Source organism: Cyprinus carpio, chromosome B3 (assembly GCF_018340385.1).
Source record: "Cyprinus carpio isolate SPL01 chromosome B3, ASM1834038v1, whole genome shotgun sequence".
Lineage (NCBI taxonomy): Eukaryota > Metazoa > Chordata > Actinopteri > Cypriniformes > Cyprinidae > Cyprinus > Cyprinus carpio.
This window is the reverse complement of record NC_056599.1, coordinates 32272534-32344622: the sequence shown is the minus strand read 5'-3', so window position 1 is coordinate 32344622 and position 72089 is coordinate 32272534. Positions and strand designations below refer to the sequence as shown.

The following is a 72089-nucleotide window of genomic DNA, read 5'->3' as shown; positions in this document are numbered from 1 at the left end:
ATCAGTAGTTTTACATGCACAGGAAAAGGTAAACCCAGTCAACAGCATGTCACCGCAGACTGATGAGGCACAGGGAAACAGAATTAGTTGAGACAAGAGACCGGACACACTCCTGAGAATGAAATCACACACACGCACTGCAGCGACCGGCTCCCAGGGCAGGAGCTGTGTTGATATTGCAGTCAGAGGCTCAGTGACTGGAGCTGCCAGCAAAGTCAGAGAACTAAAACGACAGTGTGTAGCGCTCCAAATAATGATGCAGCACTTTTAGAGGACATAGTTTTTCCTCTTCCAAAATGTTTCAGCAGTGCAGTGCTTCTCAAGAAACTGAACTGAAAATCTCTGACTTCACATGAATGAAAGCTGTGAAATCTTGGCATAACAAAAATATATATAAAACAACAAGTTTCTGAATTGTTGTATTGTTATATATATATATATATACACATACTGTACTGTAACTTGATTTTCTCAGAATGTGTTTAATGTACTTTAAATGACTCTGTCAATTGGTTGAAACTCAGTCACAGTTATCGGTTGTTAATGCACACATTAGATTTTATGGGTCATTTAATAAGTGCAATATTGTCGTCATAGAATGCTGTGATTGACAAATTTTGGTGCAGGATGTGTCAAGCTATGGACAATACAAAAATAAAATGCAACGCTGTGCTGTTGGTCTGGGGAGTTTTTGCACAATAGAAATCGAGTCATTATTTTAAGCTTTGAGACTATTTAGATTCAAACCAGTTCTTGTAGTTCAGTCGGCTTATTTAGGTAATTGGATGAGTTAAGACTTTGTCCTGGTGACTTCCCTATTTTCACTGTAAACACTGGTTAAAAATACTCGGTGCAAGCACAATATTACACAGGTTGACTGGGAGAATACACTACGAGGCAGAGACACTTCATTTTGTTTCTTATGATCTTAAAAATCTGGCTGAATACTTTAAATGGTGAAACACTATGCAAAACTGCAATCTAGACAAAGACGGAGAAGTTCAAATGTAAAATTGCAATTTTTTGAACATTATTTTGGTCACTACATTATTCCTATACCACCATTTGTGTTACATCATAAGTTTGATGGCTTTTTACTATATTTATACTTTATAATTTACTCCCTCAGGCCATCTGAGATGTAGATGAGTTTGTTCCTTTATCCGAACAGATTTGGAGAAATTTACAATCACACCCCAGACAGCAATCAACAAAAACATCCTTAATTGATGTACTGAAGTCATGTGGATTACATTATTGTGATGTTTTTATAAGCTGTTTTGACATTCTGACCCCAGACAGCAAGCAGTTTCGGCCCAGATCCGGCCCACATCTGGCCGGCATGGATTTCATGCGGGCCAGATGTGGGCCGGATCTGGGCCGGATCTGTTGCTGTCTGGGAACGGCACCCATTCATTGCAGAGGATCCATTGCTGAGCAGGTGATGTAATGCTAAATTTCTCCAAATCTGTTCCAAACTCATCTACATCTTTAATGGCCTGATTAATTTTTTATTTTTGGCTAAACTATTCCTTTACAGAAAATATCTGGTAGATGTGACACACAAAAGCTTCTCAAAAACATTATTCTCTCAAATTATCAGTATAAAAGTTGTCCTATATAGGATCTCAATGCGCACAATTCCACATTTCAAAACATTTCCTGTAGCTTCCAGTTGTACATTAGCAAGGTCATGGTAATATTATCACAGACAAATCCCTCAGGCCCCAAAAATAGCACAAATGAACACTAAAGCTTAAGCTAAACTCATTATTCGCTAATAGTGTACACAGACCACATTAGCACCGCCTAGCATCACATTACCATACTTAGGTTGTGTCATAGGGGAAAGCTGACCCTAATAGCTCACTATACCATGTCTGTGGGTCAGAATGGACAAGCTCCTTTTCATGTGGCTCTTATTCACCTGTTCTTAGTGCTCAGCTTTCACTTGATTAGAACTACTATTTATACGGCTCCAAACCCTTAGGCTCCACCCACCTGACTCCGCAAATCCAGCCGAGCTCATCCTATTTCCCAGTTAACCTCTGCAACTCGGCTAGATTAGAATGCTTGCTAATTGCCTGTGAGTATTTGTTTTTGTTCTTGGAGGACACAGAATACCAGTGAAGGATTAGCTTTATACAATTTCTGAAGAAACTGAGCAGTGTTCCAAATGCTAAACCGGCTAGCCGATGTTTCAGAGCTCTCTGTTTAAGATGGAGACACTGTTCCTTCTCCCTCAGCTGTTTGATATATATATTTCTATGTCATGGGAGTTCATTAGCAGAGAGCAAGAGCACAGGCCAGAGAACATGAGGAGATCCAGAATGACTGAACCCTCAGGAGCGCTGCACACCGCAGGGAACCTGAGAGTCGATATCAGCTCTCAGCACAGACAAAGGCAGGAAAGGAAGGAGAGAGTCTTGCCTGCTCACCATGCAGAGTTGAATAGTAGTAGATTCCCCAATGAGTTCATTACCTCTTCAACACAACAGGCAATAATAAAGTTTACCCTACTCTACTGCTCTTCGAGAGGTAGCACTCACTCTCACTTCTTCATGTTTTTGAAAGTGTCTATATATAAAGTACATACTAGTGAAATACATCAAGACTAAAGGGACATTCACTCCAAGAACAATAACTATATTAGAGGCCACACCTAAGCATGATAACATTTTGTTTATTATAAGCGCACTCTGAAGTTACGTCATCTGCCGCTTTAAATGCTCGAGGTGGATTGTGTTTTTTTTATTGGTAATCAGCTGGAGAAAATCATTTTGAAAGTGATTCCAGCAAAATCGTTCCTCTGTGTCATTATTGTTAGTGAAGTTATCGTTGTTAAGGAAACTTGTTTCCACGAGGAGGTAAAGAATTTAAAAACATAATTATGGCTTTTTATCTCACAATTCAGACTTTTTTCCTTACAACTCACAACAAATGTTAAACTTGATCTCACAGTTCGAACATTTTTTTCACTCGCAATTATGATAAATAATTTTTCTTTGAATTGTGAGATATAAACTAGCGAGAAAACTTAGAATTGTGAGTTTATAAGAAAATTCTGAACTGTGAGATACTCGCAATATCAAGATGTCTAAATTGTGAGATAAGTTGCAATTACCTTTATTTATTGATTTATTGTGGAAACAAACAAACAAAAAAAACTTAAAACGAAGAAAGAAAAAAAACAGACTTACAAGATGTAAACTCAAAATTCCGAGAAAAAAGTCATAGATGTGAGATATAAACTAGAATCATATCTTGTAATTTGGACTTTGGATGAATAAATAAATGTGAATAAATAAATGATGGATGGATGGATGAATAAATAAATGTGAATTGTGAGATATAAACTCATAATTGATCACCTTTTTTATTTTATTTTTATTGCATGGTGGCCTTCAATAAAGAACATAATTTCTTTGAAATAGAAATCTTTTGTAACATTATAAATGTCTGTTACTGTCACTTTTGATCATTTTAATGTATCCTTGCAGAGCAAAAGTATTAATTTCTTTCAGAAAAAATATTTTACTGTACCTAAACTTTTGAACGGTAGTGTATACTGTATACTCTTACTATTTCTGCGGAACAGCCATATGCCAATAAAGCAACAATGTAGCACACTACAGTTTCAAATGTTTATCTTAACATAATGTGTGTTGTTTAATATTGTTGTCTTATTTTTCGAATATGGCCTATGTGTCTGAATATGCAAACTTCCTTGCATATCAGATTAAACATGTACATACAGCACATGCTTCATTAATGGCCAAGAAATCAGTATACTGTGAAAGTATGGGAATTGAAGATGTTCAGATACTATCATACTTATCTTACTGTTTCTGCAATATACTGTATAATACACTGCAGACATTTTCTTCATGCACATAATAGCCTAAGTTAGTCGAAATGTACCTAATATAAAACATAAATTAAATATTATTGAATAAAAAAATGGCATAATAATGTATCAATTAGTACACACTCTAGATTTAACTGCCACCTTTTGCACTCAGTGTAACATTTTCAACTTTTCTGCAGCTGTCACAAACAGAATCAATTAAATTCAAGCAGGTAAAGGTAGATTTAAAGTTAGCAGCGAGACACCTCCTGACAACTGCTTGTCCAGCAGAAACTTTTCCACAAGACTCCTCATATTTAATTCAGAGCGACCTCAAGGAAGAGTCTGCTGACAAATCCAAAGTTTCTGGAATATGAGCCGCAGTTATATACACCCACACAGACAGGCTCACATACACAATTGTGCTGCGATTCAAAGCCAGCTTCCCTCCGCATCCTTCTGGGTCTGATTCCCCTCCACGTGTCAAACAGCAGGATTTCATTGTGTTGCCTGATTATGAAAAGGCAGCCAGCATTTAAGGCCACTTCAGATCTGTCTGTAAGACAAAGAAAGGACGATGGCAAACTAATCGGATGTCTTGCAATCACACAGCGGTGTCAAAACTGCTTTTGTTTTGATTTTGTCACACTTTTTGGCTCTTTTGAGCTCTTGTGATGTGCGACCTCAGATCTGTTAGCAGTCAAATCAAACACCCTGAAGTAAAACACAAATCCACAGTTGTCTTCTGTACGCCTGGAGTATGAGTCATCACAGCAACGCTTCAAAAGCACAATTGCATTATCTATTTCGGTCATTGCGACAAATTACCAAACAGGGAAAATGTAAATGAACTGTTAATAAGAACTAATCAGAGGACAGCGGAGAAGAATAATGTGTGTAATTAGGAAATTAATCATTCGGAGGCTCATTCTGAGGCTTTTTGTGTAAATTAGCAAGGGAAGGATTGTTGCAAGGAAATCAGGACAAACAAACCCAAATTTTTAAACAATCAGAAAAAAGGTATTAAAAACTCACACAAAAAACGTACAAAACCAAAATTTACAAGTTATCCCCTAAAACTAAACAAGTTAACCAATACCTAACTTAAAAAGTACTAATATGTACCTTTAAAGGAATAGGTAACTCCAAAAATAAAAATTAACCCATGATTTACTCAACCTCAAGCCATCCTATAGGTGTATATGACTTTTTCTTTCAGACAAATACAATAAGAGTTATATTAAAAAATGTCTTTGCTCTTCCGAGCTTTATAATGGCAGTGAATGGTGGTCGAGATTTTGAACCCCAAATACATGCATCCATCCATCATGAAAAGTGCTTCACATGGCTCCAGGGGGAGAATAAAGGCCTTCTGAAGCGAAGCGATACATTTGTATAAGAAAACTATCCACCTTTAAAACTTAATAAACAATAATCTCTAGCTTCCGCTAACTGTCGTATGTGTGTTCATGAGTGCCGTCCCAGCATTATTCTTCTGAGATGTCCTTTGATTAGATCTTATTTACAGTTCATTAACATTTTCCCTGTTTGATAATTTTCACTGTTACTAAGGTTATGACTAGTTATGACTACGTTTATGACATTTTTTTATAGTGCATTTTGGAGCCTGGCATTAACATGCATTGTTTGTTGTTTGGAAAAGAGCGGCTTGGGCATTATTCCTAACGTCTCGTTTTGTATTTTATGGAAGAAATAAAAATATATACTACCATTCAAAAGTTTGGGGTAAGTAAGATTTTTTTTAAAGAAATTAATACTTTAATTCAGCAATGATACATTAAATTGTTTAAAAGTGGCAGTAAAGACATTTATAATGTCTAATCAAATATATTTGTAATGTAATAATTTACGATTATATGTATGATTTATAATATTGTATGTATGATTTATAATATAAATCAAAAGATTTCTATTGAATATAAATGATGTTGTTTTGAACGTTCTATTCATCAAAGAATCCTGGAAAAAAATGTATCACAGTTTCCATAAAAATATGAAGTAGCACAACTGTTTTAACCTTGATAATAATCAGATATGTTTATTGAGCAGCAAATCAGCATATCAGAATGATTTCTGAAGGATCATGTGACACTGAAGACTGTAATGATGCTGAAAATTCAACTTTGCATCACAAATTAAATTTTAAAATATATTAAAATAAAAAACAGTTATTTTAAATTGTTATTTATTTCACAGTTTTACTGTTTTCACTCTATGGTTGATCAAATAAATGCATATTTGGGGAGCATAAGAGATTTTTCTCAAAAACAATCAAATAAAAATCCCAAAACTTTTGAACGATAATGTGGCAGTATGCAAATTATGACAATTTGTCATTTTTGTTATTTAATCTTTTTAACTTGTATTGAACCCAGAACATTCCTTTAACAAAGGGTTAGGGTGTTTGGTTTTGTTGTGTTGGGACATGTGAGATGTGGACTAACAGATGCAGGTGCTGGTCATTGTGTCTGTCGAGAGAGGCCCAGTTCAGTCATGGTTGATCTAATCACTCTGTCGCTGTCTTCTGGCACTGTGATGAGTCATAGAGCCTTTCAAAATTGGACCAATCACAGCACACTGACAGGAGAATCTCTCGCACTTACTCAACGACGTGCTTTTGTTTGGCCGCTGTCCAAGGTGCTGAAAACACGAACGATGAAAGCCAGAACAATCCTGACGTAGACACAAAAAGCTCACCATCACACATGACATTAACTCATAAAATAAGAACCTGCGCTGTGCTTATTTCCAACATAGATGCAGACTAGTCTGATATCAAGTTTGGGGTTAAAGACTCACTTATGGCTTATGATAATTATTAAAAGGTCAGATTTTCTTGATCTATTTTCCCTTAAGAGAAAATCTTTTAAAACGTTTTATATGCTCAAAAATAATTTATATTAAAATTGTGTTAAATTAAAAAATACAAGTAAATATTAAAATGAATATTAAAATAAAATACACTACCATTCAAAATGTAAAGTTTGTAAGATTTTTAAATGGTTTTGAAAGAAGTCTTATGCTCACCAAGGCTGCATTTCTTATCAAATAGACAGTAAAAACAGCAATATTGTGAAATATTATTACAAGTAAAAAAAGCTGTTTTCTATTTAAATATATTTTAAGCCATAATTTATTCCTGTGATGTCAAAGCTGAAATTTCAGCATCATTACTCCAGTTTTCTTAAGACATACAATGGCTGATGTGGGGAACACACCAATATGTAAGTCATTTACTAAAAATCTTCCCCTCTGTTTTAAATATTGCATATTTTGAAAACTCTCAAAAATAAAAATTATTCCAAAATTTTCCACATAAATCTAATGCAGGTTTGAAGTGAGAGGAGGGTGAGCAAGTAACGACCAAATTTTCCAGCTAAATTACTCCTTTAAAGGGGCTCTGCTACAGTTTCCAGGACTCTTATGAGACACAAATAAACTTGTGATCTGCTATATGAAATGAATCCTGAAATGTGCAAACAGATGCTAATAGTGTCGAGCTGCAGTGGTCAGTGATCTCTGAAGGACCGTCTCTGACACATGGTTAATGAAGCATGTGTTTTCATGCCTCTGAGATCAGAGAAGCTCATCTAACACACACACACACACACACACACACACACACACAGTCTCTCTCAGCTTCTAGCCCACTCACTATGTAAAATTCAAAGCAGGTGAGCAGAAGGCCCCACAGCAAACGTGTTTACCCAGTCTGTGACGCACATCAGAGTGAGAGAGAGCGAGCAGGATGGTGCTGATGGAATGAGGAGGAGGAGACAAATGGGAATAGGAAAGAGAAAGAGAGAGATGCTGTGAAAGCCAACACACTGATCCATGAAACAGGATACAGAGAGCACAGGTGCTGAGTTACAGTGATAAATTAAACACAGAGTTTCCTGATGCACCTGTCTCTCATTCCCAAAAATATTTACTTTCTTGTTTTCATGTCCCTGTATATCTAGTGCATCTGCGCATTATAAAAGATTATACTATGGGGCTGTTGAACGCTTGAATCTGATTGGCTGACAAGTGTTCTAAAGTGTGCAATTATTTTCAAGGAGATGCACTGTAAAGTAGTTCCAGGCAGGTACTGACCACATTTCCGTGTCCATATCACTTCGCAGTTATTTCAAAGGTCAGCCAAAAACAGCAAAAGAACCAAAACCCACAACGACGTTGACCAAACAAATAAATAGCCTAAGCAATAGGATAAAAGTGACAAATTACTTCCATAAACGTAATTTGCCACAAAATTAAGTTTTATTATGTAGCCTATGGAAAGCAGATCTATTTCCCGCAATCTCTCCCTGACAAACACACACATATGTTACGGACACGTGTTGTCAGTGACAGTTTGACGAATTTGGTTAAACAACTTAAAGGCTACATGACGTTTCTCAACAGTGATGTAAAAACGGCACTGTTCTTAAAACAGATGAAGAGTTTTGCTACTAGTAGAGACGCTCCTGCCAAACGCTCTTGAGAGATGCACAGACTCAGGTAATGCACACACACTTATTCTCTCTCTCTAAACACATCATTAATAACTGCATTAGTCTGCTATCAACGGCTCAAGCCTCCGTTACTAGGTCTAAAATTACGTTTTGTAATTAGCAAAGGAAGTGTGCGATGAGAAGCATAACAAATTAGCACACACAGGGTTTAACATCAACTTTTTGCTCACTAGCCACTATGGCCAGTGGTTGTCCAAAATTACTAGCTACTCAGCATTTTCACTTGCCTCAATTTTGTTGTTTGGAAATAATGTTTTATATGACTGTAGTTACTGTATACAAATAATTATTTAAATCAATTTACAGGTCTTTTTATTTTTATTTTTTGCCTATTTAAATACCTTTTTTTCCTAACTGTATTAAATATATGCGTCATCTTTTATATCAATTTTTTTTTAATTTTATATATAATTTCACTTAAGGTAACCCTGTTATGGATTTTTGAAAAATTCCTTTCATGCAGTGTGTAACACTGCTAAGTGAATGAAAACATCCTGCAAAGTTTTAAATCTGAAAGTCTCTCAAAAGAAAGAGTCTACTCTGAATCATTGAAACGAGTCGTTTTTAAAACGAATCCCAAGCCATTTCATGTTGACTTCAACATGAAGCATTAGTATATTGCCCGCCCACTTGTTGGTCTTTTCCCGTTGGCCTGAAAGAAAATGCTAATTCATTTGTTGTCACTAGATGCCACTTTTGGAGCGGTAAAAATAGCTCTATTGGTTTCCCCGGTAATGCTGTATACAAAGCAGCACTGCGCTCAAAAACCTTGCTCAATAAGAAATTAAAGTAATAAACAAATCAAGACCAAACAAATCACTGCAGATTAGCGTCCCACAAAGGAGGGGTTTGGAAAAATTAATCATTAAACGAATCATTTGGGAGTCGTTGAGCAAATAATGTAAAAAATAAATGCATATTATAAGACAATGAAAGTGTTTTTTGACGTTGCATGCATGTCAACCTGTTGTTGGGGACTCCCAAAACCAAAATATTAACATATCATATCCATAATAGGGGCACTTTAATATAATAGGACAATATAGGGCTGTTACCAATCAAATGAAATCAGTATTAACAAAACCTATCTATCCACTGCAGAAGAAATAGCGGCATTTAGATGCATTTACAAAGACAGTTTAATGAAAGCTGATATGTAGCATGAATGCATTTACACTGCAAAATGATAACAGCATAAATAATGTTATGAGCTTGGAATTTTTAAATATAAACAAATTTTTAAATATACAAATATGAAATGTTGGAAAAAAGTGCAAAGATAAGCTACTTTTAAAAATGAAAGCAAACCACCAGTAAGTCTTAATGAGTGAGTCACTAGCCCTGTTTACATGGAGCATTGTATTCTGATTAGCTATAACCAGTTTAAAAGTCCAATCTGAATTAAAATACTTCATGTAAACACCTCAATCGGAATAAAAATGCTCAAACTGATTGAAATTTCAGTCCGATTGAAAGGGGTGGAATAAACCTTTTCATGAACTGAGCAAAAGAAAAATGACACCATGTAAACGAGCTGATCCTATTACTTCGAGTGGACGTCCTACCACCAGTGTGTCGTCAGAAAAGAAAATGGCGGTGGTGGCAAAATCAAACTGGAGTGCGATGGAGACAAACATAGGAGGGGAGGGAGGGGTAGAAAATTGATGCTTCTTAGGGTCTGTTTACATGTCGCACCTACATGTGACTCCTGGTGGAAAACAAAGACTTTTTAAGATGAAAATGACATGAAATTACCATTATAAAATAAATAAATAAGTTAATTATTAATGGTATAACAATAATATAATAATGCATTAAATATTTTTAACTTAATATAAAAACTACATTCTTTTAAGTTTTATCTTTAACTGTAGAAGCTGCTTAATACATTAAGCCAATATAGACTTGTTAATCTGAATTTACTCTTAATCACTTAATGCATAAGTTTATTTTTGACATCTGCTTGTCTGATAGTTCATTCCATCCATTGTTATCACTGTTAATCATAGCAATGACTCGTGGAACAATTTAGCAAATTCACTCACATTTGTCTCACATTTAGTATACAGTATGGTCCTCTTAGAAAAGCAAAAAAGCTTTTCTTTAAATTCTGAATGGATTATGTAAAGAAAGGGCACTCTCCTTACAGCACAGATGATTTTGACAGTTGACCGGAAATGACTGAGCTGGCTTATCTAAAACCAGGAAGAAACCGTGCATATAGTCCATTATCCCTTACTTTTCAACCTGAGAGAAAAAATAAAACCGTACTTTATTTCAACTTACATGTCGCAGTTGTGAGTTTATGTCGCACTAAAAATGTTGTGCTACTAACGTCAGGACTGATTCAACACAACAACTGTTTCACCTCTGCGGAGCGTCTACAAGGATTGCTTAAGCTCTCTGAGGGAATCGCTTGTACTCAGAATAGCTCTAAAACACTTGGGACTGTGGGACAAAAGTGTACCAAGAGTGCCGTAGTTCCTCAGATGCTTTCTTGAGGGGTCGAGACCTTTTACATTTCGTTCTCGTCCAGGGTAGAATGAAGAAGGTTTGTTGAGGACGTCAGGAAACATGTGACTGGTTTTAGAATCAAATGCATATTCTGACACGTTTCACTCTAATGAGCACATTCTGTTCCTAGGTGGTGACTTCTAAGACAACTACCACTATTACTTTTGCTATAGTTACGGTTAGGGGTTTCAACAAACCCTTTACCCTAGGGGTTAAACTTTGTTCATTAACCCATCCTACACCGTTCATGCTACAGACGTGTTACAAATTATGCCTGTTGTGCTACAACTTTCCATCATGAAAAAACTATTCCATATCAAAAAAAACATTTTTTATTCAACAAAAACCTTTTTTGTGGTTCTTTAATGTGTCGTGAAAGATCACTGTAGAGCCTCAGTTAAAAATGGCAGATTCAGTGTTATGATTGGTCAGATCGCATGTCAATCAAACTCCTAGCGAAGGGTTGATTTTTATATTAGGTGCTGTAGCAATGACCTAGAACCACATAGCAACTCCCTGGCAACCACCCCGGTAACATAGCATCAGACTAAAAATGACTCATAGCAAACAACAGCAAAGCAAGTTCCTGGCAACCACTTAGAACATCCTAGCAACGCACTAAAAATTATTCAGAAAACCATAGCCACAGCATAGCAACTCCCTGGCAGCTACCCACAACACCTAGCAGCCACACAGTGCACTTAAAAATTACCCAGAAAACCTTAGCAACAGCATAGCAACACAACAAAATCCTCTCAGAAACCCTTAGTCATTACTAAGCAACGCAACACTTATTTTTCATCAAACGCAAGCAATAACATAACTCCCTGGAAATGGCTCACTACACCCTAGCAACCACAGCAGTGAGTTTTGCACAGGCAAGCAACACTTATTTTTCATTAAATGTGAGAATCAGCCTGGCCTTTTATATTCTGTCTTAGTTCTGGTAGTCTACTTGTGCTCTTAGGGAAGTGTTGTGTAGTTTTGACCTGTCAAAATCACGGAGCAGATCTGCTGGAATTTTAACGTCCCGTGATAGGTTTTGTTCTAGAGAAACGTCTCGGCTGCTCTTGTTCTAGTTTTGTGCTCTGCAAGCCCCACTGTGGTTATAAGCACTGTTCTCAAGGCATTTCCCTAGAGACTGTCAGGATAAATTTAGGGGCGCCTTTGTGAGCCGAGCGAAAAAAAACATGCTGAGTACACACACACACACACACTCACTCACTTTCTACCTCTAAATTTGGAGGACTGCAGTGCAGGGATATTAAAAAGCATGACTCATTACAGCCTTCAGAGGCCTTGATAAATTACAGACACATCACAGGGCGGATGGGTCAACGGATGGACAGTAATGAGAGGAATAACAAACTTCAGACTCACTTTTACTTCATTAACAGCCCACTGAAACCACACACAGACTGAGCAGAGACGGCAGACGCTTTATACCTTGTTAAAGGAATAATTCTTGCATAATTTACTCTCCCTCATGTCAATCTGAACCTGTAGGAGATTGAGGAACATGGAAAGAGATGTTTTGAAGAATGTTCAAGCTGCTCCTTTTTAGGGGTTGCACAGACTAATTGACTAGTCCACTTTAAAGCTCTGCCAGGATGCTTTAAAGGGCACCTATTTACAACATGTAATATAAGTCTCAGGGGTCCCAAGAATGTGTCTGTGAAGTTTCAGCTCAAAATTCCACAAAGATAATTTATTATATATCATTTTGAATTGGAAGCAGAAACAAGCTGTTTTCATGCATGTCTCTTTAAATGGAAGCCCTACAGGTTTATTTTCCAGAATAGGGCTGTGCCTTTACAGCTCGTACCTCAGATACTCTGCTAAAAAACATCTGCTTGGTTTTGATTATCATGTCTATTCTGCTGAAATCATGCATTTTAAACCATATTAGTTCAAACTTCTTCTATACGTTTTTCATCCTAAGCATGCACACAGTAAGCAGCATGTGAGAATTAAAAATGTTGTACTCTTTTTGAGTACTCTTTCAAGTCTTATTGTGCTTAAACTGTCAAATACACACAAGTTTACATTAAAAACATAAGTTACAAAAACCCATTCGGTTATGTCTGGGAAAGAAATTGCATGTTTATATTAGATGTAATATAGTATCTATTCTATACTGCTGTCTACGCTGTTAATATGACCCAAACAATAAAATAAAAACATAAAATCACTCAATTCTCTGAACTGAAAACTTATATAGATTTAATAAAAGGATATTTCTTACTTGAATGCTGCTTTTAAAAGCTCTATGGTGAAGATCAACATGGTACACTCAGGGCGGGGTCTCTGCTAATACGCCAGTGTCAGTCAACAGTCATGGGCGGGGCTTGTAAAATGTGATGTCACATTTTAAAGATTAAAAAATGGGGTGGTTATAGGGTGGTTGACGTCAGTGCCAAATCTGCTCTTGCTTGTCTATGAACCAAACACAACATGCCAATTTTTAATATGCAGAAGGGTGAATGATATTTGAAAACCATGTGAGCAAATGAGGACAGACTTTTAATTAATGCATGAACTGTTCCTTTAAGAAATGCCCTTTTATAACTTTTTAAAGAAGCTTCTTTTAAAAAAAAAATAAATAAACCTAAAATGTATGTTGTTTTAAGGTGGTGCTTTAAAATAAAATTGGTTGAGATAAATATAATAATGATGTTATTAAAGTGACAGTACACCCAAAAATACAAAATTTTGTCATCATTTACTCTCCCTCAAGTTGTTCCAAACCTTTGTGTTTCTAACTGTTGAGCACAAAAGAAGATACTTTGTAGAATGTAAGTAAACAGTTAACGGTAGCCATTGAATTCCCTTTGAAAGTCGACAGGTTTGGAACAAGTGGACAGAATTTTCATTTTTGGGTGAACTATCCCTTTAAATGTTTCTACAGTAAGAATATGGGCAAGAATATCGTGCAAGCGATGATAAACAAAGCACTGGGCAACACTTGAGCTGTTATATGTGTGTGTATAAATATAGAGATACCAATGCAATGAACAAACCTTTCACACTCTTCTCCCTCACACATGTACTCGTGATCCTGGCCAGACACACTAACACCTCACCTAAATATACAGCTCACAAAAGCACATGGTCAGTAGGGGCGCTTCTATGTTTAGATGGCTCTCCTGAGGGAACGTCCTGCGGTGAGCAGGGGAAGGACGTCCCTTCATAGCCCTCGTGATCCTAAACTTGACATGCACCGTTTGTCGCACTCGCACAGCTCCTGTGATTCATAATTCCTTATTCAGCCGCAGGGAAACCCTGACATTTTCCTGGATGCCGGCCATGTTAGCGCTGCCCTTTCACCCATGTCCTACTCATCTGAAATAATACTTTTTGCACACTCTGTAGCAGGACATACTCAAACCCTTGTGAAAGAGAAGTGTGCTTAATTGTACTGGACGTGTACTTCAAATCTTAAAAGCATATTTAAAAAAAAAAAAAACTGCACGTGCAGATAATATAACATTAACAAAATAAAAGGCCACTTAAGTCCACTTTTATCATTATGTTTCTTGACACACTTAAGTACACTTTTAAAAAGTACATTTTGTATTAAAGTACACATTAATTGTTTTAAATATCTTTTGACATGCTTTAAAAGATGCATGCTTGTTTTGATATGCTGACTAACACAAAGCACACATAAAATACTTGATTTCATTTTAACTGTAGTTAAACTGGCTGAAACCTTTAACCATATTTCAAAGACTATAGATGTAATTATGAAATTACCTTTAAATATGTATTTAAGTCCTACTTTTTGTCTAAATCCACTTGGCTCAAAAATCTGAGAGGTAAGAAGTGTAATAAGTGCTCTCTTTTTTGTATTCTAAAAGTGTACTTCTTTTTCACAAGGAAACCCAATGACTGTGTAGCCTACTTGGTGTACATTTAAAGTGTGCAACGTCTTAACACGGTCTAAATCACATTAAAAGATTATAATACTCACGTACACAATTGGTACTTTCTAACCTTGAGCTTAAGAATCTGAAAGATGTTAAATAACTGTGTAGCTGCTGAAAGGCCTGGAGACATTATGAAATCAAATCACACATTGTAAATTCTTGCAGTAAATAAATAAATAAATAAAAAAGTGACCTTACCATGGTACCAGATGGTAAAACCAAGTAAAACCAGAGACCTGAATGATTGCCATATTCATATACTACGTTAATTATGGAATATCGTTAATTATGTTTAACAATAATAAAAAAAATTTAAAAAAAAAATACATACACAAAAAAAACGGTATTTTGATGAGTTTGCAAACGATATTAAAATGAACACAGCTAAAATATGATCACAATAACACAATAACAAAATTCACGGAGGTGTGGGATTCTGTCCTTTAAGTGTGTGAGTAGGCAGCTGAGCAGACAAACACACACACACAGAAGAGCCTGTGAGAGCATGTGGCTCTCTTATGTAAGCACTGTAGCTCTCTGTTTATGTCGATCTCTCTCTCTCTCTCTCTCTCTCTCTGTTCCCATCAGCACGTGTTGCTCTGGGTCTGCGGGAACAGTGCAGCGCTGACACCTGCTGGACAAACGCAGTATGGTGTTTATAGCGATATTATATGGATCTACTTGACGTAAACTGTACAAAATCTGTAATTCCAAAAGTCAAACATCATTACATTATTAGTTTATTACTCTAAAGCGCATATAGGCCTCTGATGATTAAGAGATACCAGAGGGTGTCAGCAGAAAGTTATGAATCCGATTTCTGTAAATATATCAACAAGGACTGATGTTTTAGATCGAAAATAATTTATACCACATACTAATCAGAACTATTGCCAATACTTAAGAGGTGTTTGTACTGAAAAACTACATAAAAAATTATAACAATCACTCATTAAAAATACAAAACTTCCCTTAAAATATAAATAAAAACAATAACATACAAACGTCATTAAAAAGACAAACCTTTTTGTGAATGAGACATCACAACGTGAACATATGAACACAGAGAATAAAATCAAGACAGAAGGTGAATTCCCCATGAAATTGAGTTTAATAGAGTTTAAAAATAAGGCTATGATGCAGTTTTAGCAAACTTTGGACAAGAAAAACAGAAATGACAAGCTGTGGCACACACACAGCCAGTCCAATAAGATTTAAGGGAAACAGCGACAACACACACACACACACTCACATCCAAACACACAAATGCAGTAATATTTCTCAATCGTCTCCACACACACTCGCATATACACACAACCACCCAAAAATGTGACAATAAACAAAGTTGAACGAACAAAATGCAGTGTACTAAAAAAAAAAAAAAACATGCATAGCTTAATACAATAAACGTGTATTTCCCAATGACCCACGGAGGTTATGCGGTCTAATACTGTCAACATTATTAGTCAGTTCCTTCAACATGAAAACATCGCTTCTTAAAGGTGTCTGATGTCAAACAAAACAATATCGTCCTTGTTCACAAACATGTAAAAAGTTACATTCCGAACCGCAAAGTTCATTATGAAAATAAATACTTGGAATGGCAACGACAATGATATAAAGATTCCCTTTATGTGTCAGAATTGAAAAGAAACTAAGAGACCGAAACCCGACCCATTTCCACATAAAAAGTCAAATATCATGTTGCATTTGTTTCAACAGACATCAAGGTACAATAAAAGTGTCAGATACAGACCAGATACAAAAGGAGCGCATTAGAAAACGCAACACACTCGAACCCAGGCCCGGGACATACAATACAGACAAAACCAACATTAATTATCTGAGATGCTTAGTGCTGAAGCAAACAAAACTAAATCCGACACACAACAAATCACTTGTTATACAATCCTCGTCAATTATTATGTATATATTTTTTAATTAACATTATTTTGTCTGTTTCTTTCCATTTGAAGAGAATCACAGAACATCGAAAAGCCTTTGCAATGCAAAATATTCGACAACTAGGCTGTTTAGTATTTGTTATTTGTTCTACGTTTCATCCTTTGGTAAATGTGCGGATCTTCTCAACTGCTATAAACACTACCGCTTGTTGTTCTTTCCAGAAATTAGGCATGTCTACTGTACGTTCGGTACGGTCTTTAAAGTGCCAGCAAGCTCTAGCGTGAGGGAGCTCCGGGGCTCCGTATAGGAATGATACAGGACTCATGCAAATACACGCGTACAGACGCACAACACCATGCTGTAAGGTGCAGAGACACCGCCGGACAGATAGCAAAAATAGCTCTCTGAGTTTCTATATACATGAACTACACAATGCTACCACTGCTATAGTGCACAGAGAAACCTCCAATCAGCTCTGTGAAGAACAAAAACACAAAAATCATCTCAAGCAGCTTACATCAAGAAAAAACATGTCCCTAAAGTAATGTAATGTAATGTAAACTGTTAAAGGGGTAGTTCACCCAAAAATGAAAATTTGCTCAATTTACTCATCCTCATGACATACATGATTTATATTATTTCATTTTAACAAATTTAAAAAAATTTAAAAAACATAAATCATTGGATCCTCTGTAGTGAATGGGTGCCGTCAGAATGAGAGCCCAAACAGCTGATAAAAACATCACAATAATCCACGCCACTCTAGTCCATCAATTAATGTCTTGAGAAGCTGCATGTTTGTAAAAAATAAATCTTTTAACTTCAAACTGTTGCTTCTGACCAAAATACAGGATTATAATCCATGGTAACATTTTTTGAAGACAAATTTTTCATTGAAAAAAAAAAAAATGATGGGTAGTAGGTCTTGTATTTTGACCAGAAGCAATGGTTTAAAGTTAAAACTCCTTAATGATGGATTTGTTCCTTACAAACAAACAGCTTTTTACCTTTTATCAGCTGTTTGGACTCTCATTCTGACGGCACCCATTCACTCTATTGCTGAACAAGTGATGCAACACTAAATTCCACCAAATCTGTTCTGATGAAGAAACAAGCTCATCTTCATCATTGGATGGCCTGAAGAAGGGTACATTTTCAGCGAATCTTCATTTAGGATTTTCATATAGTTGCAGTATCGCTGTGGACGGCTTCAAGTCAATGTTTTGTTCCTTCGTTTCAACACTGATCTATTTTCTGTCAATGCCAGATTCATATAAAATAGTAAAATGAAATAAACATCTAAGCACAAATATTAGAACTCATTGTGATGTAGGTATTAAGAACAACACTATTAATAATAATAATAATAATAATAATATCTGCATTAATAAGAAAAGTATTATGTTGTAAAATAATAAGCCCATGTGGGTTGACCTAGAGTTCTCGGTTGAACCTGCAGCAGTGATTTATCAGTCACTGCCTAAAGCAACCTGCCAGACTATAACATAACTGCGCTCGGGTTTGGCAGGAGCCGACTGCAGCTTCAAAGTGGGTTCAGCTGATTCATCATCTTCATCTCGACCCAAACCACCATCCTCATCACCTGAGAGAGGAAAAAGAGAGCCGCTATTATAAAGTCCTGTCAGTAGACAGTGTAGTTTCACTTTAAAAACTGGAGAACTAAATTAAGAATGTTTTCAAAGGTATAATATTTCACAATATTAATTTTTACTGTCATTTTGAATATGAACGTGACATGAGCCCTTTATGAATGAACTGCAGAATGTGCACAACTACATGTTTACATTATGAAACATGCAGAAATGCCATCTGCTGGAGAGATGTCTTACTGAAGCTCTTACCGATCCTAAAGTCGATGTATCCCTCTCCTCCGCTCATGATGAGCATGCTCTTGCCATCTGGGGCTGAAGAGTCCGAGTTCTCAGTCGTACCTTCAGCTCCTGGCACAATAACCTGACCTGAAGCACAGCGTTAACATGTTAGCACAGAGTTGCACTTCACCGTTGACTTCTGAAGTATCAGGTTTGGACAACTTACAAAATCATGCTCTAAACCAGACTTTTCGTGAAGGACTGAAGTCCTCCCCGTCAGTCTCTATAATCAATACTGAGGCACTGTGTTACTATGTCTAACCTGGAACAGAAGCGAAGAATTTAACAGCGTCTCTGTGGCCGTGGAAGCAGAGCTGAGCGTGTGCCATGGAGCAGTAGGGTACATACGAGCCTGTCAGCACACCATCCACAGTGTCATCGCCGTACACTCGCACCGCCCCACCTGGACGACAGGCGATCGCTCCTACACTCTTATGAGCTGCTGGGGAAAGAAAAAGATGCTTAACCATAAGGAGTCTCTCCGATACCTAAGGTTCAGTATTGGCTGATGCAGATACCGATCCAATACCAGAGAAGGTTTTTTTCCCCATTTAAATAAATGTAGAATTTATATATCTATGTGTGTGGAACTGATAATCATTCTTTCACAATTTATTAGATACAGACTACTTCATTATAAAGAAAAATAAAATAATAAATATGAAAAAAATACAGGCCTGTGCATATTCATAATCTATGACAAAAAAATGTATCAAACTAGGTTAGGGGATAATTCAGCAGCATAAGTTATTCTAGAAAAATCAGTGCACAATTTTAGAAATCCAAACATTTAGTGAAAAAACTATTTTGTGGGGAACAAATAAAAGTGTTGCACTAAATATGGTAAAATGTTACACATTGCTATTTGTATTATTATAAAATCCATTCATTAAAAACATTCATGAATGTATTTATATATAAGTATATACTATAAAATTAAAATACATTAATTTTAAATGTACAGCATATTTTTTTTAATAAGGCAACAACATATGTTAGATACAATACGACAAAACAAATGCAGTGCAGCACGAACCGCTGTGCAGAATGATGTGCTTGAAGTAACACGTGACGCCGCACATTGTAAGCGCTTCGTGTTAAAAAGTGCAAAGCACAAAGAGAAGAGAGATTGATGTGTAGTTTATTATATATGTGCAACAGTTATTGAGTTTTCAATTTCAGTTACTGTGCAGGTTAAAAACAATTTATAGTCTTTTCTACGCCCGTGTTTTGTTCTCACAGACACCCAGTAGCAAGTAACAAAACAACATTAAACTCCGGCAATAAGTTAAAGTCCTTTTTGCAAATTCATAGACATGTATTTACAAATCAAGTATAATAATGGGAACACAGAACGATATTGGAGAGAGCTTTACTGAGCTGACTGTCGTAACCGAACGTGACCAGGGTTTAAAGGCTGAAAGGTTGACTGACAGCCACAGCGGAGTAAAGAGTTCATTTTAACTTTAATGAAAGGACTTAAATATTCATATGTAGCTCACATTAAGCCAGCGGTTCTCAATTCCAGTCCTCGTGCCCCCCAGCTCTGCATATTTTGCACATCTCTCTTTGTCAACACACCTGATTCAGATAACCAGCTTGTTAGAAGTGAGCTCTGTGCATGAACTGTGTTCACACTGACATGCTCCCTACTCCCTGAGCAGGGGAAATCTGTTGAAGTTTACCTCACTTCAGAACATTCATTCACGGATTTGCGCTGCGCAATGTCTTCACACACATCATATACCTCTGTAAATAAATACAATTTAAATTCACATCTCGCACACTTCAATGCACTTTGAATGGAACATAGACCTTCGCTTCGAACTGGAATCATGGTGGAATATCCTGTGATGTCCACTTCGCAGGGCACTTACGTTAGAACAAACGTCTGACGAGATAAGAGAAACATACAAAATGTGCAGAGCAGGTGGAGTGAGAACTGGAATTTAGAACCGCTGCATTAAGCTTTTGTATGGCTTCAGATGTAACCGAATAATTCGCACAATCTATAAAAAAAAAAAAAAAAAAATTCTCAGATTTGGATCGGCCCTCTCTGACTGATTCCCGATCTGAGAAAAATGCCAGTATCAGAACCGATACCCGATTTGAATATCGGATCGGCGCATCCCTACACCAAAGAGAGAGTATCTCGCAGAGCTATTGCGAAATTACTGGGAGACACTCATTAATATTAAAGCAAATTTGGGCTAGATGCAGATTCACTGTTGATCAGCCCAGAAAGATGGAAAAACAGTCGAGAGAGTGGAAGATCTGAGAGGAATTAAGAACTTGCAGATGAAATACTGAACAAAGCTGAGCAAGATGCAGCAAAGCAAGACAGGTTTGTCCACAGTGTTTCCCACTCACCCCTCTGACCTAGAAATCCACACTGACCTACAGCTACAGAGATGAGAAGACAGGAAGGGAAAAACAGAGAGAAGTGGCCAAAGAGACTGAAACTAAAGCTGCCTTCTTCATCAAATGCTGATGTGTGTGTGATATTGGCTTACAGTCTGATAAAGGGATGGAGATGATGACACCATTTCCTGTTCCCACCCACAGCCGGTTACAGGAAACCATTAGAGCCGTAATCCTCACAAAAGAGAAGCCCAGTTTTCCCGTTCCTGTTAAAGATAAGAGGAAGTGGATTCAATTGTTTATTTATTCAGAAGCGTAATATAAAAGAGCTCAAATCTTATTTCTTGTATTTTGTCAACATACACCAACATTCAAAGGTTTGGGCTCAGTATGTAACAAACAAATGCTGTTATTTTCTCTCATAAGATGGAGTATGATATGACATTATATGGACATGATATGAGATATGATATATGATGTGATATGATATATGAGATATATGCTATGAGATGTGATATAAGATGTTATATATGATATGATATGATATATGATATGATACGATATGATATATGAGATGTGATACAATGATATTATATGGATATGATGTAAGATATGAGATATGATGTGATATATGGATATGATATAAGAATATAATATGATATATGATTTGATATGATATATGATGTGATATGATATGATATGAGATATATTATATGAGATGTGATACAAGATGTGATATGATACTGTATATGGATAATAAAAATAATATGAAATATAATATAATAACATATAATATAATATAATATAAATTAAATATATAATATATAATATGAGATGTGATATGAGATATGAATATGATATGAGATATGATATATGATTTGATATTATGATATGATATGATTTGATGTTATGATATGATATGATTTGATGTTATGATATGATATGATGTTATGATATGATATGATATGATGTTATGATATGATTTGATGTTATGATATATGATATGATGATATGATATGATATATGATATATAAAAAAATAAAATATAAAAGATATGATATAATATATAAAATAAAAATATATAACATATATATGAAATATTATATTATCAATGCTAAAACAGATTTGTTGCTTAAAAATGTGTAGAAACAAAACCATTTTTTATGATATATATGATATGATATGATATGATATGATATGATATATGATATGATATGATATATGATAGGTAGTCCCCATGAACCTAAAAACATATATTCACAGTATTCTCACCTAACATTTTGCTGACATAAGGTTCAATGTCCACGTCCTGGAGATGCTGGAAGGTGTGAGCGTGGAAGAGGCGGAGGGTGGAGTCCAGCCGGATGGACACCCAGATACCGTCACCCACCCAGGCCAGCTGACGCACCTGGCTCTCCTTACGCGGGTGGGCGTCAAAAGACTTCTGTTTCACACAGAGAAAAATCACAGCACACTGTAAAGGATCCTGCTATCGATCTAATACTGCATGCAACACATTTCTCAAAATGCAAAAACTAATACAGTGGAGACTAAGACATAATTCTGAACCTCTATTTTCATTGCTTTGGGCTGAATCACATAGATCTTGTTCCTGTAGCCGCACCACACTTTATCGTGCACAACGGTCATGCAGCGGATCGAGTGATGCGGCCGGCCGAGGTCCAAGAGGTGATAGTTGGTTAAATCCCACTGGCTGTCTGTAAAAGCAGAACGAGGATGGTTTTAACAATTCAAGTCAAATTGAGAGGAGTATCTGAATTATTAGTAAAGTGACAGTCTTACCAAGACCTCTGTGAAAGATGGCCAGGGTACCGTCAGCCAGAGCCACCAAAACACGGCCTTTCACATGTCTGTGTAGAGAAAGAATGGTAAGGATCACTAAAACTTGTTTGGTGCAGTGGTTTCTTTTGATTTCAACGGAATATTGAATAAAATATAGGTACTTTAACAAGTTACTTTATCATTTAATCCCACTAAAAAAAAAAAAAAAAAAAAAAAAAAATTAATTATATATATATATATATATATATATATATATATATATATATATATATATATATATATATATATATATATATATATATATATATATATATATTTATTTCAAAAGTTACACTGTATTCTTGAGTTTCAACTTACACAATGTTCAAGATGGAATCCTTCAGCCTGACAGCATGAAGACACTTCCTCCATCGAGCGACAGACGAGTGCACGTATAAACTACATGAAAGACATTTGCAAATGAGAAAAGTTAAACTCTCAGACTGCAGAACACTGATGCTATGATAGAGTGTGCTTTTGACATCTATCTACATTATTTTTTCAATGCTGTGCAGTCACTATCCTGTAGATCTTGGTCAAAGTACACTACTTTTATTTTGGCACATGTTGATTTTTTTAATAAACTGGACTGTGTCTAATTAATTGAAACTAACAATTTAATGATTTATAAATATTTGGACAATGATAGCGCCCTATGATATCTGTATTAAATGTTAATTTAGTTTTTCCCAAATTGTGTTGATTTTGCTGATTTTTTCTTACTAGATTATGTGTTTTATGATTTAATAGATTTAATACAAAACAGTGGAATAAATTATAAATTCATAAAACTTAATAAAAATTATTTTAAAATGTAATCAACTGAAAGTAAAACAATTGGTTTACAGCTGAACATTGGATTTATACATTTATTTAAAAACGTATTTATTTACTTAGTCAAACAAAGTTCAGATGTTTTTAGTAAAATAAAATATTTTTCATAAATTTAAATACGAATGAGAAAATGTTTTGATAAAAACATTTTAATTAGTGCTGTCAAACGATTAATCGCATTCAAAATAATTTTTTTTTACATAATATATAAGTGTGTGCTGTGTGTATTTATGTATATGTAAATACACACACATGCATGCATATATTTAAGAAAAATATGTTATATTTATACATTAAATATATTTATATATATAATATAATAATATAAATAAATGTATATACATGTAAATATTTTTAAAATATATACTGTATATGTGTGTATTTATATATAGATAATAAACAGTACACACATTATGTAAACAAAATTTTTTATTTTGGATTTATTGTTTGACAGCGCTAATTTTAATTAATAGTTTTATTATTTTTATTGTTTTATTATTATTACAATTATTATGATAGTTGTTAAAGTTGAGAAGTACATTTTACTGTAAAAAAAAAAAAAAAGTGATACATTTACGTCAGTTTCTTAAAGTTTTATTCAAGCTTTTTATTTTGTCAGTTTGAATAGAAGACCTTTCAGTTTTTCTGTGTGCATTTGAAAATAATCAAAAACTGTGTGTGTGTATCTCACCAGCCGTTCTGAGCCCCCAGCCACATGGTGGGCAGCGCGCTGCTCATCCGCTGGATCTCTTCTTTTGCCAGATTTGTCTTTCCACCTGCTGAGGCCGTGTCGTCCCTGTCCTGATCGGACTCCCTGACAAGGAACCCAACCAAGGATGAGTTCCCATCCACATCAGGAAATAAACCTGCAGTGATAAAGATACTGTGCCCGGCTCACCTCTGGTTATCGTTGCCTGCTGAAGCCCCAGAAGACTCTGTTCCCAGTGGGTCTGTAAACACGTGCTCCGTGTAGATCCCTGGCTGACTGGTGTCCTGTCCCGGGCTCTCCTGCTCTTCCTCAGTGGCCTCCATAGCTTCCTCTGCTGCAGGGAGCCCATCTTCACTGGGAGCTCTGGAGAGATCTACAACAGAGAGACTTCTGTCACGTTTACTTTTAACGCTATAAAGCCTGCTGTATCATATTTGATAAGCAAATTCCTAGGGCCTTTAAGTTATCAACATGATCAAAACTTGAAAAACGCCTCTAAAGCTTTACTGTCCTCGGTTGTTTCATGCGAGATTGGTAATATCGCTATCTCTGATCACGCTGTTTATGGAGCTCCTACATGATGAAAAAGTGCTTCAATCTGGTAGATGGAGATTTCATCCCTACTTACTGAAAGACCCTAATTTCATTTCATATTTTCATTCAGAATTTACATATTTTTACACAATTAATCATACCACAGAGGTTTCTCCTTCAACATTGTGGGAAACATGTAAAGTCTTTTCTCGGGGCCTCATTATCGCATATGAAAGTAAGAAGAAACTAGAGAGTCTAGAAAAACAGCGAGTATTGGAGTTGCAGCTGGCTGAGGCTGAAAGGGAGTATATACCAAATCCCTCCAATACCAAGCTAAATAAAACTTTAGCTGCAAGAGCTGCACTCAACTCCTTTCTTACTCAGAAAGCATGTCAGAATATTTGGTTTGTCAAACAAAGATTGTATGAGTTTGACAACAAGCCAAGCAAATATCTAGCCTCCCTGCTAAAAAAGAGGCCTGACCCACAAAATATTTCATGAGTCAAAGACCCTTCTAGCCAAAAACAATTTGATAGCAAGGTACACCAGTGAAACATTTTTGAATAGGGCTGAGCTGATTTTGAATAGGGCTAGCAGGGCTCTAAAAAAAATCTTTTTTTTTTTTTTCCAACAATTCTCTCCCAACCTCTTTTCCTTTTAAATGGGCTAGGCAGGGCTTTACCTATATCAGGATATGAATTACTCCACTGTTACAGAAAATGTATAGGACTAATTTCCAACCTCTTCTGCGACGGGTGCATGAAAATTTGTTTAGATGGACTCCCCTGCCATTGTCTATGCTAGGAAGGATAGCTCTGATCAAGATGATAATTAAACATAATTAAACATATTAATGGCTGGTTCAGCTCTGGAACTTGACTAAGATGCAACTTCCCAGAAATAAAGGAGGTCTTGTGCTTCCGGACATTAGGCTGTACCAGCTTAGCTTCCCAGTTTCTGGATCTTTTTGAATGGGAGAAAAATGATCCAGATTCAGCTTGGTTAGACATTGAATCGTTTAATTTGGGTGATGGCCTGCCGGTCCCTTTTGGCCTGTATCCCATTAAAAAGATTTCTGGTCTAGGGCAGAACAGTATTATTAGAAACACATTATGAGTGTGGAAATTAATCAGGGATTGGGAAGGAAAAGCCAAAACTTATTACTCCAATACAAGGAAATTTAAATTTACAGCCTGGAATAATGGACAATGGTTTCACATTCTGGAAAGACGTTGGTATAAAGATCTATTTTGAGAGAACAATTGAGAGCTTCTTCAGGTATTTCTAAACAAGGAGCTTTATGCAGAAACATAGTGTCCCTGGATTTTCTTCTTGCCCCAGTCCAACAGAGAAAGTGCTTCTGGATAACAGATCTAAGAGGTCACTAATAAAGCGATGCTATGAAGTTATGAAGCTCTTTTGAAAGGAACAAAAGTCAATAATGAAGCAACCCTAACTATTTGGGAGCAAGATTTGGGGCTGTCAATTGATGTAGAAACTTGGAGACACAAATTTGGCAGTATGTCGACAATATATCAATTTGTAATAGAACTAAAGAACTACAGTTCAAACTTTTACATCGTCTCCAAATTACTCCATTACGCAGGCACAAAAAGTTTTCTTCATTTTTGTCTAAGGTGCAAAATAGAAGAGGGTGACTTTATTCACTGTACTTGGAAATGTGTAAATATTAAAACATATCTGTAGGAGACTAACTCTTATATTTAATATAGGATGTGACCTCAATCCACTTTATTTGTTGTTAGGTGTTGCTGATAAGAATATAAAGAGCATTTCGAACAGGAAGTTGTTTAATCTTCTTACTTATGCTGCTCATAAGAGTATTTTACTTGAATGGATAAACCGCTGACAGCGTCAGTGGCATAAAGTAATATTTGATTTTCTTTCATTGGAATATGTTACCTACTGGTCAAAAGGTAAAATGGATGCATTTTATCAGATATGGACTACTTTCTAAGGTGCTATATGTAGGATTGACACCGGGTGGTTGAACTAGGTATTGCAGTCCAAATTCAAAATATTGGAGAGGGTATTTTTCACCTAGGCCCCTCCTCCGCAGGTTGCCAGATTGACAACACCAACAAGAATGACCGCACTTGACAATGAATGAAATGAAATATGCTGTGTTTTCCGCTAACTGGCAACCTGGGGTGCCAAAATACAATTGGGTAAACTGGCAGTGGGCAGGTTTCACAAACCAAAACAGAGACAGACGTTCCGGAGAATAACTGACTGTAGCATTGTTTTTCAGATAAACAAGTATGTTAAGTTAGCATGTTTCTTAAATATCTGCAAACATATTATGGTATTTTTATGCTTTAGTAGAGTCAAAAACTTACATACGGCACCTTTAAGTATGTAGGTCCGAGGATTTCACATACCTTTTTGAAAAACCTTGGATTCTGACTATTATTTAACTGATCAGAAGTTAAACTTCAAACGGCTTGTTCAAATTTAAATTCAGAGTCTGGACTATTACTTCTATAAAGGTTTGTCAAAATCACATGACCTCACTGATCTTAAAGAGAGTTCTTACCACTTCCTCTGGCTGGACTCTGCTCTGCTGACTGTTCGTTGGCGCCTGTGCTGCCCGTCTGAGATCCTGTGCTGGACTCTTCAACACTGCAGCCCACCGCTGACACGTCACTCAGAGCCCCCTCACTGCCCTGAGAGCTGCTGCTGGCCAATAAAGCGTCTGGCCCCGCCTCCAGGTCCTGAGGAATCTCCTCCCCTGCAGGATAGTCTGTCTCCAAGACTCCTGGAAATCACAATAAAATACACAAACAACATTACTGGAATCACTTATATTTAATGCCATTGTCATTAGTTTCCTAAAAGTGAAATCAGTGTAATACTGATGTGAATTATTTCTCCACTGCCATTTTCTTAATTTTACTCTTGTAGTAATTTTTTTTTTTTTTAGTACAGTTAATTATGACAATAGTAGTATATTTGTTTTAATTATTAATTAGTCAAATATATTATAAAAAGTCTTAATTAGTCTTTTAGAGTTACACTTATAAGTTTGAACACTAGTTTGGTTTGAGTTGGTTCTTGTAAAGATTAAAAACTGTGTAAGTATTTCTATTGAAATCAAAGTGTGGTCTCTCTGTTCTTTTTGCCTGGATGTCTCAGCAGCATCAATATAAAGATGTTTCCATGAAATGTTTATGATAACGCAGCTCAAATCACAATCAGAATGTATGATAAAATCACAATACAATTTTTTGGGCCAAATCACCCAGTTCTAAAGATATCAATAATCTGTAATAACTGCATTTTGTATTAGTTTATCGAGATGTAATAATAAAAACTATTTATGCCTGTGATTGAAAGAAACATGACAAAGATGAAGTGCGAGATTACTGTTACGAGGGGTGTAAATTTCTGACCTGGTACGCTGGCGATGCACAGCACACATGAGTTACAGACGTAGAAGCTGTCCAGCAGGTCGTCGGGCCGCGTCACATCCATGATCATCACCTTTGTGGAGGAGTGTGTGCTCGTACAGATCCAAACACGACTGGACATCTCCACATGCACCGTCTGCTCCCGTTCCTGCTCCTGTCAACACACACAATATCATTGCATGAAGAACCAACACCGTCAGTGCTGCCTATGAATGCTTTTAGAGGTACTTGTGTGTTTATGTGGATCTGATCCATTTTTATACAATCACAATGACTCCCTCATGAGAATCCAAGCCTAAATACCTAGTTTAAACGACCACTTTTTTAGCTTTTTATTTAGTAAAAGTCCACTAAATCATTATATTATATATATAGGTTTAACCAATGACAATTTTGCAAAATCCCTCCTAAATTAAAAACCAACTTTACTATATTTATGTATATGGCTTCTACATGTAAATTAACTTTATTATAGTTTCTTCGCATTTCAAATAAGTTACAAGGTTTTAAATACTGAACAGGGTATGTAAATGTGGGTGGTCATATGTTAATGAGTGAAAAAAATGTCCGCAACACTGCTTTTAACTCCCATATTTAATAAGAGGCATGGGAAACGTTAATGAGCTCATATATATGACTATTGTGTTAAAATATGACTACTTTCTACATCAACTCTTTTGCTTCAAACAAGTCTAGTTTTCCACAATATGACTATGGAAATGTTTTACCTTAGGTTCCTGCTCCAGCTGATCTAGGCTGCTCTGGGAGTCTTTCCTCTGTTTGGAGGTGTCTGTCTCCACCGAAGACTCTTCACCAGAAACGCCCGAGCTTCCCTCACATGAGCGTCCACCTGACGGGTTCACTCCAGCTGCACACAGGAGCTGCGCAGAAATAATACATATTGATGAGACTTCATAAACCTATTGTATGGCAACAAAACAGTTGATTTCAATTATGATTTGAATTTATTCATCTTTCTTCACCTTCATAGAAGCATCTTTCTGCTCCAGTGGCCTGAGACACACGGGGACAGGAAGGTTTATTTTGTTCTCTGCGTGGCCACCATTAGCAGCCTAAAAAGAACAGGATAACAGTACAATTACAGTATAGATTATTTTTATTAAAAGTAGAAAAAGTGGAATTAATAAAATATAATGTTGCAATGTTACAAATAGTTCTTAAGTGCAAGATAGTAGTACAATTTGAAAATATGGAATAAGTCAAATAAAATGTAAAAACATAAAAATAAAACAAAGTAAAATAAAATAAAACAAAAATAAATTGTTACACTGTTTTTCAAAAAGTATAGATTACAGTATTATTATTATATATTATTTGTTTATATATATTATTATGTTATTATATTTATTATGTATTATTATTTAATTTTTTTTTACAAAAAAGATCAGTAAAAATATGGCATGAATAAAATAACGTAACAACTTAAAAATAAAACAAAAAAATTAAAAATAAATAAAATGTTACAGGACAATTAGAGATAATTTACAAAAATATAAGTAGAAAATGTGTAAACAATAAAACAAAAGGTGTATGGTTCTTAAATTTTAATCTAAATCTGATCCACTGAATTGTGGTGTTCCCCAGGGTTCAATTCTTGGTCCAACCTTGTTCTTACTGTATATGCTGCCCTTAGGTTCTATTTTTAAAAGGCATGGAGTTTCTTTTCATTGTTTTGCTGACAATACTCAGATGTAACTACCTTTACGGAAACAGGACAATAGGACAATTACATCTCTACTAAATTGTCTGCATAATGTTAAACTATGGATGTCAGCAAGTTTATTAAATTTAAACGAAAGTAAGACCGAGATAATTTGTTTCGAAAACTCTGAGTCTCAAGTCCTCTCTGATTTGCTCCTTTCTGTAAATAGGTAGTTAAGAATCTTGGGGTTCAGTTTGATGTCTCTCTGAAATTTGATAAACAGATCAACTCGGTGGTTAAGTCTTGTTTCTGTCAATTGAGATTACTACCTAAGGTAAAACCGTTTCTGTCACCTAGCAATTTTGAAAAGCTTATTCATGCCTTTATTTCTGTAAGACTGGACTACTGTAATTCTTTGTATGCGGGTGTGAGCCAATCGCTGTTAACTTGTTTACAATTAGTGCAGCCTGCTGCTGCTAGATTACTGATGAGTGTTTGTAGACACCAGCTTATAACACCTATCTTAGCTACATTACATTGGCTTCCAACTCACTACAGGGTTGATTTTAAATTACTTATCTTAGTATATAAAGTCTTACACAATCTGGCTCCCTCTTATTTAATTGATCTTTTACATTTACACAAACCTTAAAGGAATCTAAGGTCATCAAACCAGATGATTCTAGACATCCCTAGGACAAGATTAAAACTGAGTGCTGACCAGGCAGGTCTGATCAGGTCAAAAAAAAAAAAAAAAAACACACAAAACAGTAGCACTGCGATGTGCTTATCTGCCTGCTATACTAATAAAAATATATTATAATACTGAACCTATAAAGTAAAATAAAATGAAATAAAATTCTTTATATTACGTATAATCATATGCACATAACAGCATTGTGATTTGCTTGGCTGCTATACTAATAAATATATTATAATTATGGATAAAATAAAATAAAATAAAATAAAATAAAATAAAATAAAATAAAATAAAATAAAATAAAATAAAATATTGTATTAGGGATGGGTGATATATCAGAGACATTACTGACGAAAATCTAATAGACTGAGCCGTAAGATCACTGACAAGCTACGCAATGTCGCGTTCATTATCGAAGATGAATCGCCTTCGATAATGAACACGATATTGCGTAGCTTGTCAGTGAACTACGGCTCTGTCTATTAAATGCCGCTCCATTTGAAAGCAGGTGATGCCGATTTAGCGTTAATCAGCGAACCGGCTTTACTGACGAAATGCGTGTGACAATCGCATGCGATATATCGCCCAGCCCTATATTGTATTGTATTGTATTGCATTGCATTGTATTGCCTTGTATTGTATTGTATTGTATTGCATTGCCTTGTATTTTCCAGGGAGACTCCAGCCATGTGCTGTAACCCTGCCATCCTCCTTCTGCACATGGGCTTTCACATGCTCATATTGAGCGCGCTTCTGCTCGCGGCGGGACAGAGAAACGCTCGAGTCCACCCTGATGGAAAAAGGCAAGAAAAAAAGTGAAGAGGGGACGTATGATGAATTATGTAATGCTAATTAACACTTTGGTGTGCTGCGTGACGCCAGACAAGAATATCTTCATATTCTGGATTTACATGTATTTCAACTGGTGGGTCTTGATACCAAAACACTGCATGTGAAAATACAATGCTAAATACATATTATAAAATGCAACTAGTTATATGATACTTGACATAAATACATGCATTTTACATCTGATAAATACATCTGATTTTAGGAACATTTTGGTTTCACTATATCTTTGTTGCCAATAATGCACATACAAATAACTGCATCCTGATTTTTATTTTACTTAAAAACTTAATATTTTTGACAAGGTTAAATAGAGGGGTTACTCTTCTTTGAGGAAGTCGAACGCTTTGGACTTTTCTCTTGGGAACTGGGAGAAGGTGTTGCTCTTTTTCATGATGCTGGGTGGGTTGTACTTGACGTTGGACGGTAAACCTCTCTCTGTGTTGCTGGACGCTGAGGAACTGGAGGAACTGAACAGGCGACTGAAGCTGAAACAAGACACAGACAAAGATGGCTGTGAAGAGCCCGAGCTCACATCTGTGATCTGTGTGACTAGCAGTTGAGAAGAAGTCTTACAATTGCCTGATGCTTGACCTCTTCTTCTCTGCAACTTCAGAGTTTTCCCTTGAAGCTCTGTGGAAAAACAAGACACATCACTGTAGAAGAGCCGAGAGCAAGCAGACAGTCTCCATGTGGCGGCGTGGGGTTTTTGTTCAAGAGCCAGGAAAAACTGGCTTACTTTTTTGGACAATTAGTTTGAGTACAGAACTCAAGCTGAGCATTAAAAAAAGATGCTCTGGTCAGACACTGAAGACAGCAGAAATAAACAAACAGTAACATCGTCATTAAAAATGTGATTTGCTTGGCTGCCACACTAACAATTATATTGTAATTCTAGACCTCTTTAAAATAAAATAAAATAAATGCTCATAACCATCTGAAATTAAAAAAGGATAGAAAAGGGCCTCTGTTTTCTATTTTGGACTGTAGAGCAAATTAGAGCTATCCTTTCTTCACAGTACTGCGTTACAGTGAAATGTTTACCGGATCATTTCCGTCCACCTGACGGCCTCCTGCAGCTCCATCAGTCTCTCCTTGAACTGGTTTCGCTCCATCAGGACTCGGGCCATCTCCACCCGTGTGAACCTCCTCCTCTGAGCTGTGGGCACATCGCTCTGTGGACACCCAATGAAAGGGGACACCGAGTTACATACTGTACACCATTTGGGAATAACAATTATTATTTTAACATGTATTAGTAAGAGTAAGGGCAACATTTACTGTTAGCTTCACACAAAGCTATCACATGGCTTCAGAAGAATGATTTAAAAGTTTAGAGCTGGTAAGATGTTTTTAAAGTTTTTGAAAGAAGTCCCTACAGTAAAAACAGTAATACTCTGAAATATTACATTATAAAAAAGCTGTTTTCTATTTTAATATTTTGTTCAAATGTAATTTCTTCCTGCATCATTACTCCAATCCTCAGTGTCACATGACCCTTCAGAAATCAGACTAAATTTACTGCTCACGAGTCATTTCTTCTTATTATCAATGTTGAAAACAGTTGCGCTGCTTCACATTTTTGTGAAAATCATGAGATATATATATATATAATATATATATAATATATATATATATCATATATATTTATGTATACAACATATACATATATATATATATATATATATATATATATATATATATATATATATATATATATATATATATATACACATACATATACACAAACATATACATATATATATATATATATATATATATATATATATATTATATTATTTTTATTTTTTTTTTTTTTTTTTTTTCTCAGGATATTTGATGAATAGAATGTTCAAAAGAACAGCATTTAGTTGAAACAAATGTCTTTTGTAACAAAGTAGCAATCCTTGCTGTATATAAAATTGTTCATTTTATATAGTATTAATCTCACTTACACTTATATTTATCGCGATACTTAAATATTAATACTTACCTCATCTTCCTCTTTATTATTGTTCTGTTTGGCCACCTCTGCCTCTGCTTTCACTCTGTGTTATGAAATATTCTTATAAGTCCCCCATTTTCAGTGCAATTGTAAAATCTAGTTACACATTTCATTACATAGTACAAATAGCAATAGCTTCTCATGAAAAAGACGCACATTAATGTGATAAACCACCTGTGGCTATTAACCTGAATACGTCATGTTTGATTTATTTTAAAATTCGGCTACTTACGCATGATAACAAGACCCAGAACAACTGCATATGAATGCATCCCTCAGGCATTTTTGTACAATGACTCACTTTTTGAGTTCCTCCTCCAGCTCCTTGTTTTTCTCCTCTAGTTTGGCTTTGGCCTGCAAAACCGCAACCAGCTCGCCCTGAAGGACCTCCTTCTCACAGGATAGCTCATCCACACGTGCAATCAGATCGTTCTTCACCACGTTCAATGCATTTCTGCACAAACAAACAATGCAGCGTCAACAACAAAGCGACATAAACCAGTAAATAAACTGTAAAGGGTTACAATATTACTCACTTTGTCTCAAGCAACTGCACATTTTCCTGAATGAGATTCTCCACCTCACGACCCATGCCTGCAAAATACATAACAGAACAACCGAGGCAAACTGATGACAAAGCAATAATGTGATAATAAAAACACTATTTATAGATTCAAAACTTTGGAGATGGGTTTTATGTGCCCTGTGTTTTCAGGTTAGACAGGTATGAATGGTCTTACCGGACAGACTCGGGAGTGAAAGCGCATGCACTGTGTGTGTTCGACAGAGAGACAGACACATGGAGAGTGAAACAGGAATGGACAGCTGTGAGGTGAGAGTTAACAGGTCACAGAAAAACCAAGAGATGCTGGAAAGAGTGGAGAGACCACTGACAGATCAACCACATTCAGATTAGCTATAACTAGACCCACACAGAATCTGTACCAAGTTCACTTAATATTATGGCTTATGTGACCTACAAGATAGCTACTAACATTGAGTGTAGTAGGGGAAACCAGGCATCAATTTGTGAAAAAGATTTCATAAAACTGTAATTTTGTCATTTCAAGTAAGTCATTTTAGGTACACAAATATTTTTTAAATTTGACCTAGTAAAATGATTTTTGGGATGCTCAATATTACCGTTACTATACTATTAAACGCTGTTCTTTTGAACTTTTTATTCAACAAAGTTAAAAAAACATCAAAATTAAATAAATTTATTCACGGGAATTCACAGTTATTAGAAATTACAATAATATTTCACATTATTACTGTTTTCACTCTGTTTTTATATGTAAAAGGAATTTGATAGTATTAAGGAAATTATATTATTACTTTTAAGTGTGTTTAAATTTTAGTTATACTACGGGGCCATTGAATGCTTGAATCTGATTGGTTGTCGAACGTTCTGAGGTGTGCAATTATTTTCTGGGAAACGCAGGGCGAACGTAGTTCCAGGCAGTTCTCTTGACCGCATTACAGTACACTATCACTTCGCATAGTAAAACTGTAATAACGGAAATCACATGACTAAAAAAAAAACAACATGACAGATGATTTTCCGAAAGTAAATACACATGACAGTTCTCTCTAGCGGGGTAATAACCACGCTGTTTCGAGACGCTGTTTCGAGAACACTGTTGAGGGATGCACAGAGGTAGCCTAAATCACACAAGCTCTCTCTCTCTCTGTCTCTCTTTCTTTCTAATAACTTCATTAATAACTGCATTAGAATGCCAACAACTAAAAAAACCTCCATTAACAACATTAAAAAGACGCTTTAAAAAAAAAACCTACTCACAACAGCGATTTAAGTTCATTTACCAGCAGATCCCTTTAACAAAAAAAAAGGTGATGAATCCCTTTAAATACATAACCTGATCGATGTCTTGATTTCTAATAATTCAACGGCCCGTCATCAATTATTCCTTACATAATTATAATTTTACATGTTATAATATTTTTTTTTCTAATAATTCAACGGCCCGTCATCAATTATTCCTTACATAATTATAATTTTACATGTTATAATATTTTTTTTTTAACAATTACCTCAATACAAAAATATGAATTTTCTTGTAATACTCATTTTAAACTATATAATAAAATAAAATCTAGATAAAGCAATCTTTTACTTTTAATCTCAAAATAGCAATTCTGACTTTTCTAGCAAAAGCGAGTTTGTAATTTGTATCTCGCAATTCTGACTTCTTTTCCCGCAATTCGAGATATATCATAATCTCATAATCAGTGCAAAAAATGTGAAAATGTCAGCAGATTCTGTGTGGCCTTGAGTCTAACACCATCACCCCATTCTGTACTACATCATGCTACAGCAGGTGAAAATGTTCATATGTTGCTGCCATGCGGTTGGCACTATTTGCTACTGTATGATTCAGTTAAAGGGGAAAGTGTGGAGAAGTATGAGGAACAAATGAAAGATTTAGATACAAAATGATGCTAAATGAAACACAAGCAAAGATTCTCTGACAGAAAGAAGCAAGGATGTCTTACACACCGGAGTACTCCACTGTGGTTAGAGGGAAGAACAGGACAGCAGGGCATGGAGAGAGAAATCTGGGTCAGTTCAACATGCAAAAAAAGAGCATCACGGGACTCTGCCACCATCACAGAGCTCATATCATTATGGCGGCAAATGACACATATTTAAAGGAGTAGTTCACCTAAAACGAAAACTTGCTGAAAATGTGCTCACCCTCAGAACATTTAAGATGTAGATGAGTTTCTTCATCAGAACAGATTTGGAGAACTTTAGCATTACATTACTAGCTCACCAATGGATCTTCTGCAGTGAATGGGTGCCGTCAAAATGAGAGTTCAAAATACTGATAAAAATATCACAATAATCCACACCACTTCAGTCTATCAATTAACATCTTATGAAGTGAAAAGCTGCATGTTTGTAAGAAATAAATTCATCATTTAAGGGTTAGTTCACCCAAAAATTAAAATTAGGCTGCGTTTTACTCACCCCTGAGGCATCCTAGGTATATATGACTTTCTTCTTTCAGACGAATTCAGTCTGAGTTATATAAAAAAGCATGCGCAAATATAAACACATAAACAACTAACTTGTTACAATCGTTAAAATCTTCAAACCACTAAACACACAATAAAATAACTGAAAGACTTGAATATCACTAGACATTCACTGATAGACTGGAGTGGCGTGGATGAATTGTGTTTTATGGTGATGTTCTTATCAGCTGTTTAGACTCTTATTCTGACGGCACCCATTCACTGCAGAGGATCCACTGGTGAGCAAGTGATGTAATGCTACATTTCACCAAATCTGTTCCGATGAAGAAACTAATCTACATCTTGAATCTCCCAAAGACGAGTAAATTCTCAGCAAATTTTTGAATGAACTATTCCTTTGATGTTAATAAAAATCAAGCTCAAGTAAAACTGTTTTAAGTTTGTGTAATACGTTTTTCCCTTCATAATATCTGAAAATTAACAGCAACAAACGTACCCAACAGATCTGCTCCTTCATCCACATCTCCAATCAAACCTGTGCCTGCTGACGACACTTCTTCAAAGAGAGACTCTGTATTTCGGTCGAACGCCATGTTCTCAATCCCTCGGGTCGGGGTGTCAACACATCAGCAAAGAGCATGTTACATCATTCAATTATAGGCCACCACTGGATTTAGGATCTGACACTTTAATATGAGAGTTAATCAGTTCAGTTTAGAGAATCCTATTAAACCTAAACAATATTTCTGGGCATCACATTCAAATGTTTTAGACACACTGTTTGATCGATGGCTCATTGGCTACCTTGAACCTTTATATCCGAGGTCCATGTCCAGCTCTGGTGTGGACTCAATAATGGCCTGAACATCTGATTTTTCCTCATTATCAGCCAGACCTGAGTAATCAAAATGGACAACTGCATATTTAATCATCATTTAATCACATTTATAGCCTCACTGAGCATAAGAACAATCTTACCGACCCTAAACTTCTGAATGGTAGTGTACAACACTAAATGAAGTGCCATTTTAATAACACTGCAATTTGAGAGTCATTTAAAGCTGCAACACTTTCCATGCACAGTGAAAAGAGCGTCTAACCCGCAGAGACGCTCCTGGTCCCTGGAACAGCCTGAACCTCTGTGTTCTTCCAGAATCCCTCTCCATCCTCTCTGTGTGAGTCCAGGGCCAGATCTGAGGCCGTGGTGGACATGGGAGTGACAGACTTTGAGCCTCCCTGGCTCAGGTCAGACAGCTCATCCTGAAATCATTCAACACACAATGCTCATTACCTGAAGGTCAGAGGTCAGAGCTCAGGGACAGAGGAGAGAAAGCAACATGAAAACACAAGGGGGTCGGGATATTCACTTAAACTCTGAATATTTGACAAACTGAGGTGAGACCAACGGGCACACAAACACACACAGGACAGACGCAACAAAATATAGAATGGATGGCATTGCTTGTAGACATCAATTAAAAAAATAAATAAAAAAACTAGTGTCAAATAATAACTAGACAAATTAGTGTCAGTTCAGGCTAAAGGTATTAAAATAGAAGACACAAAAAACACAAACACAAAAAAGGGCAAACACTTGACAGCTCATTGATGCAACTGTAAGAAAACGTAAATTATACGCAAATAGCAAAATAACAGCGATTAGAACAACGCCAAAAAATGGAGATCAACCGATACAGATCATTTTTGTTTTTTCAAGTGTCTGATAACTAAAATGCAGAAATATTGTAAATATTACTAATAATACTTAAGTTAAAATTTCCGCTTTTTGATGATCAAAAAAAGCGTATTTACTTTTTGTTTTTAGAATACAACTATGTTATGCTATTATATTAATGCAAAGTTGTTTTGTAACTTTGCAGTCTGATTATTAGGAAACACATTTAAAAATGTATTAATGCAATGTATTAAATAAAGTGATCTATACGAGTACCATACTAATACTTAAGAACTGATAACAGGAGAGTAAAAAAGAAATCAATCCAAACCGATCATCGGTCAAACTCTACAAAACACTACCACAAAAACACACCCCAAACAACAAAGCAAATATAATTTACACTGATGAAATAGGGAAAAACTGCTGTAAATGCAACACAATTGAAATGAATTCAGTATTTTATAGAAAAGAAGAAAAACTAGTGTTGGGGTTATGTATACTGTAGAAAACCTACGTCTACAGTACATTAACCTGCTAAAACTGAACACCTTTGCCATGTTTTACGTACCCACACACTTTATTCAAAATAATGTAAAACTAACATTATTTTCCCACTATACAAAAAGCAACAGTTACTTTTATTAGGAGTGAAGAAATAATGTAACATTTCTTTTAAAGAGGTCATGAGCTGAGAAACCAAAATTGACATATAAGAGGTCATTGTACTGTAAGGTTCAGAACTTCAAACTTTCTCGTTAGTCTAAAAACAGCTTATATTCAAGCCAGTCTGCTAAAATGGGAGCTTGAGTAATGTTCTGCTTTATGATGTAATAGTGTGGATAAGCACCGCCTCCACAAAAGATGATCAATGCCTCCTTCTACATCACTGCCTGTTTAGCCCCGCCTACCGATTCACGCATGTAGTGTGAATAACAAGAGAGGCAAATGCAGGTATATGCAGAAAAAAAATAAACTGTTTTTGATTAACTTTATTTTTAAAGATTTATTTTTTTTTATGAACTCTAATTTTCAGGAAGTTCCAGACCACGTCAGTAAGAACTTGGTTCTTTGTTTATTTTTTCACGGATTCATTTACAAACAAGGCACAGTTTGACGCAGGATTTTCAGAAAGATTGAAACTAAAAGACGATGCTGTGCTGACTATATTGGATCTGTCAGTAATGTCGCAACACAAGTGTGAGAAAATACATCAATTTAGACATTTTTAACCTAAATCAGAGCAGCGTCCATCTGTGTAGGATGTAGGCTGTCAAACATACACAACTGTTAGCCAATCATAGCAGTGGGCGTATACTTCTGAGTCTACAATACATCACGCCTATTCAGACTGAGCGTTCTGATGAGGGGGTAAAAACCAGGACAGAAAACAGTCTATTACTTCTATATCATGATGTTTTTAATTTAAAAATATTGATAGCATTATAAGAAGACCTCATAGAACAGTACAAAAAAAAGGCAGTTCATGACCCCTTTAAAATTAACATTCCCCAACACTGGTTAAAACCAATTCATAACAACAATAAGTGTTACAACTAAAGACATGATATTGTCAGTACAATGTTAAAAATGTGCAAATGAAGAATGAAATCTAAGACAGCGTGAAACTGAAATGACATGCGGTGAAAGCTACATTAACACCATGCATTAGCTGTATGCAACTATATCCTAGATAACAAAATATCTGTGCATTACTCCATGTGAACATGCTCTTTTTTTTCTTTTTGCATTTATTACTAATCTGGACTAGTAGTTAACCGATATATCACCAAGGCCGATATATTGGCCGATATTTGCCATTTTTCAAATATCGTATTGGCCGATATGTTTTTCTGCTTGGCCGATTTTATGCATTTTGCCCACTGTCATATTCATGTCATTTTATCTGTGTGCTGTATGTAAAATGAGTGTTACCCTGGCTTTATTTGAAAAATATGATTCCCAATGCACACAAACTTCCCAGAATACTGAGTGCTCTGTTGGTTGCAGTGTTTATTTCACTTTTAATTATATTTTTATTAAATATTTATTTGTTTGTGAAAAATACTTTGTCACCTAAAGTATGTTTATTTTACACATTTGTTTTTTAATTCATTGTCAAATGATTTCAAATTTCTTTAATATTAATAATAATAATAATAATAATAATAAAAATAACATCAAACAACCCCCCCCCTTCCAACAAATATACCGTCAAAAAAAGCAAAAAAAAAACAATATCGGTCGACCACTAATCTGGACTTTCTACATCTGTGTAGTTGCATGCAGTTAAGACACCAAACCACGTTCTGTGAATAAACTTTCGGACTATTAGAGGACAACAGTGATTTGCACTACACACTGTCCGCCGGCACACAGCCTTGCTACCTTGCAGTCGTCTGCCAGCGAGTCCCAAGCTTCCAGAACATCCTTACCATCCCTTTTCTTTGGAGTGTCCTCCGGCTCCAACTGCTTGGACAAGAAAATTGGGACGTGGCATCTTATATTTGTTTGAAGCACAAAACACAATAGCGCTCTCATTTGTTTGTGCTGTGATCTAGCATTGGTGGGTGAGAAAACACAACTCTAATGTAACATTATTATGCATGAGAACATTTAAAGCAGTGATCCATACAAGAGAGCTTCAGATTCTTCATGTTGCCATGTTTCATGCAGGTGAACGTGGATGTCGAAGCATCAAATCAGTTCACATGAAGAAAAATGGCTGTAACATTAATGGAATGAATGTTCTGCATAATGGACTCTTTTCACATGATGCATTTCCAAATTTTTTCCCCTCTTTTGGAAAGTCACAGAAACAATATTATGGATTTTTTTTTTTTTTTTTTTCTTTTTTTACTATTGGAGCAAATGGGAACACAAAAATTATATTTGTTGTAGTTTCTTCACCACTATAGAAGAACTTCCAGGTCTGAGTAGGGGTGTGGAATATTTATTGTCTGCGATAATATCGTATTTGTTGTGTTAATGATATGCCAGCTGACATTATCGAGTATATCACTCACTTTGCAAAAAAATAAACAAAACATGTCTTAAAAATCTCAAAGCCTATATCCATAATGAAGCATCTTAAATGCAGTTAAAATGCCCCTATAATTCAAGTTATGAAAGCAAAAAGTATCCCTGTATGTGTTTATTTTTGTGTTTATATAGTTAAGTAATATCACACAAGCAACAGTGCCATTTTCCTAAATATTAGTGTATGAGTGTGATCACAAATGTCTATATTAAACAGTTCAAAAGACAAATTAATATTCAGCGAGTTAGATTTTAGACATAATATCGTCTGTTTTACAAAACAGTTTCAAACATTTTTGCATCTCAGAGCAACACTGCAGTGTATTTTTCCTGAACAAATCTGTTTTCGAACAGATTATTTGAGTCCTTGATTCAATAACCCATTCATAATAACCCAGTCACTTGCTTCATTTCTAAAAATTATTCAGCCGTTTTGGATGAATCGTTTGAATGAATGATTCAATGAATCACTCATTAAGACAGGGACTTTCTCCACCTGTGGGAGGTTTAAGTGTCATATTTATTTATCTATGACAGGCCTAAAGCAGCCAAGGTACCAGCACAAATCACCCTCAGTAATATATTATTTATTTATTGTACTGAAAGAATCCCAATAAAAACAAAAAGAGATATATTTTTTTGTCAGTATTGCACACCCCTAGTTCTGAGAACCCTGGAAATGTGAAAAGGGTCCATCTGACGTTCTTAAATTGAAAATCAGTAAGTATTGAGTCCATTTCAAACCATTCATATTATGAACTTCAAAATATTTTCAGAATTACTGCATATTACACTTGATATCGTTATAGATCATTATATATGTTAATATAGTAACTTTGACCCTCTAGTAATTTAACTGTATTGCAAGCCCTAAAATCTAATTTAAACTTGTATTTTGGTAGTAAATTTGATAAAATAGGTCACTGCCGACGTTCGAGGATGCTTGAAAAGCGTCATCACTGCCTAATGTTTCCATAGCAACATCTTTCAACCAACCACTGCTCATATTTTCTTCCCTATCCACCAGCAAACATGTACCTTTACAAAAAGAGGATATGCCCACAAAACAAAGACATCAAATGTCTATCTATCATCTTCTCTTCCCAGAGTTCTTTCATATCATCTGTCTATTATATCAGTTATTTTCTTCTCATGGCCTGGTGTAAATTCCCTCGAAATTTGTTTTAGTGATAAAACAATAAACTCTTATATGATGATGTTGTGATGTTACTGTACCTTGAGGCTGGCGTTAGAGCGCTGATGACTGAGGTTATTGAATCTCCAGCCCTCCATCCCAGGAGTCTCGGCTCTGCCCTGGATGTCAGGCGTCAGTGAAGAGCCACCGCCGGACATGGGGAAGACTCCCAAAGACTGGGGCCGCTCTTTCCTGTTTAATGAGAAAAAGATCAAAACTCATCATGCATCATTCGCATCACAAGGATGAGCAGTTTTCTTTCAAATCAAAGCTAAATACACGTAGAAACAGATGACACAGAAGAGCACACACAGCATACGGTGATATGGAGAGACACAAAGGAGACCGTTGACAAAGGAATTGTTGAATAAAGTCGCTATTTTTGTTTTCTTCTCTTACAAAAAGTGTTCCAGTCGCTTCATATAACCCAGATTGCACGTCTAATGGCAGATGGAGTATTCTGACAATGACTTTCACACCTTTTATGGACCTTGACACTGTTATTTACTTGGCAGTCTATGGCACAGTCACAGGCCTCCCGGTTCTCATCCAAAATATCTTAAATTGTGTTCCGAAGACGAACGAAGCTTTTACGGGTTTGGAACGACATGGGGGTAAGTGATTAATGGGGTGGAGTTACCCTTTAACATAAATGTGGAATGCAATCAATCTTTGTTCTGATGTAATTTAATTTTACATAATCATTCAAAGATACCTTCAGTTGCTTTAGAAACTTGCATACTTTCTGAAACAACTACATGATGGTGTCTGTTTCTTTTTAGCACAGATAATAGCATCATGTTCATCTTACCGAACTCGGCCAATCGTTCCTGTGTCAGAGGTCTCTCCCCCCGTCTGCTGCATCCGGATCCGTTCCACATGCTCCATGTAGTTGTGGATCATCTAAAGAACAAATGAACAAAAAGTAGGCATATTAATTGCACTTAAAGAGCTGCAGGTAGTCTCTTATGCTCACCAAGGCTGCATTTAATTAATAAAGTAAAAACATTAAAACTGTGAACAGGTATTAAAATAACTCTTCTATTTTAATGTAGTTTAATTCATTCCTGGGATCCCAAGCTGACTTTTCAGCATCATTACGCCACTCTTCAGTGTCACATGATCTTTCAGAAAAATCACTCTAATATGCTGATTTGCTGCTAAAGAAACATTTATCATCATTTGCTCTCTTTCTTACCTCTGTGTGCCGCAGGTGAAGGGAATTATACTCTCGCTTCAGTTCAGCCTCTCGCTCCTCTAATCGACTTACTGAGAAAGTAGTAGTAAAAAATATATTAAAGAAATTCTGAATGATTAACTCGTTCAACACTACAAGTTTAATTTGCAAAGATTTTATTATTGTAGTTATGTCTTTTTTTATGTCTATATCAACTGCTTTTAAAATCATTGAAAGACAATATTTTGGCATCTTTTTGCATGCAAAATGTTAGTCTGTGATGTCTTGTAAACACAAGGTATGAGCTTGGAACAAGGGCCTTGAAATAAATGAGGACAGAGAAACCAGGCTAGTTATCACATCCATCATCGTAACATTTTAGAAAACTCCCAAATGGCCAATGACGACCCGCAGTTCACTGTACAGCACTCAAAAACCATGCGAGCCATAAGGCCACTGGCCTGAAACCAGATTTTAAGCTAGTTTGAGTGAGCAAAAGCTGATGCTTTTAGTGAGGCCTTTAAAAATACCTGCAGTTCTGTAGAGAGAATATCCACAGAGGATATTAAACAGGCTTGATTTAAGAGGTGGCAAAAAGACATAATCCACTTTTAGCTGTCAGGTTTAAATCTAAGCCTGCAGCAGATCTGCCCAACGCATCCCACAATCAGAACGGCTAATTCACTTTCTGCATACTTCATTTCAGCACAGTGACTTCTAGTAGAACTGATATCCATTTCAAATCTCAGAAAAGGCTTTGCTGGAAATGCACTATTAATTAGTGGCAGAATTAATTCTTTAGTGAGAGACATCCATAATTAGCATGTTTTGGTGCTTGACTAATATCATTATCACCCACTGGCCTATTCCAGCACACACTGAACAGACTTTTTTTATGGATGTTTTCGAGCGACAGAACACGAGTAATGCTATTCAGGGCCACAGAAAACACTGCATTCAATAAGACTAAAGAGATTAATCCAAACAAACCAAAACCACAAAAAACTCCCAAAAAATGCAAATCTGGTCACAACTTTCATTTGGTTATTCTGATGTGATTCATAATTATTTTCTAAAATATGCATGCAGAATAAATTTAATAAAAAATAATAAATAATATTTAATGTAAAATAAATAAAAGAGAATTAAAGATAATAAATAAAACTTAATAAAATAATTTATAACATTAATAAAAGAGAATTACTGCTTTTAAAGTAAATTTAATACAAAAATTTAATCTGTGTTTCTCCATCAGAACAGATTTGGAGAAATGTAGCATTACATCACTTCCTCACCAATGAAGTGAATGAGTGCCGTCAGAATGAGAGTCCAAACAGCTGATAAACAATAATCCACAGCACTCCAGTCCATGTAAACAGTGCTCGATCTGTGCATATTTCTCTCCCGATTCAAGCAAGACTTTTTCATTTTGGTATTTTAGCAATGGATTGAAGTTTAAATGATAAATTTGCTTATTACAAAAAGGCTTAAGGCATTAATCGTTTGACTGGAGTGGTGTGGAATTACTTGTGTATTATGGTGATGTGTTTATCAGCTGTCTCATTCTGACGGCACCCATTCGCTGCAGGTGAGCAAGTGATGTAATGCTAAATTTCTCCAAATCTGTTCCGATGAAGTAACAAACTCATTTACATCTTGGGTGGCCTGAAGAGGAGTACATTCTCAGCAAATGTTCATTTTTTTGGGTGAACTATTCTTTTAAATTAAAGGTGCTGTATGTAGGATTGACACCGAGTGGTTGAACTAGGTATTGCAGTCCAAAATCAAAATATTGCAGAGGGTTTTTTCACCAGGCCCCTCCTCCTCAGACTTGACGCACATGCAGGTTGCCAGATTGACAACACAAACAGGAACTAGCGCACTTGACGATTAATGAAATGAAATATGCTGCGTTTTCCACCAACTGGCAACCCTGGGTGCCGGAATACAATTGGGTAAACTGGCAGTGGGTGGGTTTCACAAACCAAAACAGAGACCGACATTCTGGCCCGGAACGCACATTTTCAAAGGAGAATAACTGACTGTAGCATTGTTTTTCAGATAAACAAGTATGTTAACTTAGCATGTTTCTTAAATATCTGCAAACATATTATGGTACTTATATGCTTTAGTAGAGTCAAAAACTTACATGCAGCACCTTTAATGAACAAATGTAAATGGAGATACACTAGTGGACTATGGACAGAAACCAATACAGCAGGTTTTACATTCATATCCATGTCAGAAGCAAATTAGACTATGATCTTAATTAATCTGTTGAATGCTGATTTAAATGAACAGCAACAAACCCTTGAAAATCATATCGGTGTAAGATAACTAGCACCCAACTACTTCACTTTAATGGAAATCTGCACAGAACTATGGACTATAGCTATTTTATACTAAAACAGAAGGACTTTAAGAGCAGATGCATGGACATATTACATGTAGAAGACATATATGAAGGTTTAAAAAACTGTCAGATCATGGAAGTGTCAGATTGAATGAGAAGAGGGAATAAAGCAGGTGATTCTTACTCTGGTCTGCATAGTTCTTGATCTTCAGCTCCAGCTGACGGGAATGTGATGAAAGACTTTCCAGATGGTTCTGCAAATCCTTCTTCTCTTGCTCTTGGGAGTCTTCAAATTCAATGAACTTCTGCTCACACAAAACACAAAGAACAAATTAAATATTGCATAATACATTTATTTTTTTTAAATAACAAACAGGCCTTACGGGATTTTATTTTGTTACATCATGATATCAACAGTAAGTGATATTTGTCATTTAAAGGAAGGGGACATTTTCAGTCTTGTATATTTTCAAGGATGAGTCATCAATATTTCTGGTCTTGTGTATATCTGCTAGAATGAACTTTAGTAAGCTAGCATATTGATTATACATTCAACAGACTAAAAGCTACAAAACTTCAAGTGGAAAAGGCACTTTTGGATTTCCACAAGGCAGTAGAATGCATCCAAAATAGGTTCAGGAATAGTATAAATATGAGGTCTGACACATTATCTTAAGTTTTATGGATATTTCCAGCTCTTTGTGCCTTTTTATGGGCTGAGGAACAAGATTAAAATGTCAAATCTATTCAGACTGACACAAACAAGGCAGAAAGGTTTTCTAAGGATTCATTTTATTAAACTAAATCCAACATGTGCATCTATAATGTGAAATGTGGATTACAGTTGATGAATAGAAAGTTCAAACAAACAGCATTTATTTGAAACTGAAATCTTTTGTAATTTTATAACTGTATCTCCTGTCACTTTTGATCAATTTAATGCATATCTGCAGCATAAAAATAGGAATTTCTTTCAAAAACTCTTACAGACCACAAACTTTGGAGTGGCACGGTGTATGAAAACAGCAAAAGGTGCATCATGCATTGACAAAACTGTACGTTTCACAAACAAAATGCAGCAAGAGTTTTTATAGCTGGTCGCAGCAAAGGACCCCATGACCTGAAAGTCATATTTTGAGGCATTTTCCCTAATTGGAATCTCTCTCCTGCAAATCCCTACAGAACAAATGCTTCATGTCTGGAGTACAGGGGTCTCCTGGAGAGCCTGGTGCAGTGTGAGTATCTGATAAAGGGGAACTGTTTCAGTGTCACTTCAGGTTCCCGTCACACTGGCACGCAAACACTCATTCAGCGGCCCCCCTGAGCGCAGAGATCAACAAACATAAGGTTCAAGTCACATTCAATTCTCATTCATTTTCAGTGCAACACAAAGCTCTCACAAACACAGTTTTAGTTATAAAGTTAAAGAAGTTTAAGACAAGACATACACTACAATGACATGATAACATACAGTTTCTGTTTTCTGAGTAAATATTCTATAAAACATGGGGTCATGTCATCTTAAGTCAATAAACTGTCCTATATATCTGCATTATATGAGACACTATTCTCTCTAGATATCAAAAATATCATCATCATCCATGGAAAAACTCAAATTAAATCAATTCATTAAATTAAATTTAGATATCAAGGAATGGCACTATATATAACTTTAAACTGATTTTGCAGCTATGATAAGAACCATGTTGTAATCAACTAAAACTATTCAATTAAAATAAAATATCAATTTTAGATGAAAAATGTCAATTTAAAAAAATTGAAAGAAAATTTGAGGTGATAAAATAAATATGTAAGTTGAATTATTAAAATAGCTAAAAGTGATATATAAATAAATGAAAGCTGAACAGAAGTGTTTAAAGAAATAATAAAACTGAAATACTAAAACTTAAAGCTAAATTCAAATGAAAACTAAAAATATAAAGCTAATTTAACATATCAAATAAATACTTTAATAGAATAATTACACTGGTTTGAGATAACATATTGGTTCAGTATAAAGTATAAAAATGTAACACATTATGACTGAAACCCGATCAAGATCCCAAATAGTCTTAAACGTTTCTCTAGTCTAGTATATCAGTGATCTGAAACGTGAGAGAAAGTTCAGTGTTCACCACAACTGAGTATTGATCACAGCCTTATGTCACTCTGCTGTTGGAAGTGCAGTCTGTCTCTCATAATAGGATGTATCCAGATCCTCTATCAGATTCAGTACACACAGGGATTAATGCAGCTCACGGCTCAGACATATTGATCATAATCCCAGTTAACTTTCACTGTGTGAGGAACACATAAAGCCACTGAGCAGCCTTAATCTGTCCGAAATCAGCCTTACACACGTTGAGAACTGTACAATGTAGTGTGATCTTATTTCCAAAACAGATTAGAGTCGCATTTACTCACACACTTCAACTATGAAAGGCTCATAACTTAAAACTAATGACACATGCAATACAATTTCAAAGGTTTAATGTGAAAAAGTCTGTGCATGACGACAGACTGTTGCATCAGTCAAAATCCTGCCGTACACAGACACCAAAATGATAAATATGATATTGGGATTTTTAAAAAGGTTTGAAATCAACATACAAAAGCACTGCTACAAACTATCAGACTTTTGAATCAAAACCTACAGCTACCCATCAAACAAAAAATATATTCTAAGAACCCTCTGCTAATGAAAGTTATGAAAACGTTATTTCTGGGTGTTCTCTGACTGTTTGAAATGTCCAGTGTTTTTTAAATGTTTCTAAAATTTCTTGGTTATGCAAACGTTAAGGGAACGTTTCGTTTTATCATTTAGCAAACTTTATGGGTACATTACCTCACACGGGTAACATTTAAAAACGATAAAAGAACATCAAACTAAAATGTTTCCTAATAAACGTTCTATGAAAAACGTATAAAATTACATTTTTGTGCTAACGTTATTAAATACCAGCTCACTTTGAATGAACATTCTATTAGCGTTCTCAGAACGTTCTGAAACGGGTCACATTTAAGAAACAGATGAACTTCCAACTAAAATGTTTCAGAAAAAAAAACGTTCTATATACAAAGTATAAATAACACTTTTTTTTTTGTCAATGTTTTCAGAACATTATTAGACCAGATAACTTTGCGTTACTGGAAGAACGTTTGTTCGTAACCTTGCCAGAACACTGTGACAACTTGCCCCGGTCTCTCCTCCCATCGGACACAGAGGAAATCTGTCTCGCTTGCATTGCAAAACGAAAACCTCGCTCGACATGTTGTTTGCTTGCTTGGTTTACGTTGTTTTCGACCTCTGCTCTTTACTCACAAGCATGCAAACAGCATGACTGCGCCAGTTTTGTGTTTGTACATTAAGTTCTAACCCTCAGCGCGGACCAGACAGAGCATCAGAGGGCATAATAATGACCTGAAGCACGTCGAAATGCACATTTTATATATTTATTCACTTAAGGCCCAAGGCTGATTCACCCTCAAAGGGCAGCACTGGCTAAACAAGGCATGACAAACCCATTCGTGCACGTGCATGATGATGATGATACGTGGCGGCTGCTGCAGCTGTGATGATGATGCTGCAAGAAAACAAAGATGCCAGGCTCCCGATGTTAGGCGCTGATTTAAACCTGCTCGTGCACTCACCTCCTCGGCGTGTTTCCTGAGCGCTTTCTCGCGCTCGTACTGAGTGATCAGCTGCTCGTTGTCCTCCTTGAGGAGCTCCAGGTCCACCTCGTGCTCTTGGTTCTCGGCGAACACCGAGTCGAGGTTCTCCAGCACCGCCACGACCAGCGGCATCAGCTCCTTCACCACGTCCTCGTCGTATTTGCGGATGAGCCTCTCGAACTCGCGGTAGATGGAGCTGGCCAGGCCCGAGACCCTCTCCGACATGATCGCCGATGTGCCCGGATCGTCCTGGTACACAACTCCGTCATCCAGCTCCATTTTGCTTCCTCTCCAGAGAGACTGTCCTAGATCGAAACCTCCGCTGTTCCAGACCAACGTGTCTCGGTTTATATCTGAAGAACGAAAGCTGATGTATTCCCGTTATGTTCTCCGAAACACGGCCACAATGGCCCCACGGAAGTCCAGAGTCCCTCCCTGGAACCGGCCGATGTATTACGTGGAGTATTTTTTTTTTTTCCCGCGGTCGCACACAACAGCTGAGCTGTTGACTAGACAATCGCGCGGTGACGTCACGCTCAGTACCGTAACACGCTGCGTACCGTGAGACATGATAGGGCGAAACCTTTCCCGCAACATTACCTGTCATTATCTTATTTTATTATTTTTTAATTTATATATATAGGGTTTAATTTATGTTTTATATAGAGTGCTTTTGACAAAATTGCAAGATGCGAATTATGGGGGATAATATTCAGTCCACAAAGGAAATACAATGTATGCGAATTATGGGGGATAATATAAAATATGCAAACAAAAAACAACAAAATAAATTAAAAATCTTTCATTTTTACCTCAAGTTGTAAAAAATATTTATCTAATCCACTGCTGAAGAAATGAAGGGTCTGTCATTTTTATCTTATGATTTTGTAAGTTTGCCCACTTACAAAGAATTGAAGGGTCTGTAATTTTTATGGTAGGTTTATTTTAATGTATAGAAAAAAAAATCGCATTCCAGTGAGTGAAATACAGGTGCTGGTCATATAATTAGCATATCATCAAAAAGTTGATTTATTTCACTAATTCCATTCAAAAAGTGAAACTTGTATATTCATTCATTACACGCAGACTGATATATTTCAAATGTTTATTTCTTTTAATTTTGATGATTATAACTGACAACTGGGATTTTCCGTAGTTGTCAATTATAAACATCAAAATTAAAAGAAATAAACATTTTTTGTTTATTAAATAGACATTTTTTGTAGTTGGTCACCAGGTTTGCACACATCTCAGGAGGGATTTTGATCCACTCCTCTTTACAGATCCTCTCTAAATCCTTCAGGTTTCTTGGCTGTTGTTTGGCAACTCAAAGTTTCAGATCCCTCCACAGATTTTATACAGGATTGAGGTCTGGAGACTGGCTAGGCCACTCCGTGACCTTAATGTGCTTTTTCTTGAACTACTCCTTTGTTGCCTTGGTGGTATGTTTCGGGTCATTGTCATGCTGGAAGACCCATCCATGACCCATCTTTAATGTTCTGGCTGAGGGAAGGAGATTCTCGTCCAAGATTTTACAGTACATGGCCCCATCCATGTGCCCCTCAATGCAGTGAAGCCATCCTGTACCCTTACCAGAAAAACAGCCCCAATCGTATGCTTGACCGCAACATACTGTTAATTAAATAAATATTGTTCTGCCGTTAAATGCGTTACGCAATCTACTGTCTCTCATTCAACTTGTAGATGGTAAATAATATTATTTTTAAACTTATGTGATATGCTGCTCCACAACATTTTCAACATTTATTCATAATTATGCATGCAGTTTTTATGACCATAATTATTGAAAGTTTACATGGAACAAGTGGAATAAGTTAAGTAACATCGTCAATAGAAATTACACAAAAAAACACAAAGGAATAACACACAAATCGTGTCCCTTAAAATATTTATTGGAGACATGTAAAAACTAGAAAAATAACTGTAAACCCTACAGCAATGCCTGGAAAGGGGAAAATATTGGGGATGTTGAACTTAAAGAAAACAAGTTGTAGTCCATTAAAAAAAAAAAAAAAATCTACACTACAAAACTCACTCCAAAAATGTGCTTGACAGAATCCACACCACTAGATTTAATGATCTTACCATATATTACTGCATTTCAACAAGCTGATGTTTGCAGGTAATAACTGAATATTTAAACAACCTTGCTGTAATATCGCATATCATTGATAAATGCTGACATCCCAAAAAATGATACGAGTCACACAAAGAGAATTGTGCTGAATGAAATACGAAACACGCTCTTATTTACAGTTGACTCGTTGCTATGGGGGCATCAACAAGAATGTACATACATTATGTACATAAACTGAAATACAAATAAGGCATTTATGTGGAAAAAAATGAAAAGGACTTTCTTTTTGAAAATTTTCATTGGTGGCAAAACTGTTCATTGAAACAAAGGATGATTTTACCACATGTACAATGTAAGGGAAATAAAAAATGGGATATAATAATTGAATTCATGAACACACATTTCATTTTTTCCCCCTCTTAAATCAGGAAAGAACCACAAACTTATTCAACACGGGGAACCATTTCCAATCATGGACAAATTTACAATGACGCATTTAACTGTTAATGTGCACTGTTCAATATTTCAATACACCTTGAATATAGAAAAGTGTTTTTTTTTCTTTTCAATAGCAATAAAAAAAGTATTGCAAGATGCTAAAGACAGAAGAAAAGTTTGCAAAAACGTCCTTGTTTCTGTAAGGGGATGGTTGGCGTCCAGGCAGAGAGAAATAAATCAGTGATTGAACTGGCGTTATGCGTTCTTTGTCTTGGGCATCTTGCAGTGGCATAATTGGCTTGTGCCCCTCTATAAGTCTGATGGAGACACAACTCTCTGTTCTTTGGCACTTAGGCTGGTAGACTCAGCTTCTTTCCTTTCAGCACTGTGGACCAGATGAAAGAAAGTCAGAAAATGAAGCAGGAAGAGGATTTTTTTTTTTTCCCTAAAACATGTCAAATCCTAAAAATGGAGGCCAAACAACTGCTTAAACTTCAATTAATACATCACAAATAAATACAATTCCTAAACTAAAAACCTTAAAATGAAAATAAGCTGAAAATGTACTCCCCTTTAGGCTATCAAAGATTTCTGCTACAGATTGAGAAATTTTGCATTGCATCACTTGCTCACCAATGAAGTGAATGGGTGCCGTCAGAATGAGAGTCCAAACAGCTGATAAAAACATCACAATAATCCACATGACTCCAGTCCAATAACAATGTCTTATAAAAGAATAAACAAATCCAATAAAAAAACCCATTAAACTTTTAACTTTAAAATCTAAACTGTTGAGTCTGGTCGAAATATGGAAACTGCAATCCATAACTCTTCCTCCAGTGTAAATGTCCATACCCTATTGTCCTCTCAACATCTATGAGCACACACTGTTTTGGACCATTTTTGCATGTATTGCATTGCTGCTTAATCTGTGCATATTTCTCTCCTGATTCAGACAAGACAACTTTTTTTTTACTGGAGAAAGCAATATTACAGATTTGTATTTTTCGCCAGAACTTAATGATGGATTTGTTTCTTACAAATATGCAGCGTTTCACTTCACAAGACGTTAACTGATGAACTGGAGTTGTGTGGATTACATTATTGTGATGTTTTTATCAGTTGTTTGGACTCTCATTCTGACGGCACCCATTCACTTGCAGAGCATCCATTGATGAGCAAGTGATGTAATGCTACATTTCTCCAAATCTGCTGTGATGAAGAAACATTAATCTCACAACAAGGTAAACTGTACCTGGGATGTTTTAAATTCTGAATTAAATACAAGTCCTAAAATTCCATTTTCAATTCAATCAGCAATGTGTTTTAAGAAAGTCATGCTGACTTTAAGTTCATGACCACCCAAAGTAGATGTCACTCATACCCACGGTGCTTAAAAAGGGTTAAACTCACCTTTCGTGATGTAAAGGTAGAAGAAGTCACAATAGAGAATAGTCTGGACCACCCCAGCCACGATGGCAATCATGTCAAAGAAGCCCTCAGAGTAGAACCTCCAGATCCAGTTGAAGAGGTAGAGGGCGCGGTAGACCCCCAGGCAGAACAGATAGTGGGTAGTGATGGTCTCGGCCTCTCCAGTCTTGCTAATCATAAACAGCTGAGGCAGGATGGCCACAGACTCAAGGTAGATGGAAAAGGTCCACAGGTAGATGGAAAAGGTCCACAGAAAACAACTGATGTAAAATAAAAATTCATACATTTTTGAAACAACACTTTATTTGTGTGCGTTTAATTTACACCAAGTTGTACTTTGCTATTTCTCTTTCAGTTTTTATGTATACGGCTTAATTGAATTTCATAATGGTTTATTGTGTGCGAAAAGGTTCAAATCAAGAATCACATTTATGATGGTCAAATGCCCAATTGTGCAGTGAATAATAAAAGGTTCAAATCAAGAATCACATTTATGATGGTCAAATGCCCAATTGTGCAGTGAAGACTCCAATACTCACCTCCAAAGGAGAGAAGTCGTGGTTGACCAGAAAGGCGAGACCTCCCACTGGAACCACAAGAAACTCAACTCTGAAAGTGTCATGGTTTCCGTCATAAGTTGCCCTGAACTTTCCGTAGATCAGGTAGACTGTGGCGTAGGCACATCCGACGTAGATAATCTGTTTTCACAGCACAGAAACAAAGAAACTGTTTAACTACAAAAGGTCAGAACACATATAAACCTGTTTACGCCGATGAGGCAATACATTGATTTTGCAATCACTGATATCTAAGACTGACAGATCTATTGATGTGTGCATGTAAGTGTTCATTCTATGCCTTTACCTTCATGCAAGTGTTGTACAGAGAAATGAAGGACGTCAGGAGATCCAGGTACCGAGTGGTGAACACCAAGGCAAAGAGTATCTGGCTCTTCCCAGAGATACCTGAGGGCAAAAATATTTTCAAATATGAGAACACAGCAGCTGAATATCGAACTCATGAACAGTCCACAAAGAGTTGCATATAGATCCTCTAGATCTCTGTAAATCAAAAGTCCTGATGTCAATGCATCTAGTCTACCCAGATGACCCATCCTTGCAAAGCCCACACATAACTACATGCACTGCCACGTCAAAGCAAGGAATGCAATGCATTTTAGGAACGTATGGCAAATAAAAGGAGCGAGAATTTGAACGTATAACTTCAAGCGTACGAAAAAAAGCACTTTTGAGTCTCACAACGCAGCGTATGAAGATGCAAACTGTCCTCTACATAGAAAAATTAATTGCACAGTATGAATGACGAGATGTTTGATAGATCGCGAGTTTGTTTTTATATATATATATATATATATATATATATTGATATCCTTTAAATCAGTATTCATAACATAAACCAACATAAACTGTAGTTAGTAACTAGGCCACACTTTTCAGCTATTTCAATCACTCAGAACAAGCCTGCGATGTTTGATATCCTTTAAATCAGTATGCAGAACATTAACGATCACAACATGTTAAAAACATACTGATCTGTCCATTTAAGCATAACTTTCATTGTCGAATTCAACCAAAATCGAGCCTTCACCAGCTTTCAGTCAAGCGCTAAGCCACTAACGTTAGCTTGAATGCTACACAAACTGCACTTCATTTTATGCTTCATGCTTGAATATAAATACACAAGACTCTCCCGACAGTTCGACCCAGTGTAAAGTCTTCTCTATCTTTAATAAATACACTTATTAAGAATGACACACATGAGGAAAGTATGTTCCTGTGTGAGTTTAGCTGACCTGCGCAGGACCTGCTCTTCCATATCTTGAGCAGCAGGATGATGATGGCAGCGAGATGGGACAGATCTCCAGTCAGCCTAAAGATGTTCATGATGTCTTTCTCTCTCTGGCTGGGTTTAATGCTGTGAAAGAGAGCTCGGGGCGAGTGCGATAGCTGTGAACCGGCTCAGTGCCGCTCTCCTCCAGAGCATTCCTCCACAAAAAAACCACAATGAATTCTGGGAATAGTTGTTCATGCGGCCGTGGACTCTGACCACGCCCACTATTACTAGGGTAAACATGGTACTAATCAAAATAACATTACGTAGTTTTACCTATCTATATAAATACATATGCCTAGAACAACTTAGCATAAACCTTCAAAAACACATATATTACTAGAAGAACATTAGTCCCATATGAACTTCACCATCCCATTTCTTACACCAACCAAATTCTAACATAAACCACATATCCTCTTCACCATGCGCATTTCTGCTATATTTAAAGTGTATTACGAATCTAACCGTTTGAAATTGTGGATAATCATCATAGCACATGTTAAGCTGATTTACACCCATGAGCAGAAACTGTCTAGACTCCAGAGGATGACTTTTTAAAGCTATCATGCTACTATTTAGTTAAAAACAAACCTTATACATCGTGTCAAATTAAACACTGTTGTAAATAAACTAGCAAAGATAGGCTAACTTGGAGTGTTTTGCAAGAAAGTGCTAAAACATATGTGGTGTGTACTTAGCTATTACACAATTTCTTAACCTCATTCAAATTTCACCCTCTAAAGCATTAAATTCTGTCATTTTTCTCTTCATTTTTGGCGCTAACGTTTACCCGTGTGTTTGTTCAAATTTAGTAGGTGAAAAGTGCGACTTTGGGCGTTACCAATCGGTTCAATGGAGGGGGAGTATTTTGGTTGTCTTTATTATGGTTAGGAACTTGCTCCGGTGAGTAAATCCCAGGCTACTACGCCCCTGAGCCAGTGTTTCTAGGACCCAGATGACTTTTTAGCCTATTTATCTTAAGAAATTATGAAAGGCTAATTTTGTTTTGCAAGAAAGTGCTATTTTTTTTCAACCTAAATCAGTATTCTGAATTTCTACCAGTCAGCGGATGTAGATAGATATGATAAGAAAAAAAGAGCAACTGTCCGTCTCTGTCCCCTGCTCTGTCACAGAGCAACTGTCCGTCTCTGTCCCCTGCTCTGTCACTGTATCCAGCTGTCCAAAGACAGGCCGGAAAGACTCTCACTACCAACTTGATAGGAGAACCACTCATGGAAGTACACATGGAGAACCAGCACCTGAGCATCAGCTCTGTGTCAGAAGCAGACTCTGGGGTTTATTACTGTGCTGCAGCTCTGCTGGATGTGGCTCACAACGGCAATCACACAGGGAACCACTTGAAAAGTTTCAGGTAAGAGCTAGTAGAAGATTCGGCACAACCTCAGACCATCATAATTTATGTGTGTCATGACGTTCTTGTTTTAAAAAAGCTGTGGTTTATATCCAGGGATGGGCTTAGATATCTATGAAGGATTGTTGTTGAGTTTGCTAGTGCTGCTGACTGTGTACAGCCTCCTTGTCCTGGGCATCGTCCTCTGCATAAAGGAACAATTACAGTACTGTACACAACTTTTCAAAGTAATGCATTGTTACACTTTCAGGAAAAAAGGTACAAAGCTGTCACTGGGGCAGTACCCATTATTTCTAATAATTTAAATGCACATAGCAGAAATTTCATGACATGTTTACTACTGTATATGATTAAAAAGTGTTTGTTATAGCCTTACTTGTATTTTTAATCTTCCCTCTACAGGTCTTCAAAATGGGTATCAAAATCTTGATGAGTGCCCTGATCCACGCTCTTCCCTCTGATCTGCAAAACCTGGAAGCTATAATTTTGGGAAAAGAAGTTTAACTGCAACATATTGGATTTTTGCACTCATTTAAAAATTGGTAATGTTCACATTTCTACCGTGTGTGTGCTATTTTTACTGATAAGAAAATGAACTTGATGGTTGGGTGACCCTAAATTACGACATGCTGTCTGTCGATGACCTTCCTCTCAAAAGTGTTTTACAATCACGTGAGCACTCCTGCTATGTTTAACTGTATTTCTTAAGTTAAATGCTGAGTTTATGAGTTTGTTGTGCATGAACTGGGCATAACGTCACTGTTATTCTTACATTAGAGCCAGTATTTTTTCTTCTTCTGTTGTCTCAGAGGGACAGAATTGAGGGGACAGGCTGTTTTTAAACCACTGATCAAGTTTTGTGCCTTCTTCATTTGTATTTTATTTTTACCAGGCTATGTACACCTAATTTCTTTACTTGAAATAATTAATTTACCTAAATCTGACTACATTTAAACATTCTAATTCCAAACACGCCAGATTTGTTCTCTTATCATTACAAAATACGATTAGTTTTGCACAAACTGGGTTTTTATTTTCAGTTATTAACCAGTGAATAAACTAGCACAAACCAATTCAGAATATATATGTCTTCTTCTGTTGTCTTTTCTCTCTTTTATTTCTTTAATAAATTATTTAACGTAACGATTAAATTTATGCCATTAATCATTTGTGTTATCTGCATTTTTGGATAGGTTTGCTATAATTTTTTTTATTATGCAATTATGTACATATTAATACAAACGTATACATCTCACAACAGAAAAAAAAATAGAAAAGGGGTATACAGAGGGTGGAAAACAAAAACAAGTGCATGTATATGGGTAAAAAAAATAGATCTATGCCGGGGATTTAAAAAAAAAAGGTAAAATAAAGTTAATTAACTAAATTAAAGTGACATAATGCCTCATAGGTCTGTCTAGCTTTTCTGTTTCTAATATTCTGCAAAGTAGAGCTCTGCGAGAACAAACAGACGTCTCTCGACTGCTGCCAGAGATCGTCATTCTCACGGCTGTGATCAAATATCGCGATGTTTGCGCTTGAATAAATACTCCGCGAGCTCTCGTGCGGCCTTCTTCTTCCTGTATACACATCACGTAAGTGAGCACGAGCGTCTGTCTGCGCTGAACAATATCTGGTAACATCTCCGCATTCGCGGAATAAAAACGCTACATTTCTATTAGAAGACCTCTGTGTGCGTCTTAGCAACAATGTGATCGCAAAATGAATCTTATGAATTGAGCGAATAGGTTATTTTTAGAGCATTATTTAGTACCGTTAGATGGTCTCAAAAATGGCGGGGCACTGATGTAGTTGACAATTCATTCTGAATATACTTAACTGTATTACACAAATCGTCTTAATTACACAGTTTCATACACATACTTGTCTAATAATGTCTATGTGGGCTTGTGTAAGGGCATGCTAGTCGATCGTAAGCCGGTGTTGTGAGTTACATGTGCGCTTGTCTTCATCACGTGTCTGACATTCATTCAAGCCGCTTCTTTATTAATTGACGGTGTTTTCTTGTTTTACAGCAAATGGCGGACGACGCCGGTGGTAGAGGAGGTTTCCGCGGGGGTTTCGGCACTGGCGGCCGGGGTCGCGGTCGTGGTCGCGGCAGGGGCCGGGGAAGAGGACGCGGGGCACGCGGGGGGAAGTCTGAGGATAAGGAGGTGACTCCTGCTCTGCTGTGACTGTCTGTAGATGTGTATCATGGAATACTTTATTAAAGAGATACGTTCTCTCTTACATCGTGTGCTGTTGTGTTGGCCTTGTCTTACAGCTTTACTGTGTTCTCTATGGACTATGCAAGCAGCTGTCAATAACAGTTTAAAAGATGTATAGTTGTCCTTTTGCTAATGGACTGTTTGTGTCTCTATAGTGGGTGCCTGTGACCAAACTCGGTCGTCTGGTGAAGGACATGAAGATCAAGACCCTGGAGGAGATCTACCTGTATTCTCTGCCCATCAAGGTAAAGTTGGCAGAATAATATATTCACTATCATTGTGACTTCAAAGTTACTCCACAAAGTGCTTTTTGTGAATCGTGTTGCGTTTCTTTTCTGTAGGAGTCTGAGATCATTGACTTCTTCCTGGGTTCAGCACTGAAAGATGAGGTCCTGAAGATCATGCCTGTCCAGAAACAGACCAGGGCTGGTCAGCGCACCAGGTTTAAGGTGACTTCCTCCTTCTTGAGGGTTAAACACTAGTTAAATTCCCCGTAGCTTAACAATAGTTGGTAATCGTTCATGTTTCTCAATCCTCTAGGCCTTTGTTGCTATTGGCGACTACAATGGCCATGTTGGTCTGGGAGTGAAGTGCTCCAAAGAGGTAGCGACGGCTATCCGTGGTGCCATCATCCTGGCCAAGCTGTCCATCATTCCCGTCAGAAGAGGATACTGGGGTAACAAGATCGGAAAGCCACACACCGTGCCATGCAAAGAGACTCTCCATACTTCGTCATATTCGCAGATTGACTGTGTTTGGGCAGGTTTGTAATGGCTGAACATGTGTTCGCTCAGGTGACCGGTCGCTGTGGTTCGGTCCTGGTGCGTCTCATTCCCGCTCCCCGTGGTACTGGCATCGTGTCCGCTCCCGTGCCCAAGAAGCTGCTGATGATGGCCGGTATCGACGACTGCTACACCTCGGCCAGGGGCTGCACCGCCACTCTGGGCAACTTTGGTAAGGGGCGCTCATTTGAATACCAATGTTTCAGGATAAAACGGTCCATGCTCGAATATTTCAGTGATGATCATGTCCATTTTCTCATTGCAGCCAAGGCCACCTTCGACGCGATCTCAAAGACCTACAGCTACCTGACCCCTGATCTCTGGAAGGAGACCGTGTTTACCAAGTCTCCTTACCAGGTAATGTGTATTTTCACACATTGTTCCTGTTCACAAATGCATCATGGTGTTCTGGAAACTAAAGTGTCTGTTCTGTTTCAGGAATTCACTGATCATCTGGCCAAGACTCACACCAGGGTCTCTGTTCAGAGGACTCAGGGAGCTCTTCAGGCAGCCTCCTAAATTTTGTACAATGGATTGAAATAAAAGTCCAGAAAGAAAACCAACTTTCAGTCTGTGTTCTGTTGTTTGATACTGTGAAAGCAAATGGTTTATGAACGGTTTCTGATTTACATACCCAAAATTAAAATTCTCAGGTGTTTATCAGGTGGTTTATAATTACTAAGAGATTTGTTATATTGTGTCTATGAAGGGGTTTCAAACATTCGAAGCATCTAACAATACAGCAAAGCACAGCTTTGATTGCTGTCTGCTTTTTATTACTAAAAGACACACCAAAAAAAAAAAAAAAAAAACCACTTATAATATAATGCATCAGTCAACAGTAATATTGTAATTCAAATTAACCATAAATTACTTACTATTAAGTTTTTGTTTAAATATTTTACACTCACCAAGGCTGCATTTGATTAAAAACAAAAATAGTAATAATGTGAAACATAATTTAACAAAACAGTTTTCTGTTTTAATATATTTTCAAATTTATCCCTGTGATGTAAAACTGAATTTTCAGCATCATTACTGCAATCTTTAGTGTCACATGATCCTCCAGAAATCATTCTAATCTGCTGATTTGCTGCTCCAAAAACATTTATCAATGTTCAAAACCGTTGCACTTCATATTTTTGTGGAATCAGTGCTACATTACATTTTTCCAGAATTGTTTGAGAAAGTTCAAAAGAACAAAGCAATGATCGTTAATTAAATATTTGGCATAATATTTGCTGAGGTCAACCCTCTTTGTGCAAAGTTAAAGGCATAGGTCACCCAAAAATGAAAATGTGATGTTTATCTGCTATTTTTAACTCGAACCGTTGCAGTCTATCAGTCATATAATGGCAGTCAATGGGCGCCACGGTTTTGAGAGTTAAAAAAAAAAGACAAAAGACACAGACAAAACCAAATTAAGCCCTGCAGCTCGTGACAATACATTCACGTGCTGGATGTTGCAAATGCACTCAGGACAGTTGGACATTGTGGTGGAACAGAGGTAAAAAAAAAAAATATATATACATATATAAATATATATAAATAATCAAAAAATTCTATCAAAAACCTACCATTATAATACATAACACACAAAAACATCTTCAAGAAAACCATACGTTCTGTCATGTCACTAGACCTTTTTCTATTTAAATCAAAACCATGGCGCCCATTGACTTCCATTATATGACTGACAGACTGCAACGGTTTGAGTTAAAAATCTTAATTTGTGTTCTACTTAAGAAACAAAGTCACCTACATCTTGGGTGCCCTGGGGTTAAGCAGATAAATATCAAAATTTCATTTTTTGGTGAACTATCCCTTTAATGTGTACCTACTATCCAGTAGCTGCCACTGTTTTCAGTACATTAGAAACCAAATCTTAACTTGGCTGGAACAAATGATATTTATAGAAAAGTGTATTGTGATTTATAGACTTTGAGCAGCAATTATTGCCATTATGACATATGAAATAAACTATAATATGGTTTTCAAAATGTTGGAAACGTCTATACATAACCAACAACACAACTGATGTTAAACTAAAGCACAAATGTGAATAAAAGTAAAGTAGTAATAACAGGAAAGTCATATAATAAGGTAAAGTAGTAATAACCACTCTGAACCAGACTTATTAATGAAATAACAACAGCTACTGAGAAGTCACTTTCCAATAAACTTTATTTTACACTTTGATACACAGATGAGAGAGATTGACATAAAAAAGCCAAAGGAGAGGTTTGTAGGTTTATGCCTGCTGTTGCTCTGCCATCATTCTCTCCTTCTGTTTCATCAGACACTTCCGCGCGCTGGCGTACGCGCCAAGATCCCCATCTAGAACAATTAAAGATGTTAACAGCCGGAAAATAACTCATGGACATTTATATAAACGCTTTTGATTTCCGTGTCAACTTAAAAGCATTTTAGAGTACAACTGACTTGTCCCATTGTGTTATACAGTATATTGAATGGATTTAAAACAGCACTGCTAATTGCACATAAAAAAGATTTCTACCAGACATGATACTCACAGCGTGACTGAAAGGCCTTGGAAACCTGCTCAAACTGCTGCAATTCTTTATAGCAGTTCTGACTATAACTGGGACCCTCACGCTGCTGGCAGGCCCGAAGACGCTCCTGGATCACCTTCACTATCTCCTGATCCACCTTACTGCAGACAAAATAAATAAATACTAATAGTGATTGTGTGCACAAAGCTTCATTATGTAATGCAATGCTTTCTGAGGCAACATACTAGTCTCTCCTCCACTGCATCTCGGCCTCATAGTAGCACACATAATCTCCTTCCTGGCACTGAGTCAGCTCAGGAACACGGCGAAACTTCTGATGGTAGTAGTGAGACTTCTTCCCACTCGAAAGACAAGCCAAGCAGACTTTAGTTGTCATTTCATTTTAGGAACGGTACGCTCAAAAATGAAAATTTGCTCAAAACTCACATGCCATCCTGTTTTAGTCATTAAAGGAATGGTACTCTCAGGCCTTCCAAGATGTAGATGAGTTTGTTTCTTCATCAGAACAGATTTGGAGAAATGTAGCATTACATCACGTGCTCACCAATGGATCCTCTGCAGTGAATGGGTGCCGTCAGAATGAGAGATTAAACAGATGATTAAATTAAACGCAATTATTCCACATGACTCCAGATCATCAGTTTATGTCTTATGAAGCAAAAAGCTGTGTTTGTATCAAACTAATTCATCATAAAGATGTTTTTAGCTTAACACCGGCTAAAATACGCGTCCTCTATCCACAATATTGCTTTCTCCAGTGAAAAATGTGTCTTGTCTGAATCAGGAGAGACATATGCACAGATCAAGCACTGTTTATAAGAACAGAAAAACAGCCCAAAACAGTTCAAAACTAATATGTTGTTGGATTTCGATCTGAGAGGACAACAGGTTATGAAGTTTTTCACTAGAAGAAACATTATTAAGGACTATGGACTCGCTAGACGTGTTTGTTTAAAGTCAAAAACACCTCAATGGATTTAGCTCTTACAAACACGCATCTTTTCACTTCACAATATGATGGACTGGAGTCATGTGGATTAATCATATATTTTGACACCAACTCTTATGACACCCATTCACATCACACCAACCAACTGCAAATCATACACAAATCAAAATTACTCAAAACCACATAAATCCAAATAAACAATCAAAAAAAAAAACAAACTCATCTACATCTTGGATGGTCTGAGCATGAGTAAATTTTAAGCACATATCTGGGTAAACTCTACAATAACCTCTTTCTTTAATTCTGAAATGACAATAAATGAAACTAAAATGCATTGCTATTACAAAAACACAAACAACCAATCGGGAAAAAAGTCACAAGACTCCAAAAAAAATCATAGTTTAACGAATATTTCCAATACTCATAACTTAAAGACTGATGCAACTTAACATGAGGGTAAAAAGTTTGTGTTTGATATTAATCAACATAGACACATGATTCTTAGATGAGATGCTGACTCTTTTTAGGGTCATGCACATGCCTGTAAAGGGTGAATATTCACAAATTACGTCCACTAATACAAAGGTTAAACACAAATGCATGTCCATAATTTGTCTTTCACACTTCAAGGGTTACTGTACATCAAACTGGATGAATAAGCATGTATAAACAGTATCAGATGTCGCTTCACCTCTGAATGTAGTCACTGGCAAATCCACCGAGTAGTAGAAGAGCTTGGACAGTATTAAAGCTGGATTCGGCAGAGACGATTGTCTATCCTCCACTGGGGTCCGACTGGGAGGCTCTGGATACACATCTTTATCGTGATCTTTCGGCATTTTCGACCATTAATTGGAAGGGAAATCTCAAAAATCCTTTAATCGACCTTAACCTGCCGTCGCGCTCGTCCACAGTGCGCATGCGCGCTCCACACAACATGGCGAGAAAGGTCACCAAACTGCGACGAATAAACCGAGTGAAAATGAATTTTATTTTATTGTATTCGAATCATTTTGATAAAACAAATCCGCCATGAATCCGTAAAAAAAGAGACTATTTTATCTCCACGATTCGTTTGTAAACAGCCAGGTTGAAGGTGAAAGGTTATAGATGCCATTTGTTTTCCTACAAATAGATGTCGTCGTTGCACTCATATGATACTGGATCACTTGAGACACTGATACATAAAGTTGTCAATTATAAAACTAAAACAGATGTTAATACAAAAATGTAAAAAAAAAAAAAAAAAAATAGTGATTTATAAACACACAGGTAATTTCAAGGATTCCCGGTAAACCCGCATTACCTATTCTTCATACTTATCTTTATTTTTTATTTTTTTAAAGTTCTTAATAAACTTTATATTTATTAGGTTATATCATTTATGTAAGACAGACTGGACATGTATGTGTGTTTTTTATGATGTAAATATGGTATAGTTGCACTGCAGTCAGTATTTTAGCTAATGTCTATTGTGTAATTGTTTCTTATGGTGGAAAACCTATTATTATTACCAAGGCTGCATTTATTTGATCAAAAAGTACAGTACAGTAAAATAATAATAATAATAATAATATTTTGAAATATTATTACAATTTACAATAACTCTTTTCTATTGTAATATATTTTAAAATGTAATTTATTCCTGTGATGCAAAGCTGAATTTTCAGCATCATTACTCCATGATCCTTCAGAAATCATTTTATTAATATGCTGATATGATGCTCAATAAAATATTTCTTATTATTATCAATGTCGAAAACAGTTGTGCTGCTTCATCTTTTTCTGGAAAGCCATGATACTTTTTCTTTGGTGTTCAAATCATTTGTATTCAATGTGTCCTTGCTGAATAGAATTATTATTATTATTATTTTTAAATAAATAAAAAAACTTTACTGAGCCCAAACTTTTATATGGTAGTGTACATTTTATCTTAGTTTGCCTGTTATAGATCAGTAGTTACATTTTAAAGTAAATCATCTGATAACATGAGAATCACAACTGCTGATTTAATCATTTCTGCAGCCCCCGCTTGGTCACGCAGAGATCATTTTTAGATACTGTTTAGCACATCTAACACTTGAAATAATATATGCAATAACATATTTGGAAGAATATAAAGATGCAAACGACTGTAGATCACTGTTTCAGTCACTGCAGAGATGTCAGTCACTAAATCTTGGCTGCATGTAAACTGCTGGATTCTTCTGCTGTTACATATTAAACCCAAGAGATGTACAAAGTCTACAATCCTCACTGAAGATCTTCTTTTAAATGGGGTTAATAAAAAAATTGTTTGTGAGAATGAATATGGAATGGAGCATGTTGATACTTTGAAAGTACATTCATAGTCTACGTAGAGGTCAATAAAAGCAAACTATGCCAGGACTGCAAAATAAATATTTCTGTTTCTGTTTGTATGTGTTTTTTTATTTACATTTTACGGGATAACAGGATTTGTTAATTAAGAAAAAACATAAGCTATAAACATTTAATGTTAAAGCTGACCACTGATTTACTCCCAGTGAAACCACATCTAATTTTTAAAACAACCTGAATGTTGGAAAACTATATAACAATTACAAATGACTAATAATAGTTAACTAATTTTGCCTACTATTATATGTTAGACCTACCTCCTTGAGCTTAAACCATGCACCGTGTCATAATTCAAGTATCATCACTTGAGAAAAGTACAACCACATGCAGATTTTTCTACATAATGTGAGGCTGAGCTGCTGTTTTCATGTTTCTTCCTGTAACTGATAAACCAGATATGTGACCCTGGACCACAGCACAGGTGTATTCAGAGCAATAGCCAACAATACATTGTATGGATCAAAATTATTGATTTTTCTTTTATGCCAAAAATCATCAGGGTATTAAGTAAAGATCATGTTCCATGAAGATATTTTGTAAATTTCCTACTGTAAATATATCAAAACCTCATTTTTGATTAGTAATATACATTGCTAAGAATTCATTTGGAAAACTTTAAAAGCGATTTTCTCAGTATTTCGATTTTTTTGCACCCTCAGATTCCAGATTTTCAAAAAGTTGTATCTCAGACAAATATTTCCCTATCCAAACAAACAAATATCAATAACCCAGTCAATCTGTTGCAATCTGAGGTGTGTAAAACAAAGCATGAACATTATCAATAACCCCAGTCAAAATCTGTTGCAATCTGAGGTGTGTAAAAACAAAAAGCTGCTCTGAACAATTTTTATACCAAAAATACAAAAAAAAAAAAAAAAAAGACCAGTGGTTCAAATAAAGCCAGTCAACCTCAGATAATTTTGCAGAAAGAGAATGGCATAAGATGGCCACAAAACATTAAAATTTTTATTTAGAAAAGAAAAAAACATACAATTTTTCCAATTCTAGTGACTGTAAAATCATGTTGTCATTGCCATTGCAATGGTTGTGCTTTGCAGCAAATAGTCTTTAATTCTAACTGAAATCAACTTTTTCGATCCACTTTGAACGTCATGGTCACAATGCCGTCAATCCCAGCTTGAAGTTCATCTTGTTCCTGTACACTGGACACTCCTTTAGGGGTCCCAGTGAGAATGAGATCACCTTCCTCCAAAGAGATGATCTCGCTGATGTAGTTTATGAGATACGGGATGGAAAAGATCATCTGGGATGTGCTGCCATTCTGTTTCACAATATGATTCACCTTCAGCCACAGGTCGATGCTCCCCGGGTCTGGAATCTTCTCCTTGGGAATGAAGTCACTGATGGGACATGAGGTGTTGAAAGCTTTGGCCAGGGTCCATGGAAGACCTTTGGACTTGCATTCGTCCTGAACGTCCCGAGCTGTCATGTCCAGACATAACACATATCCAGCCACATGTTCCATGGCTGAAGACTGAGGAATAGCAGTTCCTCCTTTCCCAATCACCACCCCCAGCTCAACCTCATGGTGGAGGTTGCTGGTGTAGAAGGGAAGCAGGATAGGAGACCCTTCCCTAACGTAAGCAGACGGGGGCTTCAGGAAAAGCACAGGTTCGCTAGGAATTGCATTTTTGAGCTCGATGGCGTGATCTGCATAGTTTCTCCCGACGCATATTATTTTCTTTCCCCATTCCCAAAAGCGAGCGATATTCCTTGCGCTCATTTTAGAGTCCAACACCAGGCAGCGAGACCTGCAACCGGAAATAAAATGACCTCTGGTCGCTCGATGACGGAGGGCGGTGAGAACAGTGCGAATTATCTAGTGCAGATAAAACGAACAAGAAACTGATACAACTGTGTGTAATTCAGTCCAGAAGACATTCGTTCTGAACTCGTTCACCACAACTACTAAAACTGCTAAGCCCGAAAGCGAAATTAAGAATTCTACTACGGAGAAGGCTTAGCTTATGAATATTAATTAGGTCTCGCTAACGTTCTTGAAATCTGCCCAATGGCGAAAGCTGCGTTTTTGAATATTAATGATGTTTTGCTGACGCCACTAGTTCCAATGGCAAAGATTCTATTTATAACATGTTTTAAATTTTACCCCTTGCATATATATATATATATATATATATATTTATATACTATATATATATATATATATATATATATATATATATATATATATATATATATCTTTAACTAATTTTTGCTTTTTTCCTTTACTTATGTACATGCACATGTTTATGTTGGTGATGTTATTGTTGTTTTTTCGGTATACCTTTTTTCTTTTTTTTCGTAAGTGTGAGATGTATGTGTTTGTACTAATTTTTAAAACAAATGCAATGCATTATTAAAATTAAAATAAAAATGTTTTTTGGTAATAAAAAAGCAACGGCCGTCAAAAAAAACTATTTTTTTATTATTTGAAAAAGAAAAAGAAAAATTAAAAAAAAAATAAAAAAGCCGTCAACAAAACTATTTGAAAAAACAGGAAAAAGTAAACAAACAAAAAACAGCTGGTGAGAAATGTGAAAGTGACATTTATATCGGAGTTATGGATATTAATAATACTATAAAATAATACTTTAAAAATAATATAACTGAATATATATATTTGTGACAGCGAATCTATTGGTGTTTCTTTCTTCGTATTTTTGTCTTTTGTTCTAATTTTAATTTTATGGAGATGTAGCATGTATATAGAGATGCATGCTGTAATCACCTTGTACTTAACTGTGTTGAATTATTCAGTTAAAAAAATTGTGTATATGAAGTAGGTCATATTTAGTCATAATTAGGAGTTATGAATAACAGCCAAGCCTTCACTATAGTAGAATTCGTAAATAACCCTAAATACAGCGCGGATGACAGCAGCACGCGCGACACTCGCCCGTTTTGGATTGGTTAAGTGAGAGGTCAAAGGTAAACTGTGGGCTGACGTGCACGCTAAAGCAGACTTTGCACCTCCTCTCTGTGCCGACTGTAGTGTCAGACAGCTGAAGTCTTGGTATGTGGTTCAGGCGGCTGGCGGCGGGTGCCTGCGCTCTCGGTGTCCTCGGAGCTGTCGCGCGCAAATTCGGTATGTTTACACGAGGATCTTTACTCGTGCATGATCGTGATGACCTGACTGTCGACATGTAACGATATGTCAGCGCTGTCAAAGCTTTGAAGTCAATGTTTTGATCTAGTTGAGTTGCTCCCCATACAGAGTAGAGTTACATCATCTTGGCTGTTGAAATGCGTCATCGAGCGTGACATGTTGCATGTATGCGATGCACGATTACAGTGATCGCATTATATACACATTATAAGGAATGCAACACTTTACATGTCGTGAGTTAGGAGGAGTGACGTAATTGTAAACACTGCATGCTTTTTCTGTTTTTTTTTTGTCTTGCCTTGTACATGCAATTGAAAGTTCAAAACAGTTTATCAAAGATTTCTTAATTCTCACTTGTGTGGTGTTAATAGGAGTGTATTGCAGTAAAATGCCATGCTTAATCTTTTACAGTATTGCTTAGATGCAACATGGAGAGAATGACCCAGCAAAATAATAAAGTAACACAGTAAAACTGATGGAAAACACATAGTGAGCTGAACCAGTTTGAATTTAAACAAGGTGAACTACCATCGTTAACCAACTTATGACCATAAATGACCAGCTTTTACTAGCCAGAAACTATATAAAACCATACAAAGTTTGATGTATGGTAACGGAAAATCTATCTATTATTGATGCTGGAGCATTTACTGATCGTGCACCTCTGTTTTATAGTTCCTACAGCCTTGTTTGACTCCGCTCTTAGGAAATCATCTCTGGTGGAACAGACCGACATGAAGGTAGAACTGCTGCCCGCGCTCACCGACAACTACATGTACCTCCTCATCGATGAAGACACGAAGGAAGCAGCCATAGTCGATCCAGTAGAGCCTCAGAAAGTAAGATGTGCGCATCACACATCACTGACTGTATACAATAGATTTATAATCCTCATCTGTCTCAGGTTGTAGATGCAGTCAAAAAGCATGGCGTGAAGCTCAAAACAGTCCTGACAACCCACCATCACTGGTGAGTCAGACCTGGACGAAGATCAATCATTCTGTGTTTTATATTAATGTATGTATGTGGTCTTTATGCACTGATAGGACAGAAGTTGAGTGGGAAAACAGATCTGATGTTTTGTAACTTCCAGGGATCATGCAGGAGGTAATGAGAAGCTGGTGAAGCTCATGCCGGGACTGACCGTGTACGGCGGAGATGACAGAGTGGGAGCTTTAACTCAGAAAGTCACACACTACAACACTTTCAAAGTAAGTCTGATTTATATCATATATATACTACTGGGTAGTGTGAATTTTTTTTTTTTTTTTGTAAGTAATTCATGTTTCTATTCAGCAAGGATGAATTCAAATGACCAAAAGTAATGTTAAAGACAATTATAATGTTACAAAAGATTTCTATTTCAAAAAAATTCTGTTCTTTTGAACTTTCAGTTCATCAAAGAGTCCTGAAAAAAAAATCAGTTTCAACAAAAATATGAAGCAGGAAACTGTTTTCATCATTGATAACAATCCGAAAAGTTTTTTAAACAGTAAATCAGCATATTTGAATGATTTCTGAAGGATCACGTGACACTGAAGACTAGAGTAATGATGCTGAAAACTCAGCTTTGCATCACAGGAATAAATTACTTTTTAAAATCAGTTTAAACAGAAAACAGTTATTTTAAATTGCAGTAATATTTCACAGTATAACTGTTATTACTATATTTTTGATCATATAAATGTAGCCTATACACATTTAAAACATGAAAAATCTTGCCCACCTGAAAAATCTTACCCACCCTAAACTTTTAAATGGTATTGTTGTATAATCACATGCGCTTAAATCGACTTTGAATGCAGTTTAGCCAATCAGAATCATCCATTTGATAGGATATTTTTTGGATTATTTCAGGTGGGCTCTCTGAATGTGAAGTGTCTGTCCACGCCGTGTCACACCAGAGGTCACATCTGCTATTTTGTAACAAAAGAAAACAGCACTGAACCACCAGCTGTGTTTACAGGTAAGACATAGTTTACATACACCACTAATAAAAAGTTGTAAGATTTTGTATTTTTTTTTCCCCAAAAGAAACTAACACTTTTATTCAGCAAGGATGCATTAAATGTGCTCTTGTGCTCACCAAGGCTGCATTTATTTGTGGTAAAAACAGAACACAGAAATATTATTAAAATGTAAATTTATATTCATTTTAAAGGTGCTGTATGTAAGATTTTGACTCTACTAAAACAAAAAATACCATAATATGTTTGCAGATATTTAAGAAACATGCTAAGTTAACATATTTGTTTATCTGAAAAACAATCAGTTATTCTTCTTTGAAAATGTGCGTTCTGGGCCGGAATGTCGGTCTCTGTTTTGGTTTGTGAAACCCGCCCACTGCCAGTTTACCCAAATGTATTTTGGCTCCCCGGGTTGCCAATTGGCAGAAAACAACCTATTTCATTTCATGCTCATTCTTGTTGGTGTTGTCAATCTGGCAACCTGCATGTGCGGCAAGTCTGAGGAGGAGGGAACAGGTGAAAAAAAACCTCTCCAATATTTTGAATTTGGACTGCAATACCTAGTTCAACCACTTGGTGTCAATCCTACATACAGCACCTTTAAAATGTAATGTCTGTGATGGATTTTCAGCATCATTACTCCAGGAGTCACGTGATCCTTCAGAAATCATTATAATATTATGATATGCTTCTCAAGAAACATTTCTGATTATTATCAATGTTAAAAACAGTTGTGCTGCATCATATGTTTGTGAAAACCTTGATCCATTTAAGGACTCTTTGATGAATAGAAAGATCAAAAGAACAGCATTTCTTTGAAATAGAAATGTTTTTTGTAACATTATAAATGTCATTACTGTCACTTTTGATCAGATGAATGTGTCCATAATAAATACAGCAATATTTTGACAGTCTGACATATGATGAAGTGTTTTAACAATCCTGTTTTTTTGTTATGTTCTTCACATTATAAACAGGCGATACTCTGTTTGTGGCCGGCTGTGGGAAGTTTTTCGAGGGTACCGCTGATGAGATGTATAAAGCCCTGATCGATGTTTTAGGCCGTCTTCCTCCAGAGACGGTAAACAGTTCCTCCATCTAAACCCAAATCTCTACTTTAATGCTATAAAATGTTACTGATTCTTAAATATTAAAGCAATAAATTTTGCTATTGTACTCTTTAAACATCTTCATAGTTACTGAAATAGATGTTTTAGGTCAACAAAAGTCCCATGTTCTAAAGTTACAATTTGCTTTTGTTTCAGC

At 36.2% G+C, this 72089-nt stretch overlaps 6 protein-coding genes across 16 annotated transcripts in view; 2 read left to right on the top strand and 4 right to left on the bottom strand.

Moving 5' to 3' along the window:
* Window positions 1–17444: 17444 nt before the first annotated feature.
* On the bottom strand, window positions 17445–50207 carry LOC109053769 (C-Jun-amino-terminal kinase-interacting protein 4-like). Of its 9 annotated transcripts, none has more exons than XM_042720835.1 (32): window positions 49644–50206; window positions 46177–46297; window positions 43661–43731; window positions 43274–43365; window positions 42504–42654; window positions 40617–40700; window positions 37654–37813; window positions 37358–37448; window positions 37050–37171; window positions 36072–36083; window positions 34087–34144; window positions 33852–34004; window positions 33539–33593; window positions 32590–32720; window positions 32122–32178; window positions 31869–32033; window positions 31357–31486; window positions 29317–29406; window positions 29062–29214; window positions 28316–28487; window positions 27460–27681; window positions 24558–24741; window positions 24351–24473; window positions 23144–23224; window positions 22787–22854; window positions 22553–22701; window positions 22256–22427; window positions 21136–21249; window positions 20993–21025; window positions 18885–19064; window positions 18593–18709; window positions 17445–18333 (listed from the first exon to the last, which is right to left on the bottom strand). In XM_042720835.1, exons 1-32 carry the CDS (start codon window positions 49941–49943, stop codon window positions 18200–18202), a joined length of 3945 nt encoding a protein of 1314 aa, XP_042576769.1. In that variant the 5' UTR covers window positions 49944–50206; the 3' UTR covers window positions 17445–18199. The 9 variants fall into 9 exon arrangements, with proteins under 9 accessions (XP_042576769.1, XP_042576772.1, XP_042576770.1 ...); XM_042720838.1 differs by having other exon boundaries at window positions 18885–19061; XM_042720836.1 differs by having other exon boundaries at window positions 40617–40697.
* A 1349-nt stretch (window positions 50208–51556) lies between these two features.
* Window positions 51557–55667, bottom strand: LOC109057394 (ER lumen protein-retaining receptor 2-like). Its single transcript, XM_042720834.1, has 5 exons — window positions 55445–55667; window positions 54496–54596; window positions 54169–54329; window positions 53614–53864; window positions 51557–52585 (listed from the first exon to the last, which is right to left on the bottom strand). The coding sequence occupies exons 1-5, from the start codon at window positions 55533–55535 to the stop codon at window positions 52551–52553; spliced, it is 639 nt and encodes a 212-aa protein (XP_042576768.1). The 5' UTR covers window positions 55536–55667; the 3' UTR covers window positions 51557–52550.
* A 3226-nt stretch (window positions 55668–58893) lies between these two features.
* LOC109054118 (40S ribosomal protein S2) lies at window positions 58894–60430 on the top strand. The gene is made up of 7 exons (XM_042720833.1): window positions 58894–59031; window positions 59241–59330; window positions 59427–59534; window positions 59626–59799; window positions 59880–60039; window positions 60133–60224; window positions 60306–60430. Exons 1-7 carry the CDS (start codon window positions 58897–58899, stop codon window positions 60384–60386), a joined length of 840 nt encoding a protein of 279 aa, XP_042576767.1. The 5' UTR covers window positions 58894–58896; the 3' UTR covers window positions 60387–60430.
* A 1603-nt stretch (window positions 60431–62033) lies between these two features.
* LOC109061183 (NADH dehydrogenase [ubiquinone] 1 beta subcomplex subunit 10-like) lies at window positions 62034–64290 on the bottom strand. Its single transcript, XM_042720832.1, has 4 exons — window positions 64042–64290; window positions 62626–62764; window positions 62402–62541; window positions 62034–62204 (listed from the first exon to the last, which is right to left on the bottom strand). The coding sequence occupies exons 1-4, from the start codon at window positions 64187–64189 to the stop codon at window positions 62119–62121; spliced, it is 513 nt and encodes a 170-aa protein (XP_042576766.1). The 5' UTR covers window positions 64190–64290; the 3' UTR covers window positions 62034–62118.
* Window positions 64291–66647: 2357 nt separating this feature from the next.
* LOC122136589 (acylpyruvase FAHD1, mitochondrial-like) lies at window positions 66648–67690 on the bottom strand. Its single transcript, XM_042720831.1, has one exon. The coding sequence runs from the start codon at window positions 67471–67473 to the stop codon at window positions 66814–66816; it is 660 nt and encodes a 219-aa protein (XP_042576765.1). The 5' UTR covers window positions 67474–67690; the 3' UTR covers window positions 66648–66813.
* A 986-nt stretch (window positions 67691–68676) lies between these two features.
* The window catches only part of hagh (hydroxyacylglutathione hydrolase), a 4166-nt gene continuing 753 nt past the window's right edge, over window positions 68677–72089 (top strand). Inside the window, exons 1-7 of one of the 3 annotated variants that reach the window (XM_042720827.1) lie at window positions 68677–68835; window positions 69532–69695; window positions 69761–69825; window positions 69950–70067; window positions 70714–70822; window positions 71801–71904; window position 72089. The exon at window position 72089 is cut by the window's right edge and continues 101 nt beyond it. In XM_042720827.1, coding sequence (XP_042576761.1) covers window positions 68766–68835; window positions 69532–69695; window positions 69761–69825; window positions 69950–70067; window positions 70714–70822; window positions 71801–71904; window position 72089 — 631 coding nt within the window. In that variant the 5' untranslated portion in view covers window positions 68677–68765. Of the gene's footprint in view, window positions 68836–69222; window positions 69376–69531; window positions 69696–69760; window positions 69826–69949; window positions 70068–70713; window positions 70823–71800; window positions 71905–72088 lie in introns of those variants that run through there. The other 2 variants (XM_042720830.1, XM_042720829.1) reach the window with 2 other exon arrangements.

Bases quoted from the DNA above. Each gene is read 5' to 3' on its own strand.
- LOC109053769 (XM_042720835.1), bottom strand. From the start codon at position 49,943: ATGGAGCTGGATGACGGAGTTGTGTACCAGGACGATCCGGGCACATCG. The intron at 21,250-22,255 runs GTGAGAATACTG...TATCTTTAACAG, and splicing joins TTATGTCAGCAAAATGTTAG to GAACGGGAAAACTGGGCTTC. The intron at 18,334-18,592 runs GTAAGAGCTTCA...TTCCTCTCTCAG, and splicing joins ATACATCGACTTTAGGATCG to GTGATGAGGATGGTGGTTTG.
- LOC109057394 (XM_042720834.1), bottom strand. From the start codon at position 55,535: ATGAACATCTTTAGGCTGACTGGAGATCTGTCCCATCTCGCTGCCATC. The intron at 54,330-54,495 runs GTAAAGGCATAG...CTGTGAAAACAG, and splicing joins TGTACAACACTTGCATGAAG to ATTATCTACGTCGGATGTGC. The intron at 53,865-54,168 runs GAGTATTGGAGT...CTTTTCCATCTA, and splicing joins GACTTCTCTCCTTTGGAGGT to CCTGTGGACCTTTTCCATCT.
- LOC109061183 (XM_042720832.1), bottom strand. From the start codon at position 64,189: ATGCCGAAAGATCACGATAAAGATGTGTATCCAGAGCCTCCCAGTCGG. The intron at 62,765-64,041 runs GTGAAGCGACAT...TGACAACTAAAG, and splicing joins GCCAGTGACTACATTCAGAG to TCTGCTTGGCTTGTCTTTCG. The intron at 62,542-62,625 runs GTATGTTGCCTC...TTTTGTCTGCAG, and splicing joins ATGCAGTGGAGGAGAGACTA to TAAGGTGGATCAGGAGATAG.
- LOC109054118 (XM_042720833.1), top strand. From the start codon at position 58,897: ATGGCGGACGACGCCGGTGGTAGAGGAGGTTTCCGCGGGGGTTTCGGC. The intron at 59,535-59,625 runs GTGACTTCCTCC...TCAATCCTCTAG, and splicing joins GTCAGCGCACCAGGTTTAAG to GCCTTTGTTGCTATTGGCGA. The intron at 60,040-60,132 runs GTAAGGGGCGCT...TTCTCATTGCAG, and splicing joins CGCCACTCTGGGCAACTTTG to CCAAGGCCACCTTCGACGCG.
- LOC122136589 (XM_042720831.1), bottom strand. From the start codon at position 67,473: ATGAGCGCAAGGAATATCGCTCGCTTTTGGGAATGGGGAAAGAAAATA.